The sequence below is a fragment of the Mercenaria mercenaria genome, chromosome 3 (genome assembly GCF_021730395.1).
Source record: "Mercenaria mercenaria strain notata chromosome 3, MADL_Memer_1, whole genome shotgun sequence".
NCBI classification, from domain to species: Eukaryota; Metazoa; Mollusca; class Bivalvia; order Venerida; family Veneridae; genus Mercenaria; species Mercenaria mercenaria.
The window spans coordinates 35,040,932-35,113,020 of NC_069363.1; the positions used below are offsets into that span (position 1 = coordinate 35,040,932).

General features: G+C 35.3%; 3 protein-coding genes across 3 annotated transcripts; all 3 read left to right on the forward strand.

Annotated features, from left to right (window-relative positions):
- The first annotated feature begins 27,150 nt into the window (after positions 1-27,150).
- Positions 27,151-31,302, forward strand: LOC123562059 (uncharacterized). Its single transcript, XM_045354713.2, has one exon. It carries the CDS (start codon positions 27,151-27,153, stop codon positions 31,300-31,302), a length of 4,152 nt encoding a protein of 1,383 aa, XP_045210648.2.
- Positions 31,303-45,583: 14,281 nt separating this feature from the next.
- Positions 45,584-49,603, forward strand: LOC123525833 (uncharacterized). The gene is made up of 6 exons (XM_053539915.1): positions 45,584-45,672; positions 46,583-46,873; positions 47,126-47,659; positions 48,127-48,222; positions 48,418-48,575; positions 49,241-49,603. The coding sequence occupies exons 1-6, from the start codon at positions 45,657-45,659 to the stop codon at positions 49,556-49,558; spliced, it is 1,413 nt and encodes a 470-aa protein (XP_053395890.1). The 5' UTR covers positions 45,584-45,656; the 3' UTR covers positions 49,559-49,603.
- Positions 49,604-53,587: 3,984 nt separating this feature from the next.
- LOC123523584 (uncharacterized) lies at positions 53,588-57,515 on the forward strand. The gene is made up of 4 exons (XM_045301246.2): positions 53,588-54,115; positions 54,670-55,203; positions 55,458-55,553; positions 57,157-57,515. The coding sequence occupies exons 1-4, from the start codon at positions 54,004-54,006 to the stop codon at positions 57,171-57,173; spliced, it is 759 nt and encodes a 252-aa protein (XP_045157181.2). The 5' UTR covers positions 53,588-54,003; the 3' UTR covers positions 57,174-57,515.
- The last annotated feature ends 14,574 nt before the right edge of the window (positions 57,516-72,089 follow it).

The window sequence follows — 72,089 nt, forward strand, 5'->3', positions numbered from 1 at the left end:
TTAAATGTATTCATAAATTGTGTATATTGGCTCATGTTATCAACAGATCTTTTAAAAGGTTAGATTTTTACCAGGTACATTGTTTATGAGACTCTACAAGTAAAACGCGTCTTTTAAGGAATTCGATGTACAAAGTACCAATTCAAAGTAAAAAAAAAACTTTAATAAGAACTATGAAATACTAGTCAACAGCATGACGGAGGAATATGTCCTTTATATTTTATACTGTATTGTCTTTCAAGAACACCATCAACAACAGAATACGTTGATATGATTATCATTTTTATTTCCTCTCATGTATGATTTACAATCGTGCATTTTATACTGACATCATTTTATATAAAACCTAAATGTTCGGAGCAACACCAACGAGTTTTCACATTGTTCACATTGTTTCGTTTTTATATGCCCGAAGGGACGTATTATGTTATGGTCCCGGTGTCCGTCTGTCTGTCCTTCCGTCTGTACGTCCGTTAGCAATTTCGTGCCCGCTCTGTAAATCTTGAATCCCATAAAGGATTTCAAAGAAACGTGACACAAATGTTCACCACACCAAGACGACGTGCAGAGCGCATGTTTTGGATGTCTCATTTCAAGGTCAATGTCACTCTTAGAGGTCAAAGGTTATATGAGTGTGTTTCGTGTCCGCTCTGTAACTCTTGAACTGCTTGATGGATTTCAAAGAAACTTGGCACAAATCTTCATCACACTAAGACGACCTGCAAAGTGCTTGTTTCGGATGACTAGCTTCAAGGTCAAGGTCACACTTAGGAGTGAAAGGTCATTTATGACTTTGCTGTGTCCGATCTGTAACTGTTGAACTGCTTGAAGGATTTCAAAGAAACTTGGCACAAATGTTCACCAAACTGAGACGACGTGCAGAGTGCATGTTTTGGATGACTCGCTTCTAGGTCAAGGTCACACTAAGGGGCCAAAGGTCATATATGACTTTGCTTTGTGTATATTGCTCTGCATTGCAGTGCTCTTGTTTTTATTTGGCAAAGTACCTTTTTGTTCTCTTACAATAATTTGTTTTGAATTACTTCCCTTTTTTATTACTATAAATAGCCTATAAGTAGCTTATTTTGAAACTTTTTTATTATTGGCAGTAGGGAAAAACTGAGACCACTTTTCTGCGGTACAACAAGGATGGTACATCCAATTTTTAGATGTATTTTGACATAACTTTACCTAGTAAGAATTATTTCTTGGACTTGGACATCATTTTTTTTTTTTTTTTTTTAATTTCTTCTTTTTGTTGTTCCTGTCCTGTAAAATTTTGCTCTGATGTAACCCTTCGGGCGTATATTGCCCGCTTGGCGGCGCTCTTTTTTTTAACGTAATCGCAATAATATCCATGCGATGATTATATTAATTGAAATGTTTTTATATAATTTTCTTTTTTAAAACCTCTTGTAAAAGTCCTGCCCTTTCGGACAATTGATATCAAAATGCACGAAAAAGACGATCATAATTACGGATAAATTGAATGGGCGGATTAAAAGAAGTAAGGTTCAGTCTAAAGTTTGAAATCTCAAGGAATTTTAATCGAACTTCATCTCCATACGTTAACTTCGCAAGAGACGTTGAAGGGGAAGGCGAAGGTTGACATCTCAAACTCTCTATTGGCCTGTAGTTACTGGCCTTGGATTTCGGGCCTTTTTTATAAACAGGGGCGACAACTGCACTTCTTCAATCTGGCGGGACACAGCCAGTTTCCAGGGATGACCTAAACATAATTGTAAGGATGGGCGCTATCTCGTGGTGTAGCTCTTTTAGAACTCTTGGTGAGAGTTCATCTGGGCCAGAGGCTTTGTTTGGAGAGAGCCCCTGCAGGAGTTTATCAACACCCTCTTCTGTAACAGAGATCATGGGCATGTTGGGTGCTGAAGTGTTTGTAGTAACTTTATTGCAGAGTTGCTTCGAACTGAGTGGTTGTGGTTTTGAGAAGACCGACTCAAATTACCTATTTAGTATATTGGCCTTGGTGGCAGGGTCAGAATATGTTAGACCCTCATGCTTAAGAGGTGCTACACCACAATTTTCTGTTTTCTTATGTTTTATGAAGGAATAGAATTTCTTATTTTTACCTGGTTGTGAATCGTCCATGAATATGACTGATTCTAGGTAAGACCAGTACGAGTTCCTTAGCTGTTTTTGGATGCTATATTTAAGGGCTTTGAATGTGTTACTTTTGCATGGGAATTGGTTGGATTTTCTCAATTTGGTGTACATTTTATCACGCTTGCGGATTTGCCTAAGGATCTTGGGAGTTAACCATGGGAGGTCGCAGCGTGTCTTAGTCATTTTTGTTGGAATGTGTAGAGAACTAAGTCGATTTAGTTCATCTCTGAACAGATTCCAATCTGAGGCGGGGTCAGAGTGGTCAGAATCAGCAAATTTCTTTCCAAACTCCGATAGGTCCCTTTTGAAATCATCCCAATTTGCTTTGTTAAAGCATTTTATTGACCTTTCGGGCTGGAGGGGACGGCCTATCTTTATGTTGATTTCATGGAAGACAATGTCGTGGTCAGATTTACCTAGACTAGGGATTGTTTTAGTACATTGAGCTAGGGAAGGGAAGTTAGTGAGGGACAGGTCCAAAATATTCTCATTTCTGGTTGGGATTTTGACCATTTGCTGTAGATTAAAGGAATTTATCCTATCAATGAAGTCTTCATATATTTCCTTGAATCTGCATTTGGACTTGGGGGTCTCAGATGACCGATCTATATCAGGTAGATTGAAGTCACCGAGTAACCAAATTGTACTATCTTGGGGTACTTTAGAAAGGGATGACCATAACTCTGTGAGGGAGTCCTCATCATTTTCGTGGGGCTTATAGTATGTGCCAATGTATATATCCTTGGCCCCTTTGATAGTAATTTTTGCCCAGGATAGGTTGCAGTTGGTGTTCAGTTCAGGTTGTTCTTGAGAAATGAGGTGTTTGGAGATTGCAGTAAGGACACCTCCTCCCTGGCCTGAGGTTCTATCATCCCTGAAAACCTGGAAGTTTAGGTCCTTGGGGAAGATTTTAGAGGTTTGGATATCTGGTTTCAACCAGGTTTTCGTACAAGAGATGATATTTGGTTTGACCTGTTGTATTAATTGATGGAGATCTGGGATTTTATTTTTTATGGACCTACAGTTAATATTAAGAATGGTTATTCTCTCGCTTTTGTCATGTTTGACTTTGGAGGGTTTTTTGACCTTTGTTTTGGGAGTAGAAGTATCTTTTGGGGAGGGTTTGAAATTTGGGGTATCTGAGAGTGACCTAACTGACCGATCTGGTCGGTGACTCGCATCTAAAATGGTAGAACTATAATCCAATTGGGAGTATTTGTTACTATCATTAAGGGAGTCAAGGGATTCAATTAGGGAATAGGAATAGTTCGCCTGTCCACAGTATTGACAGTGCCAGGCAAACCTTGAGTCAGGAAGACGATCATACGTGCTGTCTCCGATACCTTGACAGTCTGTGTGGTACCGAGTGTAGGACAAAATCCCCTGCGGACAAAACCCCCTTCGCTCATTTTTGCTTAGGCGGACAAAACCCACTTCATGTTTTTTACAAGGAGGACAAAACCCCCTTCGCTGAATTTTACAAGGAGGACAAAACCCCCTTCGCATTATTTAAAAGGAGGACAAAACCCCCTTCGTGTTTTTTACAAGGAGGACAAACCCCCTTCATCTTAGAATCAAAAGGACAAATAATGTAATAATATAATATTTTATTATTTCAATTAACTTCATATAACATCAAGACACAGCAAAATAAACTAGAGCTATCACTAAAGGTGATGAATGTACCCCCCACATGCACTGACACAGTTCATTGCAATTTGACGCACACAAGATTGCATAATTATGTGGACTGTAAGTATATAGACTGTATGTATACAGTATAGTAACAAAAAACAAAGTCCCATAACTATGCAGAATATTTATCTAAAAGAATGTGACATGCACCATGCACAACTACTGCTGGTACTGATCACTTGTGTGAAGTTTCATTAAATTGTGTGCAAGGGTTTGGTAGATTAGGCACGCACAAGATTGCATATGCAGACTGTATGTACATAGTATGTTAACAAGAAACGAAGTCCCATAACTCTGCAATATTTGTCGCTGAAAAAAACCTAACATGCCCCATGCACAACTACTGTTGTTACTGATCACTTGTGTGAAGTTTCATTAAACTATGTCAAGGGGATGAGGAGAGATGGTGCGCACAAGATTGTGTCTATGTATATAGTATAGTAACAAAAAAACAAAGTCCCATAACTCTGCAAATTTTTTTTCTGAAAGAACCTAACATGCTCCATGCACAACTACTGTTGGTACTGATCACTTGTGTGAAGTTTCATTAAATTGTGTCAAGGGGATAAGGAGAGATGGTGCGCACAAGATTGTGTCTATGTATATAGTATAGTATCAAAAAAAGTTCCATAACTCTGCATTTTTTTTCTGAAAGAATCTAACATGCCCCATGCACAACTACTGTTGGTACTGATCACTTGTGTGAAGTTTCATTAAATTGTGTCAAGGGGATGAGGAGAGATGGTGCGCACAAGATTGTGTCTATGTATATAGTATAGTAACAAAAAAACAAAGTCCCATAACTCTGCAAATTTTTTTTCTAAAAGAACCTAACATGCCCCATGCACAACTACTGTTGGTACTGATCACTTGTGTGAAGTTTCATTAAATTGTGTCAAGGGGATAAGGAGAGATGGTGCGCACAAGATTGCGTCTACGGACAGACAGACAGACAGACAGACAACCTGAAACCAGTATACCCCCCCCTTACAACTTTGTTGTCGGGGGGTACAATAAATGTGACAATAAATTATGTATCTGTAATTATGTACATCACCTGAATGTGAATAGAAAGGTGTCTTGAAGATAATTATAATTAAACAGCATAATACTGATAATTGATGCAATTATTCTATTATATACAATTATCACAGTTTGTTCTGTAATAACTTTAAAACTAATTAAAGAGCATAATACTGATAATTGATGCACTTATTCTATTATATAAAATTATCAGTTTATTCTTTAATAACTTTAAAACTAATCACACTGAAAAATTAACATTGCTATTTTTTTAAACATATATATTTTAATTATTCTTACATTAACTTATCCAACATTTTTCTTTTTTTTTTATTTCAGACCGAAAAGCACTACTTTTTGTATTGATAAACTGTTAAATATCTCTTAATAAATTGACCTTTTAATTTGTTAATGGTTTCTTTTTCTTATTTAATCATGTCTTCTATAATGACTAAAATTAATCAGACTGAAAAATGCACACTGCAAAAATTACTGCATATATCATAAAAAAAAAGATTTTGAAAAAAATATATATTAACTTACATATTAAACTTATATAAGACATTCTTTTTGAGTAATTATGATTATTTATTCCATTTTACATATTTCGAAATCACTGGGTTTTTTCAAGGACTGCAGTTAGAAATTCTTCATATACATCTTGATGTTTCGATGGCAAGAGTCCATACACTGCTGACACACAGGTCTCCCCAATAGGTGCTCGGACACAGAACAACTGCGCGAATTGACTGGGTGCTGTAGAGTGGGTACCATCCATGAAACAAGTGTCTGCGCTGCCAAGAAGTTTCAAACCATCATCTGTCGCGAATATAAGAATACGTTGGTTTTCTGACTCGTTGTCAAAGATCATAAAGTTCTCATCTCTCATCACACAGTAAACTTCAGGTAGTGGCTTTGGAATGTCAGATATGGATTTTGGTTCTTTGGGAGCTGAACCACGCTTGGCTCGTCTCACTGATCTCTTCAGGGATTCTACTTTTCCTGTGGCTGCAGCAACCTTGAAACAGAAAAAAGACCAAATCTAAAGCACTAGAATAAAAGCACTTCAATTAGTATTAAATATTGGTTGAAATAGATTTTAATTGGTATTTTGTTTTATCTATTATATTTTATCTATTTTATCTGGGTTTACGGCGAACCGACACAGTATAGGAATTATGTAAAAAACATTTAGGGAAAATGCAGTTATAGAAAAACTGGAATTTGAGCTGGAATTTAATAGTGACATATCTAAGGCTATCTAAATTATGTAAAATCTAACTATTAATTATCAATTATAAAGCAATATACTTGATCAAATGTACACTATAAGGTCATTCTTTAATACAGAAATTGTGAAAAAAATAATTACCTCCTTAGGCACGGTTGACAGTCTGTCCGCAATAATCTGGCCAGGTTTCCCTCTGTTGGTTTCCACTGCCATCTTGATTTGGGCCCTTACTTTCAGCGCAGCAATGGCAAACTCGTCAGCTTCATGACTATGTTCAGTTGTAGACCTCACTTCTGTTGCCTGTAATACCAATAAAATTTTATAAAGAGGCCACATAGTAACTTCTACATACCTTTGAAATTTCATACATTGTAACAGATAGTAAATCAGTATAAAGCAGCGACATATTTAAGGCAATCAAGTGATCATTTCAACCAATTTAAGGTTAATTCTAACCATAAAAGAAATTTTTTTATTCTGTCTTAAAATCATGAAGTACTTACTGCAAGATCAGTTGTGAGGCAGCCTTTTCACTGTTTACCAGAACGTTGGGAACATTCCCATCTAATAGTTGTTTTGGTCTGCCTTTTTTTGGTGTAAGCATGTCCTGCATAGCAGAGTGTTTTTGAACCTTTATTGCTAGTGATGAATTCCATTTTTGTGAATGTATCAGTGGAACAAAAATCTTCCCTTTATACATTCAAGCATTTTCAGTTTGTAAAAATGAGTAAATTCTGTCAGTATAAAAATGCTCTATTTAAAAATTAAACATCAAACTAATTAAGGTATCTAAGAGTTATTTAACAATTTACTTTAATGAATGAGAACATGAGAAAAACAATTATCAAATTAACAGGTCAATTAATTAAGAAATATTTAACAGTTTTATTAACTAACTATTATAATTGTATATGTATAGTCTGATTTATTCCAAAGTTATTATGGAACAAACTGTAATAATTATATATAATAGAACAAGTACATCAATTATCCATATTATAATCATTAATTATGATTATCTTCAAGATATCTCTTTCTATTAATAAAATGATAAAAGTGCCGTATTATATTGTTTGCCCTTTTGATACTAGGATGAAGGGGGTTTTGTCCTCCTTGTAAAAAACATGAAGGGGTTTTTGTCCTCCTTGTAAATAATGTGAAGGGGGTTTTGTCCTCCTTGTAAAATTCAGCGAAGGGGGTTTTATCCTCCTTGTAAAAAACATGAAGGGTGTTTTGTCCGCCTATGCAAAAATGAGCGAAGGGGGTTTTGTCCGTAGGGGATTTTGTCCGGATCCCTGTGGGACCATTTTTCACAGGTGTCGCACAGTATGCCCTTCTGGGTCCAAGTGACTTCCTCTTCACAGTGACCACATAAGTATTGCGATTTGGAAGTACTTGGTCCCGGATTTGTTCAATATCTGGGCACTGACCAGTAATATTATATTCAAATAATGGTGATTGCATTATTTTCCCATTATTTTTGTAAGTTTTCTATATTATGTAAATATAATGGAAGGATCACCTTAAGTAATCGGTATGATGTTTTTCATTATAATTTTGATATTATAAGATATTGTTTGTCAATGAGTATTCACTAAACCTGAGTTTTATTATCATTATTTTTTATATTACTGCTATATCTTTTGGAATATAATAAAAATAACAATATTTATTAATCAGATAATAATTACAATCTAGATAGTAATAAAATAATTATAATAATTATTAAAATCATTACTATAATTATTATTCCACATTCACCATTTCATTCAACTCCACTGCACACATCTTCGTGGTCTAGGTGGGTCCCCTGCTGTGGCAATTGCTCTCTAATCAGTCTATGTTACATAATCGCTGATAAACAGCAGATAAGATGGGAGTTGTTTATTACATTTTTGGGGGAGAGACACTTATAGAAGTAGATCTTTAAATTGTAATATATAACTATATGCTCATTACTATATATATTAATAAATAAAAAATATCTTTCGAAAATAGATAACTTGATAAGAATAACACTTATAACAGACTATTGTCATTTTAAAATTAAATTAAAATATGGTTATAGGGTTACTGAATATGCTGAACCGGAGGTCGCATCACAAAGACCCCACCGGATATAACTATACACTTGACAAAAGACATATAGCGTATTAGCAATTTACCCTACGGTCATTATCGCTGACACGTGATTAGGTGCGAAATAATGCTACATAATTTGTCCTACATTTTAATCAATTTTATCAAATTTTGTAGAATTCAGGAAAAATAAAACATGTTAGAAAGAACTGCAATAATGACTAAACTGGTCAGTTCGAATCCCGACCAACGGAGGTTCTGTGGTGTCCCGCAAATTGTAACAGACACTGGTTAAAAACTACGCTTAAGTGCGGTGTTGTCAAAACATTTTCCCCTTAAGCACCTAGTAAAATGTATGAATAAAATGCACAAGCGAAAGTTCATTGTGCGTTTTTATTATGACAGTAAAGTTGGTAGGCAGTTTGTAGTTGGTAGTTGAACATTCGAATAACCAACTACGTACTAGTTGCCAGTTGGTTATTCAAAATGTATAAGCAAGTCTGATTACCTTTTAATACATAATGATGAAAAATCATTCTTATCCATGTTTTGTTCTTTAATATTAATCTTCATTTCTTAAAATGCATTCAGCAGTCTCTAAAAGTACCCTGAGAGCCAGTTGCCAATTCGCGATATGTTTCAGAAAAGCTTCTTTTTTTTCAGTCACAAATGGATAAAATCATTCAATATAACATTTTATATGGTCTTTCATATCAATATCCGACACTTTCAACGTAAAGATCAGTCTTGGAAACACCCAGGAGAGCCAGTTGCCAATTCGCATGTGAATAACCAACTGCCTACTGGTAGGCAGTTGGTTATTCGACATTTTACATACAGTCAGTGTTTTGGTAGAACATGATAAAAAAATTATTCTAACCCTTGTTTTGTTCTTTAATGATAATATTTATTCCTTTAAATGCATTCAGCAGTCTCAAAAGCACCAGGAGAGCCAGTTGCCAATTCGCGATATGTTTCAGAAAAGCCGATTTTTCAGACACATATAAAAAAATAATTCAATTTTACATATATTTTGTTCTTTTGTATCAATACCCGACACTTTCAACGTATAGGTCAGTCTTGTATACAATCAGGAGAGCCAGTTGCCAATTCGCGTGCGAATAACCAATTGCCTACTGGTAGGCAGTTGGTTATTCGACATTTTGCTGACAGTCATAGTTTTGATAGAACATGATAAAAAATTCATTCTAACCCTTGTTTTGTTGTTTTATGTTAGTATTTATTCTTTCAAATGCATTCAACAGTCGCAAAACGCACCAGGACAGCCAGTTGCCAATTCGCGATATGTTTCAGAAAAGCCGATTTTTCAGACATATATGCATAAAATAATTCAATTTTACAGATATTTTGTTCTTTTATATCAATATCAGACACTTCCAACGTATAGGTCAGTCTTGGAAACACTCAGGAGAGCCAGTTGCCAATTCGCGTGCGAATAACCAACTGCCTACTGGTAGGCAGTTGGTTATTCGAAATTTTACTGACAGTCATAGTTTTGGTAGAACATGATAAATAATTCATTCTAATCCTTGTTTTGTTGTTTTATGTTAGTATTTATTCTTTCAAATGCATTCAACAGTCGCAAAACGCACCAGGACAGCCAGTTGCCAATTATTGCCAATTCACGTGGGAATAACCAACTGCCTACTGGTAGGCAGTTGGTTATTCGACATTGTACAGTCATTGTTTTGGTAGAACTTGATAAAAAAAAATTTAACCCTGGTTTTGTTCTATTATGTTAGTATTTTTTCTTTAAATGCATTCAACAGTCTCAAAATTCACCAGGAGAGCCAGTTGCCAATTCGCGATATGTTTTAGAAAAGCCAAATTTTCAGACAAATATGAATAAAATAATTCAATTTTATCAATTTTACATATATTTTGTTCTTTCGTATCAATATCTGACACTTTCAACGTATAGGTCAGTCTTGAAAACACTCAGAAGAGCCAGTTGCCAATTCGCGTGCAAATAACCATCTGCCTACTGGTAGGCAGTTGGTTATTCGACACTTTACAGACAGTAATAGTTTTGGTCGAAAATGATTAAAAAAATCAATCTAGTCCTTGTTTCGTTATTTAATGTTAATATTTATTCCTTTCAATGCATTCAAGAGTCTCAAAATGCACCAGGAGAGCCAGTTGCCTATTCGCGATATGTTTCAGAAAAGCCGATTTTCAGACACATATGAATAAAATAATTCAATTTTACATATATTTCGTTCTTTTGTATCAATACCTGACACTTTCAACGTATAGGTCAGTCTTGAAAACACTCAGAAGAGCCAGTTGCCAATTCGCGTGCAAATAACCATCTGCCTACTGGTAGGCAGTTGGTTATTCAACATTTTACAGACAGTCAAAGTTTTTGTCGAAAATGATAAAAAAAATCAATCTAGTCCTTGTTTCGTTCTTTAATATTAATATTTATTCCTTTAAATGCATTCAACAGTCTCAAAATGCACCAGGAGAGCCAGTTGCCAATTTGCGATATGTTTCAGAATAGTCTATTTTTCAGACACTTATGCATAAAATAATTCAATTTTTTCTGTCTGGAGAAGTACACAAATTCAAATTTGTATAAAAACATTGGTCTAAGATTAAAAGCCGAATATACAATGAAAAAGTACACTTTAGGCAACTGTTTGGAATCGTAAATTCAGTATAGATAGAACAAAATAATTTTATTTTATTTACATCTACATGATACTTCCAACAATCATTAACGATTATGACTGGAAGGCGCTTGTCTGGGCAGTGTTAAAAATGAGAAAACTCATTAGATGCAAAGAATAAAAATTACTACAGGTGCTAAGTTAAAAACATAGTGAAGGAAGTTACTGCAGATGTACAGTAGCCAGCTGCTCAGCAAATATGTTGAGGCTGGGGCTGGACTGTACATATTGAGGAAGGCCATTCCATAGTCTGATTGTACGGAGGAAGAAGGAGTTCATGTGGTATTGAGTACGGGACTGTGGAATTAGGTAGTTCAGGTTTCTGGTCGGAGTTAGATGGTTATGGTCGACGCATACATGATTCGTTCGGATTTTGTAAAAATAGATGAGAGAAGATTGTATGCGCCGTTGTTCTAAAGTTTGCCAGTTTAGGGTGTTAATCATCTGGGTTACACTGCCTGTATAATTATAGTCGTTAAAGATAAACCGTGCAGCTGATCTTTGCACCTTTTCGACTTCGTATGAGAGGGACTTTTGCCAGGGGTGCCAGATGGATGAGCAATACTCGAGTTGTGGACGGACATAGGTGTTATAGGCTTTCTCTTTGACCTTTTTGTTTGTTGTCTGAACATTTCTTTTGATGAATTTAAGAGAGTTGTTTGCTTTAGAGGAAATAGTATTAATATGTTCAGACCAGTTTAAGTCTTTAGTTAGTGTAACACCTAAGTATTTAGCAGTATCGGTAGATTTCAGTTCCTTGTCATGCAGGGTGTAAGGAAACATGACAGGGTTTCGTTTGCGAGTAATTCACAGCACCTCACACATGTCTGGATTAAATTCCATTGACCAGTCCCGTTCCCACTTTTCAAGGGCGTACAAATCTTTTTGTAGTGTTTGGGCATCAGATGAGGACTTGACTGTAAGGTATACTATGGTATCATCTGCAAACAGTCTTGCCTTACTTCTATTAGAATCTGGTAGGTCTGACAGGGCCCTAGGACGGATCCCTGAGGGACACCGGACCGGACAGTCAGGGTGTCAGAAGTGCAGCCGTCTACAACTACTCTTTGGGTTCGACCCTTCAGAAATGACTTTATCCACTGTGATACCAGAGGATGGACACCCAGCTCATTAAGTTTAAATATCAGTTTATTGTGATCAACCTTGTCGAATGCTTTACTAAAATCCATTACTATTACATCTGTTTGTTGACCTTGCTCAAGGTTGTCGTAAACTTCTTGTGTAAAGCTGATCAGTTGTGATTCACAGCTATGCTTAGATCTGAAGCCATGCTGGTACTGGCTTAAGAGGTCATTAGTGTCAAAATGTGTCATGATGTTGGAGACTAGAATGTGTTCCAATAATTTGGAAGCTATGCAGGTGAGAGATATTGGCCTGTAGTTACTGGCCTTGGATTCCGGGCCTTTTTATAAACAGGGGCGACAACTGCACTTCTCCAATCTGGCGGGACACAGCCAGTTTCAAGGGATGACCTAAATATAATTGTAAGGATGGACGCTATCTCGTGGTGTAGCTCTTTTAGAACTCTTGGTGAGAGTTCAACTGGGCCAGAGGCTTTGTTTGGAGAGAGCCCCTGCAGGAGTTTATCAACACCTTCTTCTGTAACGGAGATAATGGGCATGTTGGGTGCTGAAGTGTTTGTAGTAACTTTTTTGCAGAGTTGCTTCAAACTGAGTGGTTGTGGTTTTGAGAAGACCGACTCAAATTGCCTATTTAGTATATTGGCCTTGGTGGCAGGGTCAGAATATGTTAGACCCTCATGCTTAAGAGGTGCTACACCACAATTTTCTGTTTTCTTATGTTTTATGAAAGAATAGAATTTCTTTTTGTTACCTGGTTGTGAATCGTCCATGAATATGACTGATTCTAGGTAAGACCAGTACGAGTTCCTTAGCTGTTTTTGGATGCTATATTTTGAAGGTGTTACTTTTGCATGGGGATTGGTTGGATTTTCTCAATTTGGTGTACATTTTATCACGCTTGCGGATTTGCCTAAGGATCCTGGGAGTTAACCATGGGAGGTCGCAGCGTGTCTTAGTCGTTTTTGTTGGAATGTGTAGGAAACTAAGTCGATTTAGTTCATCTCTGAACAGATTCCAATCTGAGGCGGGGTCAGAGTGGTCAGAATCAGCGAATTTCTTTCCAAACTCCGATAGGTCCCTTTTGAAATCATCCCAATTTGCTTTGTTAAAGCATTTTATTGACCTTTTGGGCTGGAGGGGACGGCCTATCTTTATGTTGATTTCATGGAAGACAATGTCGTGGTCAGATTTACCTAGACTAGGGATTGTTTTAGTACATTGAACTAGGGAAGGGAAGTTAGTGAGGAACAGGTCCAGAATATTTTCATTTCTGGTTGGGATTTTGACCATTTGCTGTAGATTAAAGGAATTTATCCTATCAATGAAGTCTTCATATATTTCCTTGAATCTGCATTTGGACTTGGGGGCCTCAGATGACCAATCTATATCATGTAGATTGAAGTCACCGAGTAACCAAATTGTACTATCTTGGGGTACTTTAGAAAGGGATGACCATAACTCTGTGAGGGAGTCCTCATCATTTTCGTGGGGCTTATAGTATGTGCCAATGTATATATCCTTGGCCCCTTTGATAGTAATTTTCGCCCAGGACAGGTTGCAGTTGGTTTTCTGTTCAGGTTGTTCTTGAGAAATGAGGTGTTTGGAGATTGCAGTAAGGACACCTCCTCCCTGGCCTGAGGTTCTATCATCCCTGAAAACCTGGAAGTTTAGGTCCTTGGGGAAGATTTCAAAGGTTTGGATATCTGGTTTCAACCAGGTTTCCGTACAAGAGATGGTATTTGGTTTGACCTGTTGTATTAATTGATGGAGATCTGGGATTTTATTTTTTATAGACCTACAGTTAATATTAAGAATGGTTATTCTCTCGCTTTTGTTATGTTTGACTTTGGAGGGTTTTCTGACCTTTGTTTTGAGAGTAGAAGTATGTTCTGGGGAGGGTTTGAAATTTGGGGTATCTGAGAGTGACCTAACTGACCGATCTGGTCGGTGACTCGCATCTAAAATGGTAGAACTATAATCTAATTGGGAGTATTTGTTACTATCATTAAGGGAGTCAAGGGATTCAATTAGGGAATAGGAATAGTTCGCCTGTCCACAGTACTGACAGTGCCAGGCAAACCTTGAGTCAGAAAGACGATCATACGTGCTGTCTCCATTACCTTGACAGTCTGTGTGGTGCCCCATGCACAACTACTGTTGGTACTGATCCCTTGTGTGAGGTTTCATTAAATTCTGTCTAGGGGATAAGGAGAGATGGTGCGCACAAGATTGCGTCTACGGACAGACGGACAGACAGACAGACAGACAACCTGAAACCAGTATACCCCCCTTACAACTTTTTGTCGGGGGTGCAATAAATGTGACAATAAATTATGTATCTGTAATTATGTACATCACCTGAATGTGAATAGAAAGGTGTCTTGAAGATAATTATAATTAAACAGCATAATACTGATAATTGATGCAATTATTCTATTATATACAATTATTACAGTTTGTTCAGTAATAACTTTAAAACTAATTAAAGAGCATAATACTGATAATTGATGCACTTATTCTATTATATAAAATTATCAGTTTATTCTTTAATAACTTTAAAACTAATCACACTGAAAAATTAACATTGCTATTTTTTAAACATATATATTTTAATTATCCTTACTTTAACTTATCCAACATTTTTCTTTTTTTTTATTTCAGACCGAAAAGCACTATTTTTTTGTATTGATAAACTGTTAAATATCTCTTAATAAATTGACCTTTTAATTTGTTAATAGTTTCTTTTTCTCATTTGTATCATAGCTCGTTGTTTTTTCTTAACAAATTTGCTGCAGGTAAATCGTATACACTGACTACAGGGTGCGGTAACTAAAAGTGTGCAGGTATTTAATACCCGCACGCTAGTTACCGCACTGTTGGATAGGAAAGTATGCCAGCGTGTCTGGAATAGTAGACAGCGAAGTGTATTTTATTGATTTTCTGCTCTCGCATTGGTTTATTTTACCTGGGCTTTACACATTTGTAAAGCAAGGATTTTAAGTACTCACTGAACTGCTGTATATGGAAATGAGGAACGCCTACAACTACCATATATGTTGGGCTATGATACAAAACAGAAAGAACATTGAAACTCTCTGGTAAACGATTTATACTCGGGGGCGAGTTTCAATGCTCTTTCTATTACTTAATCATGTCTTCTATAATGACTAAAATTAATCAGACTGAAAAATGCACATTGCAAAAATTACTGCATATATCATAAAAAAAGATTTTGAAAAAAATATATATTAACTTACATATTAAACTTATATAAGACATTCTTTTTGAGTAATTATGATTATTTATTCCATTTTACATATTTCGAAATCACTGGGTTTTTTCAAGGACTGCAGTTAGAAATTCTTCACATACATCTTGATGTTTCGATGGCAAGAGTCCATACACTGCTGACACACAGGTCTTCCCAATAGGTGCTCGGACACAGAACAACTGCGCGAATTGACTTGGTGCTATAGAGTGGGTACCATCCATGAAACAAGTGTCTGCGCTGCCAAGAAGTTTCAAACCATCATCTGTCGCGAAAATAAGAATACGTTGGTTTTCTGACTCGTTGTCAAAGATCATAAAGTTCTCATCTCTCATCACACAGTAATCTTCAGGTAGTGGCTTTGGAATGTCAGATATGGATTTTGGTTCTTTGGGAGCTGAACCACGCTTGGCTCGTCTCACTGATCTCTTCAGGGATTCTACTTTTCCTGTGGCTGCAGCAACCTTGAAACAGAAAAAAGACCAAATCTAAAGCACTAGAATAAAAGCACTTCAGTTAGTATTAAATATTGGTTGAAATAGATTTTAATTGGTATTTTGTTCTATCTATTTTATTTTATCTATTTTATCTGGGTTTTACGGCGAACCAACACAGTATAGGAATTTTGTAAAAAACATTTAGGGAAAATGCAGTTATAGAAAAACTGGAATTTGAGCTGGAATTTAATAGTGACATATCTAAGGCTATCTAAATTATGTAAAATCTAACTATTAATTATCAATTATAAAGCAATATACTTGATCAAATGTACACTATAAGGTCATTTTGTAATACAGAAATTGTGAAAAAAATAATTACCTCCTTAGGCACGGTTGACAGTCTGTCCGCAATAATCTGGCCAGGTTTCCCTCTGTTGGTTTCCACTGTCATCTTGATTTGGGCCCTTACTTTCAGCGCAGCAATGGCAAACTCGTCAGCTTCATGACTATGTTCAGTTGTAGACCTCACTTCTGTTGCCTGTAATACCAATAATATTTTATAAAGAGGCCACATAGTAACTTCTACATACCTTTGAAATTTCATACATTGTAACAGATAGTAAATCAGTATAAAGCAGCGACATATTTAAGGCAATCGAAGTGATCATTTCAACAAATTTAAGGTTAATTCTAACCATAAAAGAAATTTTTTTATTCTGTCTTAAAATCATGAAGTACTTACTGCAAGATCAGTTGTGAGGCAGCCTTTGCACTGTTTACCAGAACGTTGGGAACATTCCCATCTAATAGTTGCTTTGGTCTGACTTTTTTTGGTGTAAGCATGTCCTGCATAGCAGAGTTTTTTTGAACCTTTATTGCTAGTGATGAATTCCATTTTTGTGAATGTATCAGTGGAACAAAAATCTTCCCTTTATACATTCAAGCATTTTCAGTTTGTAAAAATGAGTAAATTCTGTCAGTATGAAAATGCTCTATTTAAAAATAAAACATCAAACTAATTAAGGTATCTAAGAGTTATTTAACAATTTACTTTAATGAATGAGAACATGAGAAAAACAATTAACAAATTAACAGGTCAATTAATTAAGAAATATTTAACAGTTTTATTAACTAAGTATTATAATTGTATATGTATAGTCTGATTTATTCCAAAGTTATTATGGAACAAACTGTAATAATTATATATAATAGAACAAGTACATCAATTATCCATATTATAATCATTAATTATGATTATCTTCAAGATATCACTTTCTATTAATAAAATGATAAAAGTGTCTTATTATATTGTTTGCCCTTTTGATACTAAGATGAAGGTGGTTTTGTCCTCCTTGTAAAAAACATGAAGGGGGTTTTGTCCTCCTTGTAAAAAACATGAAGGGGGTTTTGTTCTCCTTGTAAATAATGTGAAGGGGGTTTTGTCCTCCTTGTAAAATTCAGCGAAGGGGGTTTTGTCCTCCTTGTAAATAATGTGAAGGGGGTTTTGTCCTCCTTGTAAAATTCAGCGAAGGGGGTTTTGTCCTCCTTGTAAAAAAACATGAAGGGTGTTTTGTCCGCCTATGCAAAAATGAGCGAAGGGGGTTTTGTCCGTAGGGGATTTTGTCCGGATCCCTGTGGGACCATTTTTCACAGGTGTCGCACAGAATGCCCTTCTGGGTCCAAGTGACTTCCTCTTCACAGTGACCACATAAGTATTGCGATTTGGAACTACTGGGTCCCGGATTTGTTCAATATCTGGGCACTGACCAGTAATATTATATTCAAATAATGGTGATTGCATTATTTTCCCATTATTTTTGTAAGTTTTCTATATTATGTAAATATAATGGAAGGATCACCTTAAGTAATCGGTATGATGTTTTTCATTATAATTTTGATATTATAAGATATTGTTTGTCAATGAGTATTCACTATACCTGAGTTTTATTATCATTATTTTTTATATTACTGCTATATCTTTTGGAATATAATAATAATAACAATATTTATCAATCAGATAATAATTACAATCTAGATAGTAATAAAATAATTATAATAATTATTAAAATCATTACTATAATTATTATTCCACATTCACCATTTCATTCAACTCCACTGCACACATCTTCGTGGTCTAGGTGGGTCCCCTGCTGTGGCAATTGCTCTCTAATCAGTCAATGTTACATAATCGCTGATAAGCAGCAGATAAGATGGGAGTTGTTTATTACATTTTTGGGGGAGAGACACTTATAGAAGTAGATCTTTAAATTGTAATATATAACTATATGCTCATTACTATATATACTAATAAATAAAAAATATCTTTCGAAAATAGATAACTTGATAAGAATAATACTTATAACAGACTATTGTCATTTTAAAATTAAATTAAAATATGGTTATAGGGTTACTGAATATGCTGAACCGAAGGTCGCATCACAAAGACCCCACCGGATATAACTATACACTTGACAAAAGACATGTAGCGTATTAGCAATTTACCCTACGGTCATTAGCGCTGACACGTGATTAGGTGCGAAATAATGCTACATAATTTGTCCTACATTTTAATCAATTTTATCAAATTTTGTAGAATTCAAGAAAAATAAAACATTTTAGAAAGAATTGCAATAATGACTAAACTGGTCAGTTCGAATCCCGATCAACGGAGGTTCTGTGGTGTCCCGCAAATTGTAACAGACACTGGTTAAAAACTACGCTTAAGTGCGGTGTTGTCAAAACATTTTCCCCTTAAGCACCTAGTAAAATGTATGAATAAAATGCACAAGCGAAAGTATATTGTGCGTTTTTATTGAGTAACTAAAATTATAGACCATTACGGAAAATAAGAAAGAGAAAATATCAACGGACAAGTCATCATTATTTGCTGACATTTTAACGACTCTGTTTCATCCATTGTGTTCCAATTATATCGTATTAGCCCATTCTTTCAATCTGTCGCGTTATTTTCACAGTTTTCCAACTGCATGATAAATTTCTTTTGCTCAGTTAATAAATCAGTATTTGGCATGTTTTGGAACACGTGAGACGCCATATTTTGAACGGAGAAGATTTCTATGAAATTATATCGCTTTATAAGAGATTTATGCTTGTGGACTGAGTAATTTTATTGCTTAGTGAAATCTTGTTGGCGAAGGACGTGTTGTTTGTGTAAGAATTAGCGGACTACCTCTTAAAAAGATTAGTTTAGTGGATGCGGACTTTCTGTTCGAGGTACTAGGGACGGAGCGTGCTTATGCACCGGATAGAAAAACTAAATTACATATTTTCGCGAGTCGGAGATCTGCAATTTTTACGTTGGAAAGAAGCTTCTTGGGTCATTAACAGTATATTGTTAGACCGTATTGACTTTATTGACAAGATTTAGTAATTTTTGTGTTGGAACTGTGCTGCAATAGTATCTATTGTATTATATTCAGGTCGGAGGTCATCACAAATCGTTGAAATGGTTGAAAACAGTGAGAAAATCAGTGTGGCTGAATCAAATATAAACATACCACAAGTCAATAAGGATGCAGAAGAATTTGTGCATTCTCGCATACCAGAGGTCTACCGTGGTTCCCCGGATGAACCTCTGGCACATTTCGCCGATATTTATGGTTTGGTTACATTACAGGTAAAACGTTTCAGCCAATCAGCGTCGTTTCGCGACAAATCCTAGCGAACCAATCAAAATCGTCCGTGAATAGCGTGACCGCGTCCTTTCCATATTATCGAGGGAATACGATGTCCATTTACGACGAATATTATTATTTCTTGATGTAAATCTCTTAACGTCGAATTACAAAAATCTTTATTTATCGCAATCATGGAATACAGCCTTTATCCATCGTAAGCAAGTATCTTGTTTACATATTTTTTGAAGTTTCAATTCGGAGTTCCAAATAATGGCGAACAATGATTGGCTGAAACCACTCCCGATAGTAATTACGAGTGCGCATGCTCACCAAGTAAACGCTGGAAATAAATCAGAGGTTCGTCTCGGGATTTTGACGAACCTCTGATGGATGAGAATGAATTTGTGGAGTCGGTTATGTTATCACAACGCCTATATAAAGTGGATACTCCCTGTAATCAGAAAATCCAAAGATATAAGGATGTGGAAATTGAACTTGACCCAAGTGAAAATCTGAAAGACACGTGTAGAAAGCGTGCTTTGTCTGGTACGCCATCCCCGGATATTTAAAAAAGGCGCGTAATTCTGCTCCAGAAGGAATACAGTCCGAAGCAAATCAGGACGGGAAGGCTAAAAGGTCTTTGTACGAGGGTTCGCCAGTACCTGCCCCTCGTAAAATAATGACACAAGCAGACATACATGTAAGTGCAAATACATCACTTGAACATTTAATCAAAAACTATCAACAGATATGCACATGATGTTTGAAAATATCACACAGAGGATGGATAAACTAGAGTCCGGAATTGAACAAATGATCACAAAGAAAGTAACGCAATTGCTTGATAAAAGGGTAAGCTCAGAAATGAGCCGTGTGAGAAAGGACATTGATTCAAAGATCTCAAATATTAAGGGTGACATTTTAGCGGAAGTGTCGTCAGATATTGAAAATATAAACAGTAAAGTGAATTCAATTGTTTGTGATCAACCAACCCAACAGAATGACTTATCGAAGAATGTAGTTATCAGAAATCTCGGGGAAACAGAAGGAGAGAATGTTGTAAACAAAGTAAACACTCTTATTCGTGAAGGCCTGAAGATAAAGAACATTAATGTGGCAAGTGCTGAGCGGAAAAAGTCATCTGAGAATAAAACTGGTGTAATTGTAGCTACTTTTAAAACAAAGGATGACAAACAACTTGTAATGGATGCAAAATGTGATCTTCGCAAACATGATAGATATAGTAACATATATATCAACAGTGACAAAACCAAAGCGGACCGTGTCTTTACTGAAAATTTCAGAACAATTTTGGAAGCTATTAAAAGCAGAGACGTTCAATTAAGTCTTAGAGGTTCACGAGTGGTACGTAGTACTACTAGTAGGAACGATGGTCACCGAAGAGATGGTCAGCGCAGAGGACAAAATTCAGGGAACAGTCATGGCTCTTCAAGCCATGGCAGTAGCTGCGACCGCGGCAACCGCAACTACGGTAGTCGGCCTGATCGTAATAGTGCTCAAGGCAATACGCGGTATAATAGTGATTCACGTGGTGATCAGTGGTCGGAAGTGGTTCGTGGTCGCTCAAGTAGTCATAGTAATGAGCGGTCAAGAAGGAACAACAACAGGGGGGATAGACGTCATCGATAGGTTTCCACGGGTTTCTGGAATGTGTGTGGTTGGAACAATAAACAGTATTCAGATAACCATATTTTACGTTGTGCTTGTATAAAACATTTTAATTTAGACATTGTAGGTATTGCAGAGACGCATCTCAGTGAGGACGAAACGTTAGAGGTGGAAGGATACAAGTGGATTGGAAATAATCGCAAGAACCAACACAAGAATGCAAGACGAGGTTCGGGTGGAGTCGGCTTTTTGATAAAGAATGAACTTTATAAGTCATATAATGTTTCTGTTCTAAATGATAAAAATGAAGGCATACTCTGGTTGAAGCTTGAACATAAAATTTCAAAATTTGCAATTGTACCATATGTTATGTACCACCAGAAAATTCTTCCCGACAATTTGATGTTAACAACTTTTTTTGACAACCTTTTAACTGATTTTTATATGTATCAAGATTCTGGTTTAGTTTTTATTGCCGGAGATTTTAATAGCAGATGCGGCAACTAAGAAGATTTCATTGCTGGTATTGATCATGTAAAACCTAGAGTGGTAAAAGATTTCACTAATAATTTTTATGGTGAGCTTTTTATAGAATTTCTTATCAACACGAATATGTGTATGCTAAATGGTCGTTTTGATGAAAATTTTAATAATTTTACATCTATTTCTACAAAAGGTTCTTCTGTGGTAGATTATTGTATTACACCATATGATTCTTTGCATAGTTTTGATAATTTTAGAATAATTCCAACGTTGGATCTTGTTAATAGTATACCTGGCCTATGTAACTATGGTACCTCAGGTACACCAGATCACTCTTTATTAACTTGGCAGTTTTCATATTTAGATGCACCGTGCTACAGTACTGTTGAGAATAGTATAAATTATACTAAATTTGATGTTTATGCAACGCCTGATACTTTTATGACAGAACCAGAAACTTTTACAAGAATATCTGATACTATTAATAGGTTAGAAAGAAGTATGCAAACACAAGTGGATGTTGATAGAATTTATGATGAATGGTGTTGTATTGTTAAAGATAACATGTACCAACATATTCCGCATAAAATAGTTAACACCGGGAATTCAAAGAAATATCGTAGTAGCAAGCCTTGATGGAATATTTCTCTTACAAATCTTTGGTCTGATATGTGTAAAAAGGAGAAAAATTGGTTGAAATGTACTGATCGTAAGGAAAAAAGTAGGCTTAAGCCAATTTACGTTGCTTCAAGAAAGCTCTTTGACAGAGAGGTACAGAAGGTGAAACGTAAATATTGGTATTCTATTCAGACTAAAATAGTAGAGGAATGCAATCTAGACCAAACAAAATTTTGGAAATCTATTGGAAAAATAGGAGTTTGTTATAAAAATAAAACCATTCCAATAGAAATTGTCAATAGCGATGGTTACATCACCTCTAATGTTCATGAAGTGTTGCAGAGATGGAAGAATGATTTTAGTTCTCTTTTTAATGTAAACAGTTTTGTAACAGAACCTGTCGATAGAGATGTACAAGCTTGTATAACTAACCAAGCTGGCTTATTTAATGATAGTATTACTATTTTAGAAGTAAGTAAAGCTGTATCTAAAGCTAATAAAGGTAAAGCCTGTGGCTATGATGAAATTCCAGCAGATGTACTAAAAAATGATGTGTCTATATTGTTTTTACATGCTCTTTTTAACGTATATTTTAACACGGGTACTCTTCCTTCCATATGGTCTAAATGCATCATTAACCCAATACCCAAGTCTAATTCTGGGGATACTCGTAATCTAATGTCATATAGGGGTATAGCTTTAGCGTCGTCGATGTATAAATTATTTTGTCACATTTTAAATGAGCGGTTAACAAAATGGTCCGAAGGTAATGTAAAAATAGTTGATGAGCAAAATGGTTTTCGAAGAAAAAGGAGCACTGTTGACCAGATAACATCTCTTACAGATATTATTGATACCAGAAAAAGGCTAGGTAAATCCACTTTCTGTGCCTTTATTGATTACAGAAAGGCTTACGATACTATAAACAGATCGTTACTCTGGCATCGCTTGTCAGCTATCGGTGTATCTGGTAAATTATTTGCGTCTATTAAATCAATTTACTCATCAGTTATTTCATGTGTCAGAGTAAATAATTATTGTACTGACTGGTTTGAAGTAAAATGTGGTTTAAGGCAGGGGTGTATTTTATCTCCCATGCTATTTAACCTCTATCTGAATGATCTAGCATTGTATTTGAAATCTTTGAATGTAGGAATTAATGTTGCCGAAGATAAAATTTGTATTCTGATGTACGCAGACGACGTTGTGTTACTTGCAGAAACTGAACATGATCTGCAATTTTTGTTAGATGCATTACATATTTGGAGTAATAGAAATGATATGTCAATCAATATTGGTAAAAGTAGCATTATTCATTTTCGTAAACAGTCTACACCAATCACTCAGTTTAATTTTAAATGTGGTGAAAATACTATTTCCATTGCTAATAGTTATACATATCTTGGTTTATTGTTAACCGAACATTTAGACTATGATTTGACTGCAAAATATGTTGCTAAAAGTGCAAGTAGAGCCTTAGGTTTACTTATTGCTAAGTGTAAGTTAGCAGGTGGTTTACCATATGATGTGTTTACAAAATTATATAACTCAGTAGTTTGGCCTGTTATAAGTTATGCTGCCTCCATTTGGGGGTTTAAGGAGTATTCATGTATGAATGCGGTTCAAAACAGGGCCATGAGATTCTTTTTAGGGGTGGGAAAGTATACACCAAAGGCTGCACTTATTGGAGAGATGGGATGGGAACCAGCTTATGTTAAACAAGTGTTATGTATAATTAAGTCTATGCAACGTGTGTCAAACACTAATGTAACTAGACTGAACAAACGTATAGCTTTGTGGGCTTATTCACTAGCTTCTGGGTCATGTAAGAATATATATTTTGTAATCACTGTATTAATGAGGAAGTTGAATATTGACCTCAATGTTGACATTTCTTCCCCTATTTCTCCATCATTGTATAATACTGTTAAGACAGCACTATTAGAAAAATGTAAGGCAACATGGTTGAGTCAAATACAAAGTGTTGTTGGTCCATCTCATAAAGGAAGAAATATACTGAGAATGTATCGTTTGTATAAATCAGAACTCCAAGTTGAGCAGTACTGTAAATTTATTTTACCACTTAAACACAGGTCTGCATTAGCCAAGTTCAGGTGTGGTGTAGCACCACTGCGGGTGGAAACAGGGAGATTTGAGAGTTTAAGTTTTGAAAATAGATTGTGTCCGTTCTGTAAAGAAGTTGAAACTGAAGTACATGCTCTGTTTCATTGCCACATTTACAATGATATAAGACAGGTCCTGTTCACTAAGGCAATATCAATAGAAGCAAATTTTACCAACTTTTCTGATGTGGAAAAGATAATTTTTATTATGTCCAACCAGGAAATGATAAGGTGTACAGCCAAAACCTGTCATGATATTTTACAAAGAAGAATTTTATGTCTTTGTAAATAAGTAGTCATTTCTTAATACATTGATGTTTTCACTTAATTTTATGTAACCTTGAATACATTTTGCTAATCAAACCAACATTTATCTGATTAATGTTGGACCAGATTTCTTACACACATTTTCTAACTGTTGCATAGTAATGCCTGTTTTGCGTTTTCAGTATTTTAAGCTAAATTTTATGACAGTTTTTATCTACAAAAGATTAGCGAAATGGATTCAAGTTTTAATTATGTAAAATATATCAAATATGTATAGATTTAGATTACAATAGTAGATGTAAATATCACATAGGGGATTGAATTAGAGGGTATATGTTTATCCTTTAATATAATAGTAATAACCCTTTTGTGATAGCATACAATATGGGTTTTTTTTATAAGTGCAATATAATGTGGAGTTTGTTTTATATGATATAATCTCTGATATAAATTATATCATGATATATAGTCTCAAGTAACTCAGTATTGAGTGGCAGCATTAAATATGTTTTAAGATATTATATGTAATACAAATATGTACTGTGATTTTATTTATGTATGCTGATGAGACTTGAATAAAATAAAATAATGTAATTGGTTGCACCTGTACTTGTCCTGTTAATGATCAAATATAGCAAAATATAAAGAAATTAAATAAATCATTAAAAAAAGAATATAAAAGTTTTAGATGAAAATTAAAAAAAAAAAAAAAAAAAAAAAAAACAACAACAAAATCGACCATCAGTATACTAAATACATGTAATAGATCTATGTAATACGCTAATGGCCAGAAAATGTTTTTTGTTAAAACATGTCTGATTTAAATTGATCAGGGAAGCATTAAGATCGTAATAAAGTTCATTTTTAAAAACACCATTTAAATCTTCATACTTTATAGTTTGTGCACATATGTGGATAAATGTTGTACTTAAATCATAAAAATACGAAATTTCTATTTAAAAAATGTTTATTTATGAAAAATGACTATTTTCCTCGTGTTTTCTATTGTGGGAATAGGGAGTGATAGTATCAATTTTATAACGAGCAGGGAAGCATTAAGATGCTATTAAATCACAAAACTTTTTACATCATTATAATAATAAAAGATTAAAGTTTGTGCTCATATGTGGATAAATTTTATGGATTAAAAAATGAAAAAGTTATTACAATTTAAAAAATCATTTCCTATATATCTCTAGTAGCAAAATCAATCGGATCGAGAAATCGATAACGCCGATAGCGGATTTTTCAAGGGAGACAATTTCATCGATAAGCCAGCGATTTGGCAGAGTCGCCGTTTAAATGTGTCGTGATAACGTTAACGTTGCCGCCAATTTATATATACGTCGGACGTCAGATATTGACGTCATGATGTTGAGTTGTTTATGCAGAATTGAATAAAGGATCGAACTGTTAAGACGCGTAGTACTCTATCTTACAGAAATTCCATTATCGTAAGCACATTTTTTTGGTGCCGTGACCAGGATAACAAAGATGAATTTACAGAAACATATAGCACAGAGAAATGCTCAGAAGAATGTTATAGACTATTATTTAGCGAGAATAGAAGACGCCAAAAGCGCCGAGAACATTTCACTGATCGATTTCAACGGAATATTTGAAAAACTCACGTTAAAAGTGAAACAAATGGAAGAAATGAACGAGAAGATTGCAAATCTTACGGACAGCGAAGAAATTAACGAAGAAATTATACAAACCGAAAAGTATATGTTGGACTTAGACCTTAAAATGAGACATCTTAGTGACTTCAGAGATAAACAGATTTGTACAGATGTACAACAACCGCAGTTTTTCCCCACTGATGGTCAGTCAACTCTTCACGTCGAGTCGCAGCAGACATTTTCCTCTGAATTTTCGCAGTCTGCAACTGACAGATCGTCACAGAGCACTTCCGGTTTTCAACAAGCACAGTTGAATGTAAATGCACATCCTTTCGTCAGTCAGAATGTAAGTAACAATTCATTTCAATTTCATAGACTGCCAAAGTTGTCTCTACCAAAATTTAACGGTGATATTCTTAAATGGCAAGGTTTCTGGGATTCCTTTGAATCAACCATTCACCTGAATACCAATCTCACAGACGTACAGAAGTTTACATATTTACAGTCTCAGCTAGAGGGCGTTGCAGCACGTACTATAGACGGTTTTGCCTTAACAAATTCCAATTATTTGAGAGCCATTAGTTTACTTAGAGAGAGGTTCGGACAACAGCATAAGATTGTACATACCACCATGCAGGCCTTGATACAACTACCGGCGCCATTTAACACGCTAAGCAGTTTACAAGCGTTCCATGACAAAATGGAAACGTACATTCGAGGGTTAGAATCAATGGGGCAGAATCAAGAAAGTTACGGAAGCCTGTTAGTGCCAATAATTTTAGACAAAATTCCACAAGAGGTCAGAAAAAATCTTGCACGAGAACACGGCGACAATGACTTGAAGTAAGAAGAACTTAGGAGTGCCCTGAGGAAAGAAGTCCGGATACTTGAAGTCGGAATTCAAAGCTATACACCGGAAATAAACGATTTTATACCGACATCGTCTTTTTACACTGGAGCGTTATCAAAGCAAAGAAGAAAGCAAAATAAAGACAAAACAGAGATAGATTTCAATACAAACAGAAAAAATAAATCAAATGATATCATTTGTGCATTCTGTGAAGAATCACATAAATCTATTGACTGTACAAGGTTTCCTGATACGCTGTTAAGAATGCAGAAAGTGAAAGAAAAACAATTGTGCTTTAATTGTTTAAGAAAACACCGGGTCATAAACTGCACGTCACAAAGAAGATGTCTGGTCTGTAAAAAGAAACATCATACTAGCATATGTAACAACAAGAATAAAGAACACAACAGTGGCGGGAATGTTCCGGATGTACAGCCATCAAAACCGGAAACGGCAGTTCTACATTCATCTACCCAAGAAACTTCCCATGGTGTTTTACTGAAAACAGCCATTAGCAAGGTGACTTCCGGTAACATAACAAGGGATACTCATATCTTGTTTGACGAAGGAGCACAGAAGTCATTTATCACCGATACGCTAGCACAAGAATTGCAACTGTCCACATCCGGTACAGAAACCTTACACTTAGCAACGTTTGGTAACCAAGAACAACAACTAAAACATGTTGATTCCGCAACGGTGTACCTCATTACAAACCAGAAAAAGAGAATACCGATCAATGTATTAATAGTGCCTACTATATCAGTACCTATTAGTACCAGTCTACACAACACAGCGTCCCATGTACCTTACCTGAGAGGACTGAACCTGGCACATCCGGTTAGTGGCGATGAGGTATTTACAATTTCTCTGCTGATAGGAGCTGACCATTACTGGGACGTCATTGAAGATCATATTATACGCGGATGTGGACCAACTGCAGTGAAGTCCAAGATCGGATATCTTTTGTCGGGACCTGTGAATGCATACTGCAACAATACTACTAGTAAGATGAACCACATATTTAACGTTATGACGACACGTGCACGAGATGAAAACGCTATAGAACGTTTCTGGTCGCTCGAGAGCATAGGTATTACTCCGTGCAAAGACGAGCATGAGAAGACGGATTACTTGGCGCAGTATCAGCAGACGTCAATTGAATTTACAGACGACAAGTACACTGCAGCCCTTCCATGGAAATTAGACCACGAAGCACTTCCAACAAATTACAACATCACAAAGAAAAGAACTGAGAGCACGATTCGCAGACTTAGCCAGGAACCTGATATGCTAAAGAAATATGGTGAAATTATATCAGAGCAAGAGAGACGGGGATTTATAGAAAAGATTGACGATGTTGCACAAACTTCAAATGCAGTCCACTATATTCCCCACCACCCTGTGCGAAAGGAATCATCTACCACTCCTATTCGTATCGTGTATGACTGTAGTTGTAAACAGTCACCTAGTCAACCTAGCCTGAACGACTGCCTGGAGTCTACAGCACCTGTGCTGAATGAATTAACGTCTATATTGATGCGATTTCGATTGGAAAAGTACGCTGTAACCACAGACATAGAAAAAGCTTTCCTACATGTGGGACTACAAGAAAAAGACAGGGATGTTACCCGGTTTTTGTGGCTCACTGATCCTAGTGATCCTAAATCTCAACTTTGCACATGCCGATTCAAAGCAGTGTTGTTCGGCGCGACGTGCTCACCGTTCATTCTTAACGCCACTATTCTCAAACACTTGGAATTGAACAAAACAAACAAAGCAGCCGAGATTATAAAGAGAGATTTATATGTTGACAATATACTTTCTAGTTTTGAAGAAAAAAAAGATCTACTCACCTATTTCCGTGATGCACGTGATCTGATGAAATGTGCCAGTATGAACTTAAGATCGTGGTCTTCTAACAACTCCGAACTAAAAGCTATCGCCACACGAGAAGGAGTCATAGATAGAGATGAAGTTACCAAGGTACTAGGTATGTGCTGGAAACCGGAAACAGATACCATGGCATACAGACATCACAAGATACCAAAGTTAGACTCTGTAACCAAGAGGGACATTCTAAGATATTCATCACGAATTTATGATCCACTAGGTCTGTTAAGCCCAGTAACAGTAAGGGCAAAATTACTTCTTCAGCAATTATGGAAAGATAAGTTTGATTGGGATGTACCGTTACCACTAGAGGTGCAAGATAAATGGAACAAGCTGGCTGAAGATCTGAACACAGTTACAGATACAGAGTTTTCCAGACAGTACATACGGCAGTCAAAGCATAAACAGACCATAAATAATTCAAGAACAAAAAGTACTCTCCATGTATTTGTCGATTCAAGTCTCAAATCATATGGAGCAGCAGTATACATAGTGAACGCAGATGGATCCAGATTGGTGATCGCGAAAAATCGGGTAGCTCCCGTGAAACCCATGACATTACCACAGCTCGAACTTATGGCCGCAGTAGTCGGCGCCAGATTAGTTCAACACGTACAAGAATCCTTGAACATTTCCGACGTCATCTGCTGGTCCGATAGCCAGATTGTGCTTCATTGGTTATCAACATCTAAACCATTGAAACGGTTCGTGCAGAACAGAGTGATAGAAATACAAACACTTACCAAAAATTACCCATGGCACTACTGTCCAACATATGATAATCCTTCAGACCTTCTAACTCGTGGTATTCCTGCTGACCAGCTCTTACAGAACGACCTATGGAACAGTGGGCCGTCATGGATACAAAACCAGTCCAACTGGCCTGTTTGGAAACCAACAGAGAATGAAATGCAGACGACAACAAAAACGCAGACGACAGTTTCGGATATCTCGTTGCCCTCCGATGCCACAAAGATGAGCGTAGTATGCAGTATAAAGTGTAGCACAAATGAAGGCATCCATCAAGTAATCAACATAGAGAAATACAGCAAATACTTCAAACTGTTACGTGTAACTGCCTACTTATTACGATTCATAAGCAATTGCCGAAATACACAGACAAAACTTACCGATGAATTAACGACAGCAGAAATCGAAAGAGCAGAGATAAGGTGGCTAAAATGTTGCCAAGAAAGTACTTACCCAGATGAGATGTCCAGTTTGAAGTCCAATACCACCAAAAAATTACCACTTGTCAAACAATTGCGTTTATTCGTAGATAAAAGCGGTATTATTCGTTGTGAAGGACGTATACATAACGCGCCATTATCCGACGTCACCAAATTCCCCTATTTGTTACTGAAGAGACATCCACTTACACGCCTGATTGTACTAGACACACATGAGAACCAGTTACATGCAGGAACGAACGCTACTGCTACCCAGTTAAGGCAGAAGTACTGGATCCCAGCTACCAGGCAGTGCGTAAAATCTATCCTCAGGAAATGTACAATATGCAGACGAGTACAAGAAAAGCCGTATAGAGCGCCAGATCCACCACCATTACAAAAAGTAAGAGTAGAAGAGTCTCCACCTTTCACTGTGACTGGAGTTGATTACACAGGTGCGTTATACGTAAGAGACCATTCCGGAAGCGTAATAAAAGTATATATATGTTTATTCACATGTGCCAATTCTCGAGCCTTACATTTAGAGGTTGTACCAGACCTGTCCAAAGAGTCATTCCTACTAGCTTTTAGGCGTTTCGTAAGCCGGAGATCAGTTCCGAGGGTCATGATGTCAGACAATGCTACAACGTTTACAAGTGCGTCAGAAAGCTTGAAACATATTTTCCAGTCAACTCAAGTCAGAGAAACATTAAGCAGAAAAGGCACAGAATGGAATTTCATTCCCAAACGAGCACCATGGTATGGAGGATGGTGGGAGCGACTAATAGGTCTCACAAAAATAGCGCTGAAGAAAGTTGTAGGATGCTCTCTTGTTACCATGGAAACACTTCAAACGGTAGTTACGGAGATCGAAGCCATGCTGAACGACAGACCGTTAACTCAGATGTCATCAAGTGTCGATGACATGGACCCATTAACACCGTCACACCTTCTCTACGGCCGGAGACTGACGTCACTTCCGTATAACACAACTACCTTAGACCTTGAAAATTCATCCAAATTTGACGAACATTCTGCGGTTACAAAACAGGCAAAATTACAATCAAAGCTCCTTGACCATTTCTGGAAACGGTGGAGAATGGAGTACTTAACAGCATTACGTGAATCTCACCATAAATCAGGAACGAATGAACAGATGATAGCCGTGGGTGATGTAGTACAAATCAACGATGAATGTCCACGGAACCGATGGAAACTAGGCGTTGTTGAGCAGTTAATTACCGGAAGAGACGATCGTACCCGAGCTGCTACAATTAGAACCGCGAACGGAACTACAACCAGACCAATAGTGAAGTTATACCCACTAGAATGTGTGAACTATAGAAACACTTAAACTTTACGAGTGTTTTGTAATGTGAAGAGATGCCAGATTCATTAATCATAGTTAGTCATTATTGCGAAGTGGTTCATTTTCATAAATTCGCGAATATACTGTGACAGTTAAAAATTTGAAGTTTATTTTAATTCAAGCATGTTTAGAGTTGCACTATTCCTTAATAAGAAATCGTGACTGGTGCATTCTGCAGGATATTAAATGTGACTTTTTTTTTGTAAATTTTTAGACATTTCCTTTATCTGAGCATTCATTTTATGAAAAGACACTAGAGATATCATTATGTCATGATGTTTTGCAAAATATATCATTTAGCGGCCACCAGGATGTCGTGATAACGTTAACGTTGCCGCCAATTTATGTATACGTCGGACGTCAGATATTGACGTCATGATGTTGAGTTGTTTATGCAGAACTGAATAAAGGATCGAACTGTTAAGACGCGTAGTACTCTATCTTACAGAAATTCCATTATCGTAAGCACAAAATGTCTATCACATTAAATCCAAAAACTAGCGCTCGTACGTACATAAGCACAGGCGACTTAAACCCCCAACTGCCATATAAAAGCCACAAGATGGTGCCGGGGCAGGTTTTTATATAAATTATGCATGTTTCACATCAGGCAGCCCTTTTTCAAAATTTTAAATAAACCACTGAATAAAAAGTTATGAAAAATTGCATAAATACACATTGAAATATTCTTTATCAATTGGTGTTTTTATTTTTTAAAACAAAAATTGTTGAAGTACACGGCTACTAAACGCTAGCGCCACCACCAAATTGTGGTGATAAGGAAAAGAGCTATCGACATTTCCGTGGTGCAGCTATCGCCCGTTTCTACTTGTAAACACGTGACTAAAATTTATATTTTATCTAATATTTTTATTGATAGATTTTTTTTCGGAAATCGGAGAATGTAGTTCCGTGTAACAACACCTTTACTATAGGTTGGTTGTAATTTCATTAAAATATTATACAAATTGTGGTGCCAGGAGCTTTTCTCCCGAATCTGACAGTGGCACATTTTCATATCGGCCAGTATTCGAACACCATTCCGATGAATAGACACACTATATGAACATACCTGCGCATACAAATAGTGTAGAAATAATAAATAATTATATACGCACACACCATGAATAGTAGGATCTCGGGTCAGAAGAAATATACCAGGATTTTTAAAAGTGGTGGCGCTATAACTCTCGTGGTGGCGCTATACAATAGTGGTGGCGCTGTTGCGGCATTCAATGATACGAACTGCTGACGCATCCGGAACAAAACAAACACCAATATTCTCTGATTGGTATTTTTCCTGCAAGGAATTATGTTATTAAAGAAAGAAAAACACGACCATAGTTTATTTACCTTTATGAAACCAAGAAAAAAAAGAACAAAATACTCACATACCCTTCGGACTCTTGTAGCCAAAGTTAATATTTTCCTTTGTTTAAAATGTTAATGTACTTACAGTAGAATTATTTCTAACCTTTAAATATTCTACTTAAATACAAACGTAAGTGTACTTTTAATTCAGGTCAAGAAAAATAGATGCAAACATTTATTTCAAACATAGATTTGTGTCTAGGAAATAATTTGAAGATAGTGTAGAATTTTTTTATTATTAAATTCAGATTCCGACAGTTACTTTCCTTTGTTTTAATACGTCGTTTGCATGTCATTGTAAACAAAAGACGTTACTTTCACAATTCTTTCTGAAAAGTGGGTACAATACATTTTCAATTCCAATCGATTAAAATATGAGTAATCAACAGACCTTACATGTACAATCTTTTAAAGCGTATTGGACTTGGAGAAACTGTATTTTGTTGAGTAACGTAATTTAGGTATAGCGTAGGATAGGTTGATAACATCGATTATTCTTGCATAAAACCTTTGTTTTTTGCCGATTTTGGGCATGCACAAACAGGGAAAAAAACGTGTACAAACAAGGAGATTCTCGTGAGCACGCGCTGTTGGTGAACGTTTTGAATATGCTGTTGTGGGTCCAACGTAAGCAAATTATGGATCCCGAATCAATTTTGGCCGAAGTCGAAAGGTCCGAGATTTATGAAATCTTTTCATCTGCATATTTATTAAAAATATCATTTTTCAACCTAACTTTACTTTAACTTGTAATAAGCGCTACCTCTCTTGATACGCGACTGAATTGACGTTCCTTATTATTGTATTATTACGCGTATTAGACTCAAAGTAAGTTTACACGCCGCGATTTAATCCCTGAAAATGATAGGCAAACAACAATTTACAAAAATACAATTTCGTTTTCCAAATTAATTTGAGTCGAGAAAGTTGACATGCTAACTTTAAATCTTACACTAAAACTTTTAAAAAATGTTTGTGTCTACTTTACACATCTATGCAGTCTACTGATGCAGTGATGGTGTGTAATGTAAAGCATAAACATGACGAAGCGTAAAGTTCGAAGGATTTTTCCACAGTTAATGAACATTTGATGAACAGAAGGTATTTATTATGTATTTTTCAATTTATTTGTAGATCTCACCAACCATGTTTGAGTTTATAAATCCAATCTAAGTTGATTATATCGATGTTGGAAAAATTCAAATTTTTGTGTTTATGAAACTTTATCAAACTTTGATCGCGATGGGGTGGGGTGCAAAGCAAAATTTTCTAGTTATAGGCCTAGAGATTTCATTCTTAACGACATGAAGAATATAAATATTGATACCAGTTTCTATTAAACGATAATATTTACATTTAAAAAGCGTAAGGGGCAGACTATTAATTTAAACCAAGCAGAATTGTGTTCTGTCGGCACCTCACCTGCAAATTGTGTAAAGACACGATGCCGTGTAGGGTTATGAATATGCCCTTTTCTCATAATTCCGAGCCTCTATTAAAGCTAAAGTTCCTACCGATATATCGGAAAAAGGGGAAGTCATGCTTATTTTACATATGTTTAATATTAAAGAAATTACCACAACAAGAATGTCCGTTCGACATGTATAAAATACGCACTGTTTCTGTATGCCCTGGAAATGCATAAATAAAACATGTGTCCATAACAACCTGAAACGGCCGACTTCGATCGGCTAATGTCAGCTGGATAGTCTTGTTTTTTCGATATTTCCAGCACTTAAGTTGTGTTTTATGCAAGAATAGCGATAACACATGTTTGTTTCGTGAAACAACATCTGCAGAATCCCTCGGGCTATGTTGGTGCACTCGCCCTACGGGCTCGTGCACCAACCAATCCCTTGGGATTCTGCAGATGTTGTTACACAAAAAAACGTGCGTTAACCCTACATTGTAGAAATTTCCGTGGCCCGACAGACAGACAAACTTACATACATTTCATATGTTTTCTTGTTTTTATGATATAAGGAAAAGTAGTAATGAATCAGTTTTAAGGTGTGAATTAGAAAACTAATCTTCACAAAAATGCTGTCTCAAATATAAAATGATTTTAAAGATACTGTAATCTTAAAATTTTACTACTAGAAGACGTGAGGGGTGTTACATAAATTCATGCACGACCAAACTGAGTCTGCTGTCATGTTTGTCGGTTTCAGTCCTTGCTTCCAAAGAATCTTTTCACAAAATTTATCACATTGTAAAGGTAAATGATAATTTTAAGTGGCACCACTCAAGCAAATTGAAAGATGCACGTATTTACATTGTAACAGACAGAAATTCTACAATTAATTAAAGTCCTCGATTCCAACAACCATATAAAGCTCCGCTGTCGGATTTTCATACATTAAAATTGAATACATTAGCCACTAATCATATACAACAGCGCCACCACTACTGTATAGCGCCATCACTAGAGTGATAGCGCCACCACTTCTGAAAATAGTGGTGTTGTTCCTTTTTACTGTGTTTATAGTAATTCTTTGGTGTGATGGAATACGTATAATTCATTTCTACACCATTTTCATGAGCAGGTATGTTCTTACAGTGTGTCTCTTCATCGGAATGGTGTTCGAATACTGACCGATATGAAAATGTGCCACTGTCAAATTCGGGAGAAAAGCTCCTGGCACCACAATTTGCATAATATTTTAATGAAATTACAACCAACCTATAGTAAAGGTGTTGCTACACGGAACTACATTCACCGATTTCCGAAAAAAAATCTATCAATAAAAATATTAGATAAAATATAAAATTTAGTCACGTGTTTACAAGTAGAAACGGGCGATAGCTGCACCACGGAAATGTCGATAGCTCTTTTCCTTATCACCACAATTTGGTGGTGGCGCTAGCGTTTAGTAGCCGTGAAGTATAGTTTCAAAAAATTATTTAAACCTAACTGCCAAAAATTTGAATTTGCCGGGAGGAGCTAATGAGGTCATGAACCCTAGAGGAACAGAGAATGTAAACAATTTCCACGTGGTTAATTTTATCAACAAACCTGATCGTCAGAAGGCTTCGTATCAATGGAATCAACACCAAGCTAGAGTGCATTGCAAAACTTCTCCAGAAAGTAATTTCGAATTTTTAAACCAAATAGAATATCATAGTCATTTCTACAGTTTTATTTTTATATGTCATATCATAAAAATGTTTTATGGACCAGCCAGCAATGATAATTTTAGTTAAATGAATGTTTGATTTTGAGTTTCATTGTTAAATTTACATAAACAAGATTAAAAATCAGGAATGCTAGTCTTGACTCAATTTTTCATAGGATTGATACTGATATGGATGCACAATATGGATAATAATAGTTGTTTACCATCAAAACATGCAAACTAGTTCAAATTTCTTCTTCAACGGACCATTGTTTACATCTGCCTGTGAATCATTTAAAGTGAGCTATTTTTAGCTAACAGACAGCCTAGAGTAGCGTTGTTATTTGATAGGCTCCTCCTACAAAACTTACTGCCAGGGTAGTAAATGTTGGGGCTTTAAGACCCGCCTACTTCAAACTGTAATTCTTTTTTAAAGGAGTTCATCACAATATTTTGTGCGCAACTTAATCGCGCAGCAAGCGATAACCACTGTAATTATTTAAGGATCCGAAGGTGCATAATTGTCGGATATGCAGCGCACTTGCGCTAAAAATATCGTATATACTGACAATATAGGTCGTGCATATTTTACCTTTAAAAGTGATGGTGTTTTATGGTAGGAGTAGTCGTAGGAAGTTCGTGTTCAAGAAATTATCTTGCTCGAATCGAATACATTGTGGACAACAAAGTCCTACTATTTCGTCGAGTAACGATTCAGCCGACACAAAGTCACAAAAAAATCCAGAAAATTTCAACGTAGATCTATCTACTTCAAGTTCAAATGTGACTTGCTAAAGATGTCGTTATACTTTTTGTGCCTCTTCCCCAATTTTACGTAGTAAGACCAGAGTTATGGCCCCTGACAGTCAAAATGTACATAAAGAGCATAAAAATTTGTGTCGCGTGTACCTCAGAAAGTATATGTCTTAGAGCCATGAAACCATACAAGAATTAAATTCAGCATGCGAAGTTGTGCACCAGTGCTTTTATTTGAGGTTTTACTCAGTAAAAAAAAAGATTTATGTCCCTTGACTTAGTCAAATATATATATAAATGCCATGAAAGCTTGTGTAGCACGTATCTAAAAAAGTATTTGGCCTAGAAGCATGAAACCTTAAAGGAGTATTATTCAGCATGTGAGTAAGAAAATTTATGAAACTGTTTATAACACTGTGCAATTTGTTGCGAAAGAAAAAAAAATGTTCATAAGTTTAGGTGGGTGGGGGTAATGAAAAAAATACTTTTGTGGAAGGAGTGAACATTTTTTAATTTTTCTTGGAAACAAGCACGGGTTGATATTGTTTTCTTGATTAAGTATTTTTTGTTCTAGTTCTAGCTTACATAATACAAAAATTGGTAAAATTCTGTTCGCTATCTATCTCATATCTTTAGGAAATACTTTGTGTTTACGTCAGTTTCAGATACTTTCGAAATCTTTCAAAAGTATTTTTCCTGTGTAAATATAACTATATGTTGATATTTTATGCATATTTGTAGTGGTTTTATTAATTGTGATGCAAAAATAGTAACATCAGAGTGAATTTTAAAGTAAAAAGCTGTTTGCACTTATTTTATTATGACATGTATGTATTGTTTCTTCAGACAAAAATACATATTTGGTGTTCTTAATGAACTTTGAATATTATTGAAAAAAGAAGCACGGGTACCTATCACTTTTATTTTTTATTTTAACTTGTGAAACATCAATCTATAAATATGCAAAGTTATGGAAAAATCTGTCCGCTAGAAATAATTGTGAAAAAACATCTTTAAATGAATTATTTTCTTTTCTCTTTTATGACATACATACATAATACGCATGTTGTTATTCTTTATACAATTCTAAAGATCTGTCATATAATGCAAACAGATATAAGCTTAGCACATGTCATCATTTTGCAATAACCCCATCCTCATTAAAGTTAGATCCCCACCTTTGATCATATACATGTTTATGTTATCAATGATATGATAATTGAACAGCACCATGAGAAAACCAACATAGTGCATTTGCGACCAGCAAGGATCCAAACCAGTCTGTGCATCCGGGCAGTCTGGTCAGGATCAATGCTGTTCGCCAACGGTTTATCTAATTGCAATAGACTTTGAAAGCGAACAGCATGGATCTTGCCCAGACTGCGCGGATGGGAACATATAATGTATATTTTTGTTATATGACCAGAAAGTTTGTTTTGAGAAGAACGACGGCAATGACACATAGATTACTGAAATATTGCAAAAATGCGATTAAAGTTAAGAGTCTTTGGAAATGATTGGTGACCTGTCAAGTTGATACTGCCTAAAAATAATTACATTTATTTTCTCCCGAAATTAATGGTTATCTTGATGCTAGGTGTGTAAACTAGAAACTATCGTTGCTGTCAAGTCATCCAGTTTTATATTTTATTGGTAACCTGTCTCAACACAATAGATTAATGATGAACACCTTAGCGTCTGGGAACCACTCAAGCGTTAAATTAACTCTAGATCACGTGCAATATTAACAGTTGAATTTAAGGTGTACTGGCTAGCGTTTCAGCCCGATGTTAAATTGCCCATCCGCCACACCTCAATAATAAAATTTCTGTTTTTATTCTAAAATGAATCATATTATTGCATTTTAAATTCTGTTATTGCAATCTGACTGTTCTGTGAAGTACTTATGTTACAGATGATATGCTGCCGTTGGATGCTATCATAGGAAGTGAACAGAATCCAGGTATCTTACATAGATACGGAACTGAACGGATTCCTGGGCTACAAATCAATCGTGAAACAGACAAATCGAATTTGGTATTAACATTTTTTCCAGATGGTTGATGATGAGAAATCCAAGTTATTGATTGAGGACCAAAAGACATTTTAAGTTATACAGATAGTGATTTATTTAGACTTCATTTAAAATTCCAGTTAATCATTGTTATCTTTAAACTTATGTCACTCCTAATATATTAAGGGCCGAGAAAAATTATGTCGACCGCGGGGGCGATCGGGCGTGCTTTCGAACGTTGTCATAGTATGGGTGTTACAGTGTAAAATGTATTGCTCTAGTGCCTTGGCAATATCTGACTAGCCACGCTTAAATGTGTCATAACCTTGCTTATGTCATAGCCTTGCTCATTATAGTATTTGCCTTGCTTAGAATTACAGTACGTTGCCATGCTCCGTTGGTCTGCTAAATATTCCTCATTACTTCGGCAATCAACCGTCGAGTTATTGGGGAATGTTTAATTTACTGTGGTGTACTGTAGCCTGGCTCATTATAGTATTTGCCTTGCTTAGAATTACAGTAAGTTGCCTTGCTCCGTTAGTCCGCTAAATATTCCTCATTACTTTGACAGCCAACCGTTGAGTTATGGGGAATGTTTAATTTACTTTGGTGTACTGTGGTATCCCTTGCGTTCGTGTGGCGCTGATTATTGCTTCCGCAGCCAACCGTGGAGTAATGATGTGGTGCTTTACGGGCGCGTCTGGTTTCCTCCCGGTCGACTGCACGGCTACTAAACGCTAGCGCCACCACCAAATTGTGGTGATAAGGAAAAGAGCTATCGACATTTCCGTGGTGCAGCTATCGCCCGTTTCTACTTGTAAACACGTGACTAAATTTTATATTTTATCTAATATTTTTATTGATAGATTTTTTTTCGGAAATCGGTGAATGTAGTTCCGTGTAACAACACCTTTACTATAGGTTGGTTGTAATTTCATTAAAATATTATGCAAATTGTGGTGCCAGGAGCTTTTCTCCCGAATTTGACAGTGGCACATTTTCATATCGGTCAGTATTCGAACACCATTCCGATGAAGAGACACACTGTAAGAACATACCTGCTCATGAAAATGGTGTAGAAATGAATTATACGTATTCCATCACACCAAAGAATTACTATAAACACAGTAAAAAGGAACAACACCACTATTTTCAGAAGTGGTGGCGCTATCACTCTAGTGATGGCGCTATACAGTAGTGGTGGCGCTGTTGTATATGATTAGTGGCTAATGTATTCAATTTTAATGTATGAAAATCCGACAGCGGAGCTTTATATGGTTGTTGGAATCGAGGACTTTAATTAATTGTAGAATTTCTGTCTGTTACAATGTAAATACGTGCATCTTTCAATTTGCTTGAGTGGTGCCACTTAAAATTATCATTTACCTTTACAATGTGATAAATTTTGTGAAAAGATTCTTTGGAAGCAAGGACTGAAACCGACAAACATGACAGCAGACTCAGTTTGGTCGTGCATGAATTTATGTAACACCCCTCACGTCTTCTAGTAGTAAAATTTTAAGATTACAGTATCTTTAAAATCATTTTATATTTGAGACAGCATTTTTGTGAAAATTAGTTTTCTAATTCACACCTTAAAACTGATTCATTACTACTTTTCCTTATATCATAAAAACAAGAAAACATATGAAATGTATGTAAGTTTGTCTGTCTGTCGGGCCACGGAAATTTCTACAATGTAGGGTTAACGCACGTTTTTTTGTGTAACAACATCTGCAGAATCCCAAGGGATTGGTTGGTGCACGAGCCCGTAGGGCGAGTGCACCAACATAGCCCGAGGGATTCTGCAGATGTTGTTTCACGAAACAAACATGTGTTATCGCTATTCTTGCATAAAACACAACTTAAGTGCTGGAAATATCGAAAAAACAAGACTATCCAGCTGACATTAGCCGATCGAAGTCGGCCGTTTCAGGTTGTTATGGACACATGTTTTATTTATGCATTTCCAGGGCATACAGAAACAGTGCGTATTTTATACATGTCGAACGGACATTCTTGTTGTGGTAATTTCTTTAATATTAAACATATGTAAAATAAGCATGACTTCCCCTTTTTCCGATATATCGGTAGGAACTTTAGCTTTAGAGGCTCGGAATTATGAGAAAAGGGCATATTCATAACCCTACACGGCATCGTGTCTTTACACAATTTGCAGGTGAGGTGCCGACAGAACACAATTCTGCTTGGTTTAAATTAATAGTCTGCCCCTTACGCTTTTTAAATGTAAATATTATCGTTTAATAGAAACTGGTATCAATACCTATATTCTTCATGTTGTTAAGAATGAAATCTCTAGGCCTATAACTAGAAAATTTTGCTTTGCACCCCACCCCATCGCGATCAAAGTTTGATAAAGTTTCATAAACACAAAAATTTGAATTTTTCCAACATCGATATAATCAACTTAGATTGGATTTATAAACTCAAACATGGTTGGTGAGATCTACAAATAAATTGAAAAATACATAATAAATACCTTCTGTTCATCAAATGTTCATTAACTGTGGAAAAATCCTTCGAACTTTACGCTTCGTCATGTTTATGCTTTACATTACACACCATCACTGCATCAGTAGACTGCATAGATGTGTAAAGTAGACACAAACATTTTTTAAAAGTTTTAGTGTAAGATTTAAAGTTAGCATGTCAACTTTCTCGACTCAAATTAATTTGGAAAACGAAATTGTATTTTTGTAAATTGTTGTTTGCCTATCATTTTCAGGGATTAAATCGCGGCGTGTAAACTTACTTTGAGTCTAATACGCGTAATAATACAATAATAAGGAACGTCAATTCAGTCGCGTATCAAGAGAGGTAGCGCTTATTACAAGTTAAAGTAAAGTTAGGTTGAAAAATGATATTTTTAATAAATATGCAGATGAAAAGATTTCATAAATCTCGGACCTTTCGACTTCGGCCAAAATTGATTCGGGATCCATAATTTGCTTACGTTGGACCCACAACAGCATATTCAAAACGTTCACCAACAGCGCGTGCTCACGAGAATCTCCTTGTTTGTACACGTTTTTTTCCCTGTTTGTGCATGCCCAAAATCGGCAAAAAACAAAGGTTTTATGCAAGAATAATCGATGTTATCAACCTATCCTACGCTATACCTAAATTACGTTACTCAACAAAATACAGTTTCTCCAAGTCCAATACGCTTTAAAAGATTGTACATGTAAGGTCTGTTGATTACTCATATTTTAATCGATTGGAATTGAAAATGTATTGTACCCACTTTTCAGAAAGAATTGTGAAAGTAACGTCTTTTGTTTACAATGACATGCAAACGACGTATTAAAACAAAGGAAAGTAACTGTCGGAATCTGAATTTAATAATAAAAAAATTCTACACTATCTTCAAATTATTTCCTAGACACAAATCTATGTTTGAAATAAATGTTTGCATCTATTTTTCTTGACCTGAATTAAAAGTACACTTACGTTTGTATTTAAGTAGAATATTTAAAGGTTAGAAATAATTCTACTGTAAGTACATTAACATTTTAAACAAAGGAAAATATTAACTTTGGCTACAAGAGTCCGAAGGGTATGTGAGTATTTTGTTCTTTTTTTTCTTGGTTTCATAAAGGTAAATAAACTATGGTCGTGTTTTTCTTTCTTTAATAACATAATTCCTTGCAGGAAAAATACCAATCAGAGAATATTGGTGTTTGTTTTGTTCCGGATGCGTCAGCAGTTCGTATCATTGAATGCCGCAACAGCGCCACCACTATTGTATAGCGCCACCACGAGAGTTATAGCGCCACCACTTTTAAAAATCCTGGTATATTTCTTCTGACCCGAGATCCTACTATTCATGGTGTGTGCGTATATAATTATTTATTATTTCTACACTATTTGTATGCGCAGGTATGTTCATATAGTGTGTCTATTCATCGGAATGGTGTTCGAATACTGGCCGATATGAAAATGTGCCACTGTCAGATTCGGGAGAAAAGCTCCTGGCACCACAATTTGTATAATATTTTAATGAAATTACAACCAACCTATAGTAAAGGTGTTGTTACACGGAACTACATTCTCCGATTTCCGAAAAAAAAATCTATCAATAAAAATATTAGATAAAATATAAATTTTAGTCACGTGTTTACAAGTAGAAACGGGCGATAGCTGCACCACGGAAATGTCGATAGCTCTTTTCCTTATCACCACAATTTGGTGGTGGCGCTAGCGTTTAGTAGCCGTGGACTGATTTCTATTATAATTTTTCAATGGAGTGGCCATACTTTGCCAAATATTGATAATGTCTTTTATATATAAGTGAGAATGTAGAACTTGTTGTTTGCAGTATTATATGCACCTATAATCAATATAGCCTATGTGAGTGTAATCATATCTGAAATTTACAAATAAACATAGTAAACTGTGAATATTGCAGATGTTTCATGTATATAATTTCGGGTAGTAAAATAAATGTGGTAGAGAAGATACGAATGCACATCGAACAAATGTTATATGTTTTCTCCTAGACATTAACAATGTTATAATAAACGGTCTTTAAAATAGACATTTTACCATTCCTTTCTCTGAAAAAAAAAATGATATAAAAACTCAGCATCTCCCTTGGAAAACTGCACAAAATGTCCAGATGCAGGGCTAATTGCAGCTCTTTACTGCGGCAAAGTATCATAGAATGTAATATGGCATATACGTAACTAGACTGTTATCACTATTTAAAAAAATAAAACCCTGGCTGGAATAACAGAGGCTGACCTAATTCTTTAAAATCTTAGAAGCTCGTACTGTAATTCAGAAATAAAAATATCCGGTTCCTAAATACGTCATGAACTTTAGACAGACAATAACAACGCCCTTCAGATTGCGGACACTATAAACAGTTATCAGAGCAAAACAAATACTCCTTTAAACTGATAAAAATGCACATGCATTTTATCTCTACTGTACAATTGTATCATATTTCCTTACAATAAACTGTTTGTTAAAACTGACTCTTCTAAGCAATATACTTTTACATTATTGCATCTATAAAATCTTTTGCTATATATATGCATGCCGTACGGTTCTTGGTGAACAGATAATAGGCAAATCTAAGGTAGCAGGGTACACTTCGAATTTGACCCCGTCAATATTTGTAATAATTAGAACTTCGTGATTTTGGATGTCTGTAAATTAAAGTGAGATATAATGACTGTTAATTCTTTAGAACATTTAAACAGCCGATGCATATAAAATTCTGATGTCAGTTGTAAAACAAACTGCTGCTAGCTTTGTATGAATCGATGAGTCTCCTTGGCGCGGGAAATTCAAATCATAGAAGGGCTTCATGCTTGTTGATTGATACACGGGAACAATTTTGCTATTTTGTGAAAAAAACAAAAAAAAAAAAAAAAAAAAAAACGAGATGGATGGCCTCCATTCCATTTATATCCTGTAGTTCAGTAGGGACTATCAAATTGAGAAATGCGATAAAATTGGACATTGTTCCTGCAACGGGATTATTGCAGGCAAAAAAGTGCAAAATTGATAAAAAAAATGATGTTTTTTTTTTTAACGGATGGTGTAAAACTTTCGTTTTGATAACTTTCTGTATTCTTGTATGAGACACCTGATCTTGTCATTAATTAAAGTACAAACATGCATACAATTTATAAAATGGCCACCCTGATTCTGCTCATTAAGGAGGTGCAATACTCGCTACATGTAAGCCTGCACGTGCCCAAAATGTTCGAATCTAAGTGTACCCTGCTACCTAATATATACCCAAAGATTATTTACTCGTATCTATACAATAGACCTGCGAACAAAATATACTCAGCGTCACTGAAATGTTATCACCCTAATGGCCCTATATTTTAAAAATCGCATTGAACTGTGTTAAAAACATAACATGACTACATTTTTGACGCAACTGAGACGTCACTGGTGTAAAAATTTGTCAAATTCGATTAACTCCATTTGAGGCACGGGCTGCACGTTCAAAATGACTTTTTTCGAGCAATGTCGACATGTACGAAAATTCTATCGCAAATCATTCATCGCACTTCAGACAGACTAAAAGGAATACGTTTAAAAACATCAGGCCATTGGCATGGTTGACGCCGAACTTTCATATCATGAAATTGCACGTCGTATATGCTGTTCGCACATGACAGTCATGAAATGGGTTAGGAGACATGATCAGACAGGGTCTATGAGAAATAGATCGCGCACAGACCATGAAAATGTGACGTCGATATTGTATAAAAGTAGAGGTATATATTAAGTGGTAACTTTTCAATGACGCCCAGTATATATACGAGTTCGTCTGACATACAAAGAATTTGCTTAAGGTTACTACGCTACAACGTTGTTACCATGGTTATCTAGGGAACTAAGAAAATTTCTTACACGATCCGTCTATTTTATACAAAACCCCGAGAAGTATCTTTTGAATAAATCACACAGGTGTGGTTAGATTGAAGTCATATATAAATTACAGCAAGTCATACTCAAAATACATATCCTGGCCAAATGCGAATAAAATGTTTTATGGTAAAGACGAAAGTCTTTCCTCTTAACCTAACAGCTGTCAGATATCTACAGGGAAAATGAACTTACTGAAGGTAATTGATACATCTCTACAATCACTTCACCTCTTACATCAGAAAAATACCAAAAACAAGTTTTAAAAAACATTTTTAAATAGATTATCTCTCCCTAGAATTAAGCAATTTCACAGTAGTAATATATGCTGCACAGACTACAAAATGATCACATGTTGATTCTGATAGTCTCCGATTGTAGAAAGTATAATACCAAACATCGTGCTGATATTTAAGATATCTTGATAAACAAATTATTATATCAATAAGTGGTATTTTTATTGTCATATATGTGTTGTTGAATACATATATGTGTTGTTTGTGTATTATTGATTTGTTTGTCTTTTATTTTCTTATAATTAACATTAAGCTAGATATTGACCTCTGGTGAAAATATTTTAAAATTATCCTATATAGGCCGACTGTCTAGTATATATACATAATGAACCTAGTAAGATAAGACAGGCACAACTCTGACATGCTGTAAATATGAAGTCGACAATAGGTAAAATTTCATTTAATTTGTAAGTATTTAAAACTGTTTAGTTTTCATTGCCAATTTAAAGGACAAAACCAAACTGGCTTGACGTCAGTAACATTGGAACAGGTATGTCTTTTCTGTTTCATTTAGGATTTGTGTTTTCTTTGTTTTTAAGCAGTTCTGGGAGAATGGAAGGTCCCTTTTCTCACAGATTTTAAAAATATTGCTGCAGGAATGAGGTGTTTTGCATTAAATATGGACGGCATTGTACCGTATGTAAAATTGATTAATATTTTATCAAGAATGATGAACAGTGGTAAAAATTCATTTTCATATGCTTAGACGTGTCACAGTTATTTGAAAGCTATCTTCTACGTTAAATAATGTGTAATATTCTAACCTATCATCTTTAAACAAATAAGGTGACGTCACTATTGAAATTGAAGGCATAATCACTGTCACAACATTTTTATTTATCCGCTCTTTATGTCTTAATTTAATTGTGTACTGTTTACATTTTACGATATATTTTTCTTTATTCATTTCTGGTATTATAAAAATATTTCATTTTATGCAGAAATAGACACAATATCGTTGTTTTTTTTTTTAAATGTAATCCAACGTTTTCCTGTTTTTTTCTCTTATAAGCGTTTCGTGCCCGCAAATAACAGTTTTTCTTTAACTACTTGTACATACGTTTAGTTGCCGACGTTCCCTAGTAATTAAATTCCGGGCTTACTGCATACTGCTACATGCTGGTAATACCTTTTTAATTGATGTCCTATGATACATTCTTAGGACAGACTTCTTAAATCATTGCTAGAGGACCATGTCTGGCTATAGTCAATTATGTCTTTCTCGTAAAAAAAAAGATCTATAAAATCTATTGCAGTCCCTAACAATTCTATTTCCAGTTCTTTTTCTTCTTTTGTAGTTTTGGTAGCACTGATCTCCTGCATATTTTTCAATATTGCAAATGGTAATGACGAATATCAAGTGTATCTGACGACCGGGGACCAGTCCAAGAAACTGTCCCATGAAGCACCATGTCGAGTGACGTCATCGCATAATGGCTACAGCGTATGGGTAGACAGAAGAAAACGTAGACAAACTATAGATGGATTTGGCGCTGCTTTGACAAACTCTGCAGCTTACGTTATTTACCATAGTCCCGTCAGGCAGCAGATTTTGCAAGATTTATTTGGAAATGGAGATAATGATCTCGGTATTACAATTCGCATACATTTTGAATGCACTTTAAGGATTTAAAAAGTTACTTTATCAAGTTAAAAAAAAAAAGTTAAATATTTTATCTGCACATCAATATTATATAGCACATATCTAACAAGCATCCCTCGGTGGTCTGGTTTCATTTGATTCATTTCTACATAATTTATGCTATGATGTTTACAATGCATTATTTACTTTACTAAGACCGTATGTGTTTGTTTGTAAAAACCCAAGTTTCTTATTGCAGGTGTAAGTTACATCCGTCTTCCAATGGGATGCTCAGATTTGAACGCTGTTCAGCCCTACACCTATAACGATATCCCGAATGGACAAACTGATTTCAGTCTCAACCAATTCAGTATCGATAAAGATCGTGCATTTGTCATACCAGTAATTAAAGAGGCCTTGTCCATCAACCCGACGCTAAAAATAATGGCCACTCCTTGGTCGGCACCAGCTTGGATGAAGAATAATCGCAATCTGAATGGGGGAGATTTTGTTGATAGCTGGAACTACTGGCAAACATATGCCCAGTATTTTGTCAAATTTATAGAGGCGTACAAAGCGGAAGGCATCACTATCGAATCACTGACTCTCCAGAATGAACCGCTTCTTTCACGTAATGACTACCCCACTATGAAAATGAGTGCTGGCCAACAGCAGGCATTCATTAGGGATCATTTAGGACCTTTGTTTAGACAACGAAACATACACACCAAGATTCTTGTCTTCGATCATAACTGGTCAGATTCTTGGTATCCAGAACAGGTTATAAGCGATGGTAATTATTTTTGTATGCTTTATATCAGTTTTACCTTTGTTTGTCATTTCAAGCTTTTTTTTAATAGTCACGGCATTAACATGTACTATTTTTTCAAATATTACGGTTGGTACGTTTAATGTTTTGTTTGATGGGTATGATTAGAGCAGGGGAATCTTTCTTAAATATAGTTTTGAATTGAGGCATAACTAGTAGTAAAGTGTATTATTGTGTCCCCAGTCATTTTGCATAGGAAGTTGTTTCAACATGTCTTTATAATATGAAGAAAGACTTTTTCTCAGTCAACTGATATTTTTATGTTCAGTCATTATGTAAAACACTACGAGATATCGTGTATGTTATCCATAGTTGATACTTTAAAATGGGTTTTCAGTGGAAACAATATTTTCAGCACCGGTTTAATTTAACACATATTGTACGCAAGAAGCAGTGTCAGTGTTTCAATAGTGTTGTGGTGATTCTTTAAGGGAATACAAAACAATATGTGTCTGGTGTGGCATGGCATGGCTATTCTGGAAGACACGACGCGCCAGGCGTATTCCATGGAAAACTTTCAGATGTTGGTGAGTTGGACATTTTTACATATATTAATTAATATGCTTTCAATTTCCATTTTGTAAAGTACTGTTACTAGGCACAAATACAACTATATTTCATAAATTTATTGTTATATGCAAATAAAATTCCTTTACATATATATTTATTTTAGGACTTTCCAGAAATGTTTTAAGTTATGACTTCTGTTGACTTATTTAAAGGTATGTACTTTTCCGAAATATCCGGAGGGTCCTGGGATACGAATTTTGCCAGTATTCTAACTTGGGACACGAGAATAATCTTTATTGGACAAACAAGAAATTGGGCCAAGAGTGTTCTGCTATGGAATATCGCTTTGGATCAAAATCACGGACCAAAGGTAAAGCATCAGAGCGGATCAGAACGTCATAAGATCTAAAATACCTTCAGTTGCTCTTATTTATTTTTGGTATCACTTTTGTATAATTACAACTTGGTTACTTGTCATCCAGTCCTATTTTCTCGTACGATGACTATATTTTTATCCACAACTTTTGACGACGACTCTTTATACTGCTTAGAAATACAATCTCTTAACATTAGCTGATACATAGCTTCCTTAATATATTAACACACAAGCTATATGCATTTGTTCTATCGTACATGTATGTGTATAGCTTTTCGAAATCGGAAATTTAGAAAACTAAAGATTTAATCTGAACCTAGGACCAGGTTATAAAACTGAATTTCGAAATCATTTTCAAAATTCGAACATCAGTATGGTTGATTTAAAGCTTGTTTAACCTGTCAAGTTTGTTTTTCCATGACTTGTTTTTAAACTGATTAATCATTATCAAATCTTCAACACTTTTGTTGTTGGTCAAGGACATTATGACATGTGACCTAGTGATTTTTTTGTTAATTTGAAATGTACCTGTTTTCAATGATATTTATCTGTAGATTGGTGGATGGAATTATATCAAACATTTTGCTATTACTATATGTTTCATGCTCGACTCACAATGTTTTACCAACGATTTTGATTTGGTATAAATATACTTTCAGGTAGCAAATCTTGGTGGCTGTAATGATTGTCGTGGTGTCATTACAGTTCAGAATAATTACTACAACAAGAATGCCGAATACTATGCCCTGGCACACATGAGCAAGTTCGTGAAACCCGGTGCAGTACGGTTAGAATCGAACTATGTTAGCTGGGATGATCTTCGAACGGCAGCATTCGTAAACACAGATGGGACCACCGTCATTGTGGTTTCTAACCCAAATTCCAGCAAGTCCGCAACCTTTTCTCTAGATATAGATGCCAAACATTACCAGTACAATAACCTACCACCCCAGTCGGTTGTGACATTTGTGAAATAAAATGAAAAATATTAATACACAATAAAGTTAATGTGTTCATATGTTTATGGCTGTTTTCAGTTACTCATGTAAAGTACATGCATTAGAACTAACCAGTAACTGCTTAGAAAAAACTATTAACTGCTTATAGCATGTAACAGAATAATTATCTTATAAGAGCACATCTCCAGTTTTATGTCAGATTATGTAAATTAGGAGTAAATTAGGAGGTACTTTCATGTTAGCAAATAATAATAGTACAAATGTAATAATAATAATAATAATAATAATAAAAACAATGAATTCAGTGTATCATAGTTAGTAATTATTTATTAAAAAAAAGAAACTCGTGTAGTCATGTATCGGTTGATAATTTCAGATACGTTCTTATCTGAAAACGACTAGCTCACATATTTTGGCGACTTATTTTTTCTCTCAAAAATCAATAAACTATAGGTGTTTTGAAATTGACTATTGGTACACACATATTGGTACAAACGTATTGACGTATAAACTAACTAAACAAGCTTTGAGAAAGGAGTTACTCGTTGTAAGGTTTTTGTAATAATGGAGAGACTCAACATTCTTCAATGCGTTTATACCAATATCTAACATTTACTAAAGTTTACATTTTACAGTACATCCTATATCAAACTTGTTGGAAAATGAAAATGATTAAAATACTACTCTTACTGTTGTGAGTAACTTTAAATGTTTTGATATAATATACATCTAGAAACATGCTCCTTTAGATAGCTATATTGATATTTTCTACCACTAAAGTCAGCTTCTACTAAGCATGCCATACCATTTTCAACACCAAACCTTATATATCTTTAACACTAATCCGGATTAGAACAATTTAGGCCATTGTTTAATTATGCAGTCTTAATATATGCTGCGGAATGGAACGGAATCAGTACACTTGCAATAACAACACCCAAAGCAACGATTAATATTACTGCCTACAATAGTATTTCTGTAAACAATGGTAGGAGTGATACTCCTGTTATTGTCAGTTGTAGTTTCAGATTTACTGTTTTAATGCTGGTAGCTATTTTATTGTCGTTGGCGATAACAGTAGTTGTTTAACAATTGTTAATGCTACAATGCTACTAGCAAATTTAATTTTATTATATCCCCACAAAACGAAGTTGGGGTTTTGGTGGGGGGGGGGGGGGGGGGGGGGGGGGTCGGAAAGGTGGAGGAGGAGGAGGAAGTGAAATTGTCGGTCCGTCCGTTGGTTTTCATTGTTTGTTTCTTGAAAATAACTCATGAAAGGCTTGACAGATTTTTATAATTTTGGGTACACAGATGTAACATTATAAGATACAGGTCAAGTTCGACTTTGAGGTCAGTAGGTCAAAGGTCAAGGTCACAATGACCCGGAACAGTTAAACGGTTTCTGGACGATAACTTAAGAATGCTTAGGCCAAAGATCATAAATTTTGGTATATAGGTGTAACATCATAAAATACAGGTCAAGCTTGACTTTGAGTCAGAATGTCAAAGGTCAAGGTCACAATGAACGAACCGGAACAGTTAAACGGTTTCCGGATGATAACTTGATAGCGTTTAGGCATAGGATAATAAATTTTTGTACACAGTTGTAACATAATAAAATACATATCATGTTCGACTTTGAGGTCAGTAGGTCAAAGGTCAAGGTCATAATGACCGGAAAAGTTAAACGGTTTCCTGACAATAACTTGAGAACGTTTGGGCTTAGGACCATGAAAGTTGATAAGAAGGTTGACCATGACCAACAGATGACATCCAATGATTTTGAGGTCAGTAGGTCAAAGGTCAAGGTCACAGTAATCCGGAACAGTGAAATCGTTTCCGGACGATCGCTTAAGAATGCTTGGGCCTAGGATCACGAAACTTAAGAGAGAGGTTGTTCATGACCAGCAGAAGTTCAATTTTGACATTGGCTTACTTCTGTGACAAGGCCGTATTGTGAGGTATAATTCGTCATTCTTGTGACAGTTCTAGTTAATGTTTGTAGCTGTTGTATTTTTGCCGTTAATGCTTCTACTTGTTTTACGACTTTTAATCCTAGTAGCTGTTTTAGTCTTACTGCCTTTAACATTACTAACTTCTATACTACTGCTTTTTACAGTTGTTAGTACCTGCCTATAGTTACTGCTAGTAGTGCGGGAGGACAGGTCATGGGTTCGATCCCTTGCCGCGTCATACCAAACACTTGAAAAATGGTACTTGTTTTGGTGCTTTGCACGCAGCGTTTAAAGGGCAACTAGCTCTTCGTATCCCACACGTTCTCGGCGATGGATCCATCAGGTATAAGGTGTCGAGAGTGATTAACAGAAGTTGTGGAACTTGCTTCACTGCCGACCTAAAATGAATAAGTATAAATAAACTAAAACTAAACTAGTAGCTGTTTTATTACTGTTACTGTCTGTAGTAGTTTTAGTTTTACTCCTGTTAATGCTAGTAGCTCTTTACTCTTGTGAGAGCTAGTAGTTGTTTTACTAGTTGCTTAACTGCTGTTGCATCCAGTAATAGTTATAGTTTACTGCTTGTTATTATTCTTACTGGTGACAGTAGTTCAAATATGCGGTTATTTAACCCTTACCCTGCTAAATTTCTATAATGAACTTGTCCATGTTTCAATTTGGACAGAACCATTAACTGTTAAAAGGGGTGTTCGCTGAAAATTTACTGACTGAATAGCGAACAGTGCAGACCATGATCAGACTGCACGGATGTGCAGGCTGAAATTGGTCTGCACTGGTCGCAAAGGCAAATTCACTTGCCGCCAGCAGGCTAACGGTTAAGCTGTACTGAAACAAACGTGCTATCTGATTCACCAGAAAAAAATGAGACTAATACAAATATTTAGGAATAGATAGCATGCAATCAGGCTTTCAGAGATTTTGGAGTACTTTGCGATCAGGTATAGATATTTCATTGGGGAGATCAACGACAACAAACCAGAAAGAAAATGCCAGATCACAAAGAAATGTAATTTAACATGTTATACCCTACCCCTCAATATACTATGAGAGCCATAGTACTAAAGAGGAAAATATACCTAGCTCATTTCCATCGCGCATTTCTGACTGCACACGGCCATGTCGTCTGGACCGTAACTTAGTATTTTATGCAAGTTTTTCTGTTATGCTGACGAAAACATAAAGTACGCGTGTGCGATAAGAAACATTGAGAAAATGTGACTGGATGAATTATCAATTGTGCAGTATACTCAAGCAAGAAATGCGCGATCGAAATTAGCTTCTCACAGTATACCTTGGTGTAGGCTATATTATGTACAATGGCATTTTTTTCTGATTTGGTGCCAGTGGTTAAAATATCTTGAAAATAACTACATTCCTTTTCTTCTTGTTTTATATTTTGATAATTTATTATATTTTAGCTTTTATTTTATTTTTTTGTTCACAATTTTCATATAATTTCATTATCAAAACTTAAATCTAAGTAAACTATTTAAATCTAAATCACCAAAACGTATTTCCGATTTCTCAATAACCAGCCGTGTTCCGTGCAATGAGGAATACTACGTTTATACAAACCGTTTAAAAGCGCTTAAATGGAATATGGACATAACAAATCATTTAGATTTATGTAAGTGTCATTAATTGTGAACTCTATTACTCGCTTACTCTGGAAATGCTAAAACATTTAGATTTATCTAAGTGTCATTGATTGTGAACTCACTATGAGCTAGAAAGATAAAGTGCCGATTGCACAGAAGGACCGTAAATATGGTGGCAATAGGTAAACTTTCATTTTATCCATCTTTTTATTGCACTTTTTCAGACACTTTGAACACTATAGGGATACAAAAAATTTGCCCATTAGATTTGTTTTGTTTTACTGACAAAAAAAAAATGTTTAACATAAAAATATATCTGGAGAAAAAATGTATACACATATTACATTAAAAACAAATACACATCGTGTGACATAAAAGAAACCTGGACAATACATAATAAATATAATATCCACAAAGACTAAACATACCCTTGAATGGATTTTAGACTTAGTGAAAAATACTAGTAAATAAGACACATGTTATTCAAATCTTTATTTGACACAGAACAAAACGATACTGTATTCTGTGTTCGTTCCATGGTATAGGCATTCTGTTTTCGTTCCATGGTATAGGCATTCTGTGTTCGTTCCATGGTATAAGCATTCTGTGTTCGTTCCATGGTATAGGCATTCTGTGTTCGTTCCATGGTATAGGCATACCCTACAAACTTCTTATGTTTCCGAACTTCAAAGTTTCTTATTAAATTGTAGTTTTGTTGTTACTAGTTTCTTGCATAAATCTTGAAACTTCAAGTGGAAATGATGAGTATCAAGTGTATTTAACGACCGGGGACCAGTCGAAACTTCTATCCCACGAAGCACCGTGTCAAGTGACGTCATCACACAATGGCTACAGCGTTTGGGTGGACAGAACAAAACGCAGACAGACAATGGAAGGCTTCGGTGCGGCAATGACTAACTCTGCGGCTTACATCATCTACAATAGTCCTATACGGCATCAAATACTAAGAGACTTGTTTGGAAATGGAGACAGTCAACTAGGTATAGTATTTTTGATAGTAAATACTTCTTGATACAGCGACAAAAAATACCATTAGAGCAAAAGTCAAGATAATTGTTAAATTGTTTTGAACAATTCAGCTAGGGGTTTTGATCCCAACTGCCTGCGGAAATAATAACACTACAGACGTGAATACACTATCTTTTATCATGATATAAACTAGACAAATGCGTTTTTATAAGTTGATAAAGGTCGCTAAATTCTGATTGTCACACTGACGATATTGTCGTAAAGTAAAACCCTAGTTGCTTTATTCTCTTTCGTGTCATATTTTGAATTTTTGAACAATATTTTCTTTGACGTTTTTGCAAAACAAAGTTTTTTCAAACGTGTTTACATTACTTTCTACGAGTCATTAAAGGACATCTGATGGTTAGAAGCAAAATAGTGCAGAAAAATCATTTAAAGTGAATAGACGCCATGTTTGTTGGACATTGATCTTTTTAAATTTTAATTGAGAATAAAAGTTTTACAAGTATCATATTTCGAAAATGAAATATTCAGTTATGCTTTTATTTATATGTTTCATCGACAGGAATAAGTTACATTCGCCTGCCAATGGGGTGCTCTGATTTTAATGCTCTTGAAGTTTACACTTTTAATGACATTCCAAGCGGCCAGACAGATTTCATTCTCGACCATTTTAGCATAGATAAAGACCGTGCCTTTGTCATACCCGTAATCAAAGAGGCGTTGTTGGTTAACCCCAATTTGAAGATCATGGCAACGCCTTGGTCAGCACCAGCTTGGATGAAGAACAATCGCAATCTGAATGGAGGAGATTTCGTCGACAGTTGGAACTACTGGCATTCGTATGCGATGTATTTTGCCAAATGTATTGAGGCCTACAAAGCTGAGGGCATCAATATCGAATCATTGACTGTTCAAAACGAACCCATTCTGTCCAGGGACGATTATCCGACCATGGTTATGACAGTGAATCAACAGAAGGCCTTCATAAGAGATCACCTGGGTCCATTATTCAGACAAAAAAATATACAGACAAAAATCCTTGTCTTTGATCACAACTGGTCTGATTCTTGGTTCCCTGAGCAGGTCATTAGTGATGGTAAGCATCTATGTGTAATATGTAGATGCTGTTTGAATGATTTTATTAATAATGATACCTGGTAAAGTTTCAGCTGATAATAATTATACTTCTTTTTCATATTTGATAATATAGCTGAAGGGCCGTTTGACAAAGTCTATGTTAATTAAATAAGCACTGATTGTATAAAAAGTAACATTTTAAAAGATTTAAATGAGCTATAATCGCATACTGTTTTATCAAAGCATTGGCAGCAAATCTATTTCTTATTTTAGTTAAAGTAAAGCAGTATGTAGCCGGTGTAGCTTGGCATGGGTACTCTGGAAGACACGACACCCCCAGTTATTTCCATGAGAAACATGAGGATGTTGGTGAGTGAGATAAACGTCATATTATATGTTAGACCTTCTTCCAAGATCAATCTTTGTTGCTTATTGGGTTAAAGGTAGCATGCACTCAAATCAAATCGTAAGTCAACAAACGTTCGATGATCTATTTTTGTTCTAACTCAACCATGGAAGAAAAGAAATGATACTGCTTCTGACCTAAAATTTATCAGTATGAAATATATACTATCAGACATAAATACATTAAATAGTCTGAACTTGTATTTCATGTAATTCGAATGAAATGAAAATAAAAAATGACGTATAAGTGTTGTTGTTAATGAGACAACTAAAAATATACTATTTGAGCCGCGCCATGAGAAAGCCGACATAGTGCGTTTGCGACCAGCATGGACCCAGACCAGCCTGCGCATCCGCACAGTCTAATCAGGATCCATGCTGTTCGCTTTCCAAGCCTGTTGCAATTAGAGAAACCATTAGCAAACAGCATGGACCCTGACCAGACTGCGCGGAAGCGCAGGCTGGTATGGTCGCAAATGCTCTATGTTGTTTTTCACAAGGCGCGGCTAATTTGTATCTATTTAAGTCAATTTGTTTTAAAAAGACATTTCACTTTCAACCGAGTGTGAAAGATTACATAATGTCATGTTACAAGCTGCATAATTATGTTGTTTCAAAGGTATGTATTTCACGGAAATATCCGGAGGGTACTGGGGCACTAACTGGCCAGGCATTATAACATGGCAGCTAAGAGATATTTTAATCGGTCAAACAAGGAACTGGGCAAAAACTGTGCTCTTTTGGAACATCGCTTTGGATCAAAATCACGAACCAAGCCATATATGGCTATGCTTTGTTGCTGAACAAATGCACTACTATAGTATTTTAGATACTTCGCCAAGTTCGGGAACATCCATTGGTTTTACCGATAATTTTTGTTATAACTTAATTGAGATGAATGCCGTACAATGGTGGCGTTGAAAAGTAGACTGACTAGTAACGCTGAAAAGATGTCCGTTTTGACTTTGAAACGTCACTTAAAGTTAATTTACAGCATTGATTCTAAAACAAGTTCCATGCGTTGTAAAAACAGATTTTTGAAAATTGAACACGACCATGACCTGACCCCCCCCCACCACCCCCACTCTCCAAAAAAAGGAAAAGAAAAAGTAAATTTAAAGATTGCGGTATAGGGCTCTTAGACCGCCTTTTTGGAAAGTGACTTTCCCTGCTGAATATTCATGTTTGCTTTTTTCCACTTTCCCCAACACCCCACTTCTTTTTTCTACATCTTATCCATTTTTTTTGTACTTTGCATATAATTAAAATGTACTTGTTGTTGAAATTTTGAATCAATCTGTCTGCTATATTTTACTGTTACACTTTCTTTTTGTTGTGGGCCTACTTTGCGATGTATGGTCCTATGGCTGTGTTTGGGGTGCTCTGTGCTTCCAGGAAATCTACCCTTGTAATTTGTTTTTGTAGAATAATATATATACATGTAATTATGTTTTATATACGTTACAATTTTCATATGAAACAACTCATTCTTTCAATTATGATTGATTGTAAAAATATCCATCTAAACTATGTAAACGTTAAAAGTATTTAAAACATATTTTAATAGGTACCAGGCCTTGGTAGATGTGATAACTGCCGTGGTGTAATTACTGTTCAGAACGATAAGTATTAGAGAAACGCCGAATATTATGTCCTTGGTCACGTGACTAAATTCGTCAAACCCGGAGCGGTCCGTCTAGAGTCTAACTACATAGATTACCACACCCTACGAACTGTGGCGTTCGCCAACACCGACGGCACGACAGTTATTGTGGTTTCAAACCCAAGTGCAACTAAGCCCGCAAGCTTCTCGTTGGATATTGATGGAAAACACTATCAGTACAACAATCTGCCACCCCAATCTGTTGTGACTTTCGTGAAATAAACAAACATTGTAATACATTGTATAAAAGATGTTTTAGCATAAGTATTTTGTACAGCATTATGCTAGCGACCTTTGTGTTTGACTTTGTTTTTATTCATATGATAGTATATATTGAAGCCTTAAATGATTTTATGATAAAATCACAGTTCGATAATACACAGTAACGAGGGGTGACCTAACACGTTATAAACCTTCCTGTTAAAACTAGAACCCAGACAAATAAAAAACCTGGCATTATTGGTCCACGGTCACTACACATTCCAATATTCACAATTCTGACAGAATTGTAGTATTCAGGCTAATTTACTGAATAGTATTAAGGATTGACTACAGCTAGAATCTACAACAAGAATGACATGTCATGAGTTTCCTACTGCTACTCAAATAACATTTGGAAATTTCTAGTGATTTAAGCTGAAATCATGCGGCCTATTTAAAATACTTTCCGTCTGTTTCCGTAGAAATAAGCCCCTAACTGGTGCCGGGAAACGCGACCGTGACCTCAACGGTGTTGAAACTCGTGGTCTACTGGATGAAAGACAGAAAACGTGTATATACATTGCAGAGATGGGTTGGGTTTGAGTTCTTCCAATATTAGCGGCTGATACTGCACCTCTTGGTGACAGCAAAAAGCAACGCGTAGTCTAGTTACCTACTTAATAACATACAAATACAACAAACAACATTGTCCCAAATAAGATAATTAGTTGTATACTTTTTATAGTTTAAGAAAGATTATTTAAGAAATAATAGATCTAAATCTGTTCCTATATTTTATCAGTTAGATAAAATATGGGCAGGAGTTTGGATGCGTAATAATTAAATCACGAGTGCGTAGCACGAGTGATTTAATCATTCGCATCCAAACGACTGCCCATGTTTTATTAATTGATAAAATTATTGGAACAGATTTATTATTTCGATTCTAACATCGCAAATAATTCGCATTTTACAGTACTACATTTTCAGCGTTATACGTCATTCGGGTCATATGCTGTTACAATTTACCCCCTATGGTTAGAAAGAGTTGCATAGCCAATGGAACGTATAGATATTTTTTTCTTTTTATCAGAATTTTGAGAAGTATTTATAATTTAGTAATCTAACAGCTCGCAAACTAATTATGAAGAGAATCATCAAATTAGACGAGTTGAACCTGTGTTACAAGTTACGAGGTTGACTTTATATGACGTCACATGATCATGACGTCATACTTTATGTCATACATTTATGACATCACCGCTGAATCTTAATTAAGCTAATTGAATTCGCTCGTAGAGATCGAAACGTGTTTTACGGTGTTTTACGGTCCTACACATAAGTCAGTCTGACTTTTTATCATATTTATGTTTTTGAAATGCTGTTTTCAACCGTTTAGCCCTGAAATAATTTGTATGTAATGGAACTGAAATAGAATCTCTTATGCCACAATCATAGGGGGTGAAATGTAACAGCCAACCATATTTTATCGTAGATTCATGTATAGGCAGTTTTGCTATATGTATATATAGCAATTGCTGCAGATCGTGTTAGAATTAAAATTCTAACACGATCCGATTCATTTTCCTATTAAGGAGGTAGGATACCTTGTTACAAGGGTAAATTCAAATTAGTTGAACCGCATCATGTTTTTGTATTTCGTGTAATATGAAGTTTTAACTGCTACAATCTCAATTTCGTTTGTCTCTGTCCCTTCAAGTTCAATTTTTATCCAGGTTTGAAGAACATGACCCTCCAAAGGTATTTCATATTGAAAGAAGAAGGAAAATACGGATATTAAACACTTTTCAGTGTATTTTAGTTTCATTGATATCCGTAGAAGTCTGCATAATTGATAATTTTACTGGTATGCACGTTATCTTTCTAATATAAGCTTAAAATGTATATGTCGCGGGGCTCGTGTTTCCATGGTAACGCATTTTCTCTCTTTTTTTAAACAACTATGTATAAAAATAGGGGTTTACGACGGCTTCAGTGCCATTCTGTTAATGACCAACATGAAATATTTGGGTAATATTATTAGCAAAATACCAAGCACTTTATATGGTACCCTATTTTTCTTAAATTTTAAAGTAACCATGGCAACAGAGATGTTTAAAATAGCTTATATCTTGCTGTTTATCGTAATTTCTTTTAAAAAAAAAATATTGAATAAGATTATCTTTCTGGTTGATGTAGCTTTAAAACATATTATTTCTAACGTAGGTTACATTTTCGTGCTATTTGCATTTATTCAAACAAATTTCATAGCTTAGAAAACGTACAGCAGTACCCCTCGTCTGCCATTTTTCATGGAAAAATCGTTTAGCGTGCTGCTATTTTTCTCATCGATATTGTTGAAATGAAAATAAAAGGCCGAAGCTGTGTTTCTGAAATAGACCAGTGTCAACGCTTTTGAATTTTACATTTAGATACATAGGTCACGGGCTTCGTTTCCATGGTAACATCAATTCAATTTAAGAAACCACAATTTTCTACTGAAATTTGAACAATTTTAGATCTTAGTTTTAGTATGTAAGTAACAAATTATCAATGGAACCTGAAAAATAGGTATTACAAATCAAACTGCTAGACTTTTTATTTGAAAATGGCCGTAACAAGTAACCTTTTACCCAACTATATTCCAAATAACATTGGTTGCCATCATCCATTTTCTTACATTCCGCATAACATTTCAATATAACTACATAAAAGAAGCAAAATATTGATTATTATTCAGAGCAAAAGACTCATAAAAATATTTCAGCAAATAATGGTTATTTGAAAATAGTTAAAATAAAGAAAATGTACAGAATTACGTACTTTCAAGATAAAAGCTATTAATTTTGTGCGGTAACTGACACGTAACGTCATGACGTCAATGACGTCATTTTAAGGCAACAATGTTTTGAAGCGTTTCTGCGGCAATTTATTCATTATTTCTGCATTATTAAACCATAAAGCATCAGATCGAAGACAAGTTCGTGATTTGTTTTCAGAAGAATGAATATACAAACACATTTAGTTTGTCGTAAACGTTGTCGTAAATCGTCACGTTAGCTTCCGGTTGGACATGCGCACATACAAATATGAAGGTAACCTACCTCTAGCCTGGTACCCGACTGTATATCGAGAATCATTCTCTCCAAAGAACGTAGAGAGTAAACGCGGGTACCAGTCTAACCTACCTCCTTAAACAAAGAAGGCTGAAAACAGTGAATTATTCTGACGTCACAATTATTACGTCATAGCGTCAAACGGCATAGCAGCGCTAACAAAATGATATACAAAACGTTGTTAATAATGAAGCTGAGCACTTTTGTTCGGAAAATAATTTCGAAGACAATGCTTGTAGATTTGAGGAATTAGATAGTCCAATTTCTGTATTAGAAGTTTAATATGTTATTAAAAGGTTGAAGAGAAATAAAGCTCATAGTAATGATAATCTGATAAATGAATACTTCGTAGAGTGTTTTGATATATTGTCACCGCATTTAATTGATATATTTAAAGCTGTAATATTAAATTCTGGACATTTTCCTGTGGAGTGGTCCAGGGGTATAATTGTGCCTGTATTTAAAAAGAACGATCCCTGCAATATTCAGAATTACAATTACGCTTGTAAGTTGTTTATCAATTTTAAATAAGCGAGTTAGCGACTGGGTAGAAAATAATAATATTTTAAGCCGCCGGCGATGTGCAATTCGGATTTCGCAAGGGTCGTTCCACTGTTGATGCTGCGTTTGTGTTAAATGCTATTATACAGAAGATTTTAAACGAAAAAATCGTTTATATTGCTGTATGGTAGGTATGAAAAGGACATGATCCTGTATATTTAAATGGTATTTGGCTAAAGTTGTTTAAATTAGGCATTGATGGAAAATTACTAAGAATTGTTAGAGATATGTATTTGCAAGTAAAGGTTTGTGTTAATGGTTGTAATTCCTATTCTGAGTATTTTGAATGTGCTGTAGGATTAAAACAAGGGGAGATAATGTCCCCTTTGCTATTTTCATTGTTTGTTGATGATCTTGAACTGTTTTTACAACGTACAAAAGCCCGACAGTGGCTTAAGCTTAGATGATAACACATTTATACTTATGTTATTTGCAGATGACATGGTTATTTTAGCAGATACTGTGGTCGATTTACAAAATAGTCTAGATCTTTTAAGTACATACTGTAACAAATTGGGACTTGAAGTAAATACTCTAAAAGACAAAGATTATGGTTTTCAGAAAGCGAGGTCCGGTTAAAAATAATGAAAGGTGGTATTACAACAATCAGGAACTGGATATTGTTGATCATTTTAATTACCTTGGGATAGTTTTTAATTACACAGGTACTTTCGTGTTAAACCAAGAAATAATGGCTGGTAAAGGGCTTAAAGCTTTAAATGTTTTAATGAATAATATTAAAGGTTTAAGTTTAAAACCCAGTGTTATATATCAGTTATTTGATACTTTTGTTGGTTCTACTCCTAATTATGGTTGTGAATCTGGTGGTTTGGAAAATCGAAAGAAATTGAACGTAATCACCTTAAAGTTCTGCAAATCTTTACTGAATGTTAAAACATCAACTAGCAATATAGGTGTATATGGAGAACTAGGGCGATGTCCGTTATTTATAAATAGATATGTACGAATAATCAAGCACTAGGGTAAAATTGTTTCATCTTCAGATATATTAATAGTTCAATTGTATGAATGTTTTCTTGTTAGTAAAACTAATAGAAATGATTGGGCTTATCAGGTGAAATGTCTTTTAGACAATTTTGGCTTTTCATACGTATGTTATAATCCAACGTTTGTAGACTTAGATAAGTTCCACCTAGCCTTTAAAGAACTTGTATTAGTTTTGTATATGAAAAATATTTAGATTTATTACCGTTTAAATACAGGAGTGCTTTAACTAAGTTAAGACTATCCTCGCATAAATTAGCTATTGAAACAGGTCGTTACTCTAGAAATAGAACAGCTAGAAATCTGTGTTACTGCAAATGTTGTCAGAACAGGGATATAGTAGATGAATATCATTTTATCATAGTGTGTCCATTGTATGAGAATATAAGAAAAACATATTTAAAACCATATTGTTACAGAAGGCCAAATGTAATGAAATCATATTGAACTTCTCAATAATGATAAACAAGTTATTATTAGAAATTCATCTAAATTCATTTATCATGCATTTATACTGAGAACATCTTTATTGTAAATAGTGGTATACTTTCAGCTCTACGTATCCAAATGATACATCCGTGTATAGTTGTTAAATGTATAAGATTCATCCTACATAACATTCTTTGTTTCATGTAAAAACAATTATTTCATTCAAACATGCTTACGTTATTTGTTATTTGTATAAAATCACAGGACAATATTTAAATGTATGTGTATATATTGTATTCATGAAAGAAAACTGTACAGTTTACGTCAATAAAATATTCTGTCTGTCTGTCTGTCCACTTCATCGGTAATAATATTTCCAGGAAACTTTCTACTATTGAGATAATCTTTATCTCGTGGCAGAAATATGCCACCATAGAAATAACAGAAAATCTATATTTAACGTGTGATAAATTCATATATATGGTAGCATATTTCTGCCACGAGATAGCTAAGTAGCTATCGCAATACTTAAAAAAAGTTATCTTGATAAAGCGAAGTTTTCTGAAAAGATTATTTCAATAGTCAAAAGTTTTCTGGAAACATTACTGCGATAATTTACATTAGTGTTTCAATATTTTGAATAAGTGCCCACAGTTGCAATGAATTAGCAAGATAGCTATCTCGATACTTTTAGCAATTTTCTTGATATTTCGCACTTTTTCAGAAAACTTTACCTCAGTAGCTTAAAGTTTCCTGGAAATAAAAACATTTCTTGATAACAATAATTGATTTCGATAATGTTTTCAGAAATATGAACAACTTTTCTGGAAAGTTTAGAATATCTTCGTGATAGCTACCAAGTATCTCGTGGCAGTTTCAAGTACTAACACGAAATTTTGAGCTTAAATATTTTCAGGAAAGAAATAAAATTTATAGAAAATATTATGTTTTGCTGAAATGTTTTAGAGAAAAATGCACAAATGTCTTGAATAGTTTACCATATTATCGTGATAGCTACCTAGCTGTCTCATGGCAGATATATGCCACTGTACATATATCCACTCAAAATCCACGCAGAGTAATTTGAATACATCATCAAACAAGAAAGCTAGCGTCCTTATAAACAGAATGGCACACACTTCAGCAGTCTACAGATGTCATTCCTATATTTTGTTCAGGTAAGTAATTATAACTAGTGTTTTTTATACTCTTATACTCAGATCCTCACTCCCTGTAATAACTATAAGTACTCTTTCTTTCCAGCCACCCTAGTGCTTTGGAATTCCCTTCCAGTACAACTTGTGCAAGCCCCCACCCGGAACCAGTTTAAGCAGGCTGTGACCAAACTTGCACACAATGCTTAACATGACAGACCTGTTTTTAAACTGCTTTTATCTGTAAATCCTTCTTGTTTTTAACCCTATCAATTGTATTCATGCTTGCAATACACACCGTGTATTACTTTTATCCTCCTATTCATTCTACATTTAAATTTCTTGTACAGGCGCGCAGCTGCACATAATACTCGCAAAGAGGAGTGCTGCAGTATAAATAGATAGATAGATATGTCTGAAAATAATTTAAGTTTATAAACACAACTAATTTCTTATTTTGCTTTTCTTGCCATCTGCTGTAATTGTTTCAAGTGACCTGGAACAACTGATACGTATTAGACCTTCCTGAAGTGACTCAGTATTAGAGTACGTGGTTTTTAAAATGAAGTTAAAAAGTTCATTTCGAAAAAAACTTTTTGCTCATTTGTTTTATTTTGTCGGGAAACACACTTACAGTCATTATTCGGTTTGTTGAAGTTGAAATTATGTTTAATTATTTATCTTTCCATCATAGATCTTATTAAGGATGTAGTGTGACGGATACTTACCTTACGTAAATATTTGAATAATGTATTAATTACCTCCCCTTCTTACGTTCCCGCCATTTGCACAGATTTTGCAACAAAAAAGAAGTCCATTTATTCAAGTTTATTTTTGATAGTAGGTATCATGCAATATATCGATTTTAATAAGAACTTTTTAAGGAATATTTTTATATAAGTATATTTTAATGTTTTTGTTGCATTTTGCTATTTTGAAGTCTCTGTAGGTAGGCGCTCATGAAATTCTAAAGAGCCAGAAGACGCTCTATGAGTAAATTTGTAAAGGTATTTCAGCCAGTCAAAATGGTTGTTTGATTTATTGCTGGTGTAAATCAATTATAAAAGGTGCCTTGCTCATGGTTGACATCAAGATTAAATTGCCCCTATTGGATATACGCATGTATTGAGTGTACTATATATACTGACTAGTGATGTTCGATTAATCGTTGCCAAAGTTTCAAAGTCGGCGACATCGATTCTGACCAATAAGAATCGATTCTAGTCGCTGATTTTGTTAAAAAATTAAAATCCCGCTTTCCAGATACTTCTCGCTGTTTAGCTTGAATACATTTGTTCTTTTATAATCTTTGGGTCAGTATTTCAGAATATTTGTTCTTTAAATTGGAGAACGCTGTCAGGCCAGCTGTCATGATCTGAACAATATGTCAGTAATAAAAATGTTGTTGTCCTGGCAGTAAAATATCAGACGCCTTGAAATATTCTGGGTTCAGCATGAAGCCTGAATGCCAGGTTTGACTCCTTTTAAGGAAAACCTTGATACTACTAGAGCTGTTTGCAAAATATGCTTTAAAGCGTACATTAACGAACGTACCCCACCCACTTTTTTTCTAATTGGAAATAATTTTCAGATTTTATTTGACAAGCTTTTATCATTCCTTCAATACAAAATAGTGGATTTACTTAAAAAAAGATGATGAACTTATTCCAGACCTGCCAGCAATGTCCCCAGCATATATTCCATGTCAAATTTGGCAGTGCATCTAGCATGACTTGAATCCCAGGCCTTTAGTCATAGAGAAAAGATGAATTCTAGTTACTTTTGCATTTGGTCCAATAGTTCCTCCCAGATCACAGTTTGGACTTATTTGTTAACCTTTGAACAGCCAGTTAAGCTATCGGTTGGTTAACTGTTAAAGCTATTTGTCGACATTTTAGAAGAATTTGAAAAAAACAAATCTTTGAGTTAAGGACTGCCTTTATAGTGAAATAAAAAAAAAATCCCATCAAGACAAATATTTTGAATCAAGATCTAACCAGCAGATAGGTTAGCAGCCGGTTAAAGATTCGAACAACTGGGCCATAATTGCCCAACAGTTGCTAAAGGCTGTACAGTACAGCAGGTGTGGCATATAATTCTTCATAAAAAGTAATAAAAGTAGTCATACAATAATCTGAAAGTCTTGAGAAAGGTTTGCTGTTACTACCATATTACCACATTACAAAAGTCTGTATTGATCTTTCGGTTCCGATTCTTTCGATTAATCGAATCGGAGAGAGATCAGAATCGGACCGATTAATCGATTCTGCTTCAGCTGTCCGATTCTCATCACTAATACTGACTAAAGGTTAGGGTTAGGGCATTATCCTGGTTTAGACCCCGGAGGGGATTGCGTTTTTTTTCCCTACAATGTGCCGGTTTGATCTGGTAAAACTGTGAACCAGACTGAAATGCTGAATTTTACGACTCGTGTAGTTTCATCAGTGTCATCAATTATACAGTTGAATAATAGTCTGACTAAAATAGTACAATCTTCCTTATGTTTCTGACAAGCTGGGTTTAAGTTGGAAAGTACAGTCTGCCTATAGAATTATGATCTGATTAAAATAAGCTCCTCATAAACATAATGAGATTGTTGGATAGTATTGTTACAGCTTGAAAACACTTGTATTCATTCCGTATAGTTGATAAAGTGATGACTAAATTGTTTTGAACTTCTTATTTTCTTAGTCCCTTTTATATACTCCTGGTTTAGCCCCCGGGGGCTAAACCAGGAGTATATATATATAAAGCGTTCATTCTGTAGGGTTGATAACATGACTCCAAAATTCTCTCTATTTCTTATATTCTTAGTCACTTTTATATACTCCTGGTTTAGCCCCCGGGGTCTAAACCAGGAGTATATATAAGGCTATGATGACGGACTTTGCAACATTCTCAGGTCCATTCTTATGGACAAGTAGTCACAGTATAAACTCTACGGAATGAATCTATTTAAACTTGTGAAAGTTATACTTACACAAACACAAAACACATTCATTCCGTAGAGCTGATACCATGATGCCTATATCATTTTAAATTTTTGTCTCTTCCCAATGTCTTATGATAAATATATACTCCTGGTTTAAACAGCCCCTATAACCACCATCATTGCTTCATATAATAGTGTGATTTTGTGGAGATGATACTGTTACTACTCGTATATAAAAAAGGGCCTGAGAATGTTGCAAAGTCCATTATCATTGCCTTATATATATACTCCTGGTTTAGACCCCGGGGGCTAAACCACGAGTATATAAAAGTGACAAAGAATATAAAAAAATATTAGAAAGATGTAGTATATTATTATAATTTAGGAGTCATGTTATCAACTCTACGGAATGAATGTAATTGTGTAACTAATTTTCATAATGTCAATTTGTTTAGGTGACAATGTAACTCATTCCGTGACTACTTGTCTATAAGAAGGGACCTAAAGATGTTGCAAAGTCAAATAGTCACAGTATAAACTCTACGGAATGAATCTATTTAACTTATAATGAAAGTTAATTACACAAACACAAAACACATTCATTCCGTAGAGCTGATACCATGATGCCTAAATCATTTCATTTTTTTTGTCTTTTCCCAATCTCTTATAATAAATATATACCGGTTCTCCTGGATTATACAACCCCTATAACCACCATCATTGCTTATATAATAGTGAGTATATAATAGTGTGATTCCGTGGAGATGATACTGTTACTACTCGTCTATAAGAAAGGGCCTGAGAATGTTGCAAAATCCATTATCATTGCCTTATATATATACTCCTGGTTTAGACCCCGGGGGCTAAACCACGAGTATATAAAAGTGATAAAGAATAAAAAAATCAGGATGGTGTAGTATATTATTGTAATTTAGGAGTCATGTTACCAACTCTATGGAACATTAATTGTGTAACTAATTTTCATAAATGTTAATTTGTTTAGGTGAAAATGTAATTCATTCCGTGACTACTCGTCTATAAGCAGGGACCTAAAGATGTTGCAAAATCTTAGTCCTTAAATTTCTTTTAAGTATTCCTTTAACACCTCCCTTATAAAGCTCCCCCAGTCCACAGCAGTACTTCTGTACGCTAGACCACCAAACTTGGCACACTTGTTCAGCCGAAATCCTTCACTAATATTTAGGTAAGCATTTCCATGATTATACTTGCTATTTAGCGTTCATTGAATTAGGGGTCTAATCTTTCAGTTCCCGGGGGCTTACTTTTAGCCCCCAGGGACTATTTGTTTTGCAAGTTTGCCTTTAAACTGACTCTTTGAAGACAGTCCCCCCCCCCAAAAAAAAAATACTAAGCCCCATTTTTAGCTCATCTGATTTTTTGAAAAAAAATGATGAGTTATTGTCATCACTTGAGCGGTTGTCGGCGTCGGCGTCGGCGTTGCCTGGTTAAGTTTTATGTTTAGGTCAGCTTTTCTCCTAAACTATGAAAGCTATTGCTTTGAAACTTGGAAGACTTGTTCACCATCATAAGCTGACCCTGTATAGCAAGAAACATAACTCCATCTTGCTTTTTGCAAGATTTATGGCCCCTTTTGTACTTAGAAAATATCAGATTTCTTGGTTAAGTTTTATGTTTAGGTCAGCTTTTCTCCTAAACTATCAAAGCTATTGCTTTGAAACTTGGAATACTTGTTCACCATCATAAGCAGACCCTGTACATCAAGACACATAACTCCATCTTGCTTTTTGCAAGAATTATTGCCCCTTTTGGACTTAGAAAATCAGTTTTCTTGGTTAAGTTTTATGTTTAGGTCAGCTTTTATCCTAAACTATCAAAGCTATTGCTTTAAAACTTGCAACACTTGTTCACCATCATAAGCTGACACTGTACAGCAAGAAACATAACTCCATCCTGCTTTTTGCAAGATTTATGGCCCCTTTTGGACTTAGAAAATATCAGATTTCTTGGTTAAGTTTTATGTTTAGGTCAACTTTTTCTCTTAAACTATCAAAGCTATTGCTTTGAAACTTGCAACACTTGTTCACCATCATAAGCTGACTCTGTACAGCAAGCAACATAACTCCATCCTGCTTTTTGCAATAATTATTGCCCCTTTTGGACTTAGAAAATCATTTTCTTGGTTGAGTATTATGTTTAAGGCAACTTTTCTCATAAACTATCAAAGCTATTGCAACTAAAAACTTGCAACAGTTTTTCACAATCATAAGTGGACACTGTACATCAAGAAACATAACTCTATCCTGCTTTTTGCAAGAATGATGGCCCTTTTTAGACTTAGAAAATCATGGGTAGGACAATATTTCTATTATACAAAAAAAATCAGATGAGCGTCAGCACCCGCAAGGCGGTGCTCTTGTTTATATATGGACCCCCTAAGAAAACACTATTCCAGGGGATACCCTCCCCTGAAGAATTTACTCTCATCATTCATTCTTGCTCCATACTCTAGAAGTATATATAAAACACAGGTAGACAATATATATCTAGTTATGTAATGTTTTGACCTATGATATATACTCCTGGTTTAGCCCCCGGGGTCCAAACCAGGAGTATATATATTGGCTGAAGTAAAAATTTAAAACAAAAAAACACTTCTGTAAAAGCTGCTGGCAATCTACAATATTTGGCAAATATTATGGCCTCTTATATATACTCCTGGTTTAGCCCCAGGGGTCCAAACCAGGAGTATATATGTATGAGCAATCTACGCTATGTGTTCAATGATTTCTGACTTCTTTTTATTTAAAGCCTTTTATTTAAACTACATACGGCCAAAATGCACACAAAACACAGGTAGACAATATAGTATCCAATGTATCTAATGTTTTGGTGTATAATATATACTCCTGGTTTAGCCCCCGGGGTCCAAACCAGGAGTATATATAACAGAGACAGAACAAAAAAAGCTTTTATCTGAGATATAAACTGATTATTCCTTGCAACTTTGTCTTAATTTAAACTTGTCCTTTAATTTACGGAATGAATAACAACACAATATAGTTGACGATAGCAATATACGAGTTAGTCATAAATATATAAATATCCCCCTTTTACTAAATTGTGGAAATGGGGCTAAAGAATTAAACCCCCCGGGGTCTAAACTGGTAGATTGCCAGGGTTAGGTTTAACCACTGGCACCAGACCAGAAAGAAAATGCCTCTATAGATGTTATACCCTACCCCTATGTATTCTATTAGAACCGTGGTCGTGAACGGGAAAATATACTAACCCATTTCAATCGCGCATTTCATACTTAAAACGCGCATTTGAATAAATGTGTACTGTGGATATTGAACAAGTGGTAATTTATCTTCCATTGTATACCGGCCACTTTTCTTCAATATTTCTTATCTGAGAGAAACAACGCGTAGTTTGTAGTTTTTCAACGTTACACAAAAAACTTCGTTGAACTTCCCTGGTGAAGTTCCAGTCTAGATTACAAACACATTCTGATTGGCTGATGTGAAAATTTATGTCAGTCGTGGTTTAACTATACGTGTTTGCTAATATGTGAATATGCAGCATAAATGTGCAATATGACTTAAATAAACGGTACAGATGTATACCAATGTATGTCTTCAAATTCAAAATCATATGTAAGATGAATTTCATTCATCATTTCGAGTTTTATTGTTAAACTGTGATTTTTTTGCATTCTGATTTTGTTTGTTTACATTTCGCCTAACATGTGCACACTGCTGTGACCTCTAGACCGGATGTGCATTAGGGGAGTTCACGCAAGTTTTTTCTGTAACGTTAATGAAAGCATAAAATATGTAGAGTATCTCTGCAATATGAAATATTGATACAATGTGACTGATGCATGATGGAAGATAAATTACAGGGTTCTCAGAAACGCCGAAATCGGCGTCCCTGTACTCATAAATGGTCCCGGTATACGCGTGTTTATTGCAGCTTGGGAGTCCCCAGATGCACGTTTCTGCAGTGGGACGCAGGCATTAAAACCAGGAAAATTAATTGATTACATAAACCTATGAATACACAACATTTGACTTGAGAGCAAAATATGTGGGCGGAGTTACTCGCTTGTCACCGATCGCATTGCCCGTTTCCACTACACACGCGAGACAGGCGGCATATGTATGATGAACTCAATTACATGTGATTGTCCGCGTGATTGCATATGCATAGGTGACAACCTTTGATTGTAAACAACGGATTACGAAGCGTTTGAAGTAACTCCGATTGTTTTCTCACATAATAATTACCAGGCAGAATTAAAGAAATTTTTAGAAAAAGTGATAATTAGGCTTAATTATGAATGTCTGAGTAATTTTAAGATGTTGTCGCTGTGGTCTTAACGTGATTATTTTTTCTGCAAAATTGCTGATGTTACTGAAGAAGCATTATGTTGATCATAGACATACTGTATATTCTTGTTGTATTTTAGACCAAATGTTTTAATGCATTGCTCTTAATAAGTATTAAAATAAAAGTAGGGGGATTATGTCAAGGTAGATCAGAAACAGCAGAGGGGGGGGGGGGGGTGAGTTTGTCCAGGGGTGATTTTGTCCCACATTCAATTTTGATTGCATTTTTCACCTATTTAGTCTTTACCTTTTATCTCACCTTAACAATGAAGAATTGTGATTACAAAATGTCTGTTGGTTTACACTTATAGAGGCCTGTGTTTTGACGAAACGTTAAAGTCTGGCCGTCAGTCTAGTTGGGACTGCAACTTTTTCAGCTTTGGGAGTCCCAGGACTGCAACTTGGAAGTTGCAAGTGAGAACCCTGAATTAACGCTTGATCAATATGCTGAGTACCTATTCACCGAACTTAGCGATTTAGGTGAGAAATTTACGACTGAAATGGGTTAGTGCACTTTCCTGTTCATGACCATGGTTCTTATAGAATACCTAGGGGTAGGGTATAACATGTACAGAGGCATTTTCTTTCTGGTCTGGTGCCAGTGGATTTAACATAGGTTTGATAGTGTACATTAAATGCGTGCGTACACTCAATGCGGGAGTTTTAATGCCGACTGCATGGTTGAACAGACTGTTGGCAGTTGGTTGATGACGTAAGTAGATGGTGAGTTGGTTAGAGACCACCTAGACTTATATTATAAACGTTATGGCATGTACGGCCTTCCATAAATCGAAACATGTATATCTAATTATGTGTGTTTCAAGATATCAAAATATCAGACGAAAAACAACTGAATAGTGATACTTCATTTAAGTAATTTTCATGTGAATGAGATGACCCATCGTTGGCACACAGGTGGCAATAACGTACCTAGGATACAGTATGGGTCCATGAGCCATATACACGTAAATATATTACAATTATAATGTTTTCTTAGAAAAAAAATGCCAAAAGGTGATTTTGAAAAAAAAATTCTCCTGTGATAGTGAGCCATTAGAAAGGTCTT

What these genes read in the sequence shown, in the direction of transcription:
- LOC123525833 (XM_053539915.1), top strand. An exon ending in AAATGGAGATAATGATCTCG is followed by an intron (nt 46,874 to 47,125) that starts GTATTACAATTC and finishes TTCTTATTGCAG; the next exon opens with GTGTAAGTTACATCCGTCTT. An exon ending in TGGAAAACTTTCAGATGTTG is followed by an intron (nt 48,223 to 48,417) that starts GTGAGTTGGACA and finishes ACTTATTTAAAG; the next exon opens with GTATGTACTTTTCCGAAATA.
- LOC123523584 (XM_045301246.2), top strand. Translation starts at nt 54,004, where the DNA reads ATGGAAGGCTTCGGTGCGGCAATGACTAACTCTGCGGCTTACATCATC. An exon ending in AAATGGAGACAGTCAACTAG is followed by an intron (nt 54,116 to 54,669) that starts GTATAGTATTTT and finishes TTTCATCGACAG; the next exon opens with GAATAAGTTACATTCGCCTG. An exon ending in TGAGCAGGTCATTAGTGATG is followed by an intron (nt 55,204 to 55,457) that starts GTAAGCATCTAT and finishes TTCTTATTTTAG; the next exon opens with TTAAAGTAAAGCAGTATGTA.
- LOC123562059 (XM_045354713.2), top strand. Translation starts at nt 27,151, where the DNA reads ATGCAGAAAGTGAAAGAAAAACAATTGTGCTTTAATTGTTTAAGAAAA.